Source organism: Pinus tabuliformis, chromosome 3_2 (genome assembly GCF_031772625.1).
Source record: "Pinus tabuliformis cultivar Carrire ecotype Pingquan chromosome 3_2, CPIR1, whole genome shotgun sequence".
NCBI lineage: Eukaryota > Viridiplantae > Streptophyta > Pinopsida > Pinales > Pinaceae > Pinus > Pinus tabuliformis.
In genome coordinates, this window is record NC_142302.1 from 242464334 (window position 1) to 242536422 (window position 72089).

General features: G+C 37.5%; 2 protein-coding genes across 2 annotated transcripts; one reads left to right on the forward strand and one right to left on the reverse strand.

The window, feature by feature from the left end:
* The first annotated feature begins 13567 nt into the window (after positions 1-13567).
* Positions 13568-33629, forward strand: LOC149180587 (uncharacterized). The gene is made up of 4 exons (XM_089413920.1): positions 13568-14571; positions 32384-32585; positions 32934-33067; positions 33371-33629. The coding sequence occupies exons 1-4, from the start codon at positions 13568-13570 to the stop codon at positions 33627-33629; spliced, it is 1599 nt and encodes a 532-aa protein (XP_089270046.1).
* Positions 33630-56240: 22611 nt separating this feature from the next.
* LOC149180588 (ribonucleoside-diphosphate reductase small chain-like) lies at positions 56241-59245 on the reverse strand. Its single transcript, XM_089418201.1, has 10 exons — positions 59016-59245; positions 58791-58938; positions 58415-58575; positions 58056-58104; positions 57826-57952; positions 57661-57726; positions 57225-57341; positions 56965-57127; positions 56767-56837; positions 56241-56675 (listed from the first exon to the last, which is right to left on the reverse strand). Exons 2-10 carry the CDS (start codon positions 58909-58911, stop codon positions 56564-56566), a joined length of 987 nt encoding a protein of 328 aa, XP_089274327.1. The 5' UTR covers positions 58912-58938; positions 59016-59245; the 3' UTR covers positions 56241-56563.
* Between the last annotated feature and the right edge of the window lie 12844 nt (positions 59246-72089).

Consider the following 72089-nt stretch of genomic DNA (forward strand, 5'->3'; position numbering starts at 1 on the left):
GTTGTGGAATTTGTGCAGCCAAGGCTGGAAATTCTTCAAATAACAAATCTACAGAATTCCAGGAAATGGGAAAAGAATTATACTGTGAGATGACAAGATCATGGGACTCCATACCCTAAATCTTGCTCTGAAAATAGCAGATTTGCATAACTGGCTCATCCAAAAAGGTATCCACAAAATTTTTGACATATGCACATGGGATTCAGCAGGGAACTGGAGTAACTGGGCCCTCCATCGCCCCCTGATTTGATGTTCCCTCAACTACATCAATTATAAGATAAAATCATTGGTTTAGCTCCTGTGCATCTCCATTCGAGGGACAAGTGGGGCTCGGGGAAGTCTGGATCTTACTCAGCTCGGTAGGGGTTTGCAGCCCTACAAGAACAAAAACATCAAATCCACACTACAAAGCTTTGGCAGCATGTTGGGGACCCATTTTGTCTCCCAAAAATCAACTTCTTCTGCTGGATTCTCATTTACAGAAGGACCCTCACTAGGGAAAACTTAGAGAAAAGAGGAATCTTGGGTCCACACAAATGCCCTCTCTGCTACAAGGATCAGGAAACTATCGATCACCTGTTCATAGACTGCCCCTTTTCTCAAGAGATCTGGTTGCAAGCAATTATGGGGATCAATGCCCAAATCCCTCAGAAGTATTCAGTTGTTATTATTTTCGCAACTTGGAAAGAATGCTATCCACACTCTTTGAATAACAACTCAACATGGATTAAAATCTGGAATGAAATACCAAAATATATCTGTTAGGGAATCTCGTTGGCTAGGAATGAAGCCATCTTCAACAACAGACTTCAATCCACCAACATAGTGGCTTCCAAGGCCAAAGCTTTGCTGCTAGAAACTTTTGAAAATAGACCTCATAAGCCAGACAAATCCCTTCTCCCTGAAGAGCTCAATTGGCTAGGTGAATCCCTGAGACGGGCCAGCATCAAGAAGAATACCTTCTTGTCTAGACATAACCCAGAGTGGTGTCTCTGGATCTCTGAGGCAGAATTTAAAAAATGGTGGAAAAATCAGGTCAAAGTCACGGTTTTCTTTGACGGAGCCTCTAAAGGAAACCTAGGGATATCAGGGGTAGGATGAACAATTTACTCCACAGATGGACAAAAACAATATAGCTTCAGTTGGGGCCTAGGTCAAAGCACCAACAACCAGGCCGAGATCCTCAAACTACTCAAAGCGTGTCAGCTGGCTCAGAGGAACAGAGGGGAAAACCTTCAAGGATTTTGAAATCCTGATTAAAATCCTTAACACAGGTGACCAACTCAATAGCTCTAATCTAAACAAGACCCTTGAAAGAATAAGAAATATGGTTCAAAACTTCACATCTTGCTCATTCTACCATGTCATGTGAGCTCTGAACAAGGAAGCTGATATAATGGCTAACAAAGGTTGTCTTTTAGCTCAAGGTATGCTGGTAAAGAATGATGAAGAACCTGAAAGGCACCCAATTCCTTAACAGAAAAGGAGAGCTGATCAAGGACAGAATTCTGTAGAACAAAGGTTGGCACAGACAGACTTTCACTGTCGAGAAAGAGTAGGCCACTACTCGACAGGCTATAGGTTTTCACATGGGCGAACAATTTTTGGGTATCTTAACAGGGCACAAAATTGTATTCAAACAGAGGACGGTTTTGAAGGAAGCGATGCGTAGGATCTGGGCGGGGATGATCTGACGATCATTGCGCGCTAGAAAAGGTGGGGTGTTAAAGTCGCGAGGAGTGGTAAGTGGTTTACATCGCACCGCTTCTGGCTGCTGGGCAATATTTCATGAATCGGACGCGATGTACCTTAGGGCCCGACGCGTGGCTGGTCAAAACCGCCCATATCACGCGCTCATGTGGTGTTAAGGGTCGGACAGCGAGGGACACAATAAGCGTCGGATCTGGGCAGGGGAAGATTTGACGGTTATTGCGCGTTGTACATGGCAGGGTATTATCCTTGTTGTGGGGTTAGGTATAGAGGTGGGATCAGGTTAAGGATCGAACAATGAGGGATGCGACAACCATCGGATCTGGGTGGGGTTGATCTAACAGTCATCACACATTGCAAAAGGAGGGGTGTTAACTACGCTGGGAGTGGTAAGCGATTTTCATTGCACCGCTCTTGGTTGTTGGGAAGTTTTCTATGAAATGGATGCGATGCCACTTAGTGGCTAATGCGTGGCAGGACAAAACCACCCATATCACTCGCTTTTGAGGTGATAAGGGCCAGATAGAGAGGGATGTGATAAGCGTCGAATCTCGACGGAGGAAGATCTAACGGTAATCGCGAGCTGAACATGGCTGGGTTTTAACCTTGAAGTGGGGTCGGGTACGGATGAGAGCCTTGGTATATCAGAGGCGGGGACAAGTTATATATTAATACAGTTTAATATATGTGGGTTTTGTATAATTTGGACCGTGGATTAAAGTTTATTTGGGAATTAGCTTAACCCAAGAAAGTACAAAAGCAACAAAAAAAAGAGGAAATGTAAGACAGGACTCTAAGACGCCAAAAGCATAGCAAGGATCTCTCAACCATGCCAAATGCGTAAAAGAAACAGCTAACCTCTCACACAAAAGCCAGAATATGAGGACTTTATAGAACCAGAATTCTCTCAATTGACTGTAATCGAGGTTGTTTGGCATGCCCAACCTCTTCTTATAAATAAAATTCAACCATTTCTGTTAAAAAAAAAAAAAAAATCACTGTTGAAGCAATTGCGTAGGTCTGCGAAAAATGTACACGAGCTCCATATACAATAATACACAGGCTTCTTGTGTCAAATGATACATATGTAGTTGGTTCAATAGGAGAAATAGTGATAGTTCGTTAGTAAAATAACAAGCAAATTGAACTTAATATAAAAGATGGTGAAGTTGTAGATGAAAATGCAATTGTAAGTCTACTACTACAATAGTTATACTTGTGTTTTCAGCAAAAGCTAATGGTTTCTTTAAATTTGTGTGCTTGTATCTTTGTGTTCCATTATTATCAAGGTAGCAATTATCTCATTATTTCTTGCACAAATTGCTTAACAAAAAATATGTTAACTAATTCACTGTGGTTGCTATTGAATGATAGTAATAGAGAAAAAAAAATCAAAATACAGTATGAATTGGTTTCAAAGACAACTCGACTCTATTTGTTCAAAAGCATTGTTAGAAATGATGTGAAAGGCAGTCAACAATTGCACTCTAGATCAGCTACTTTGTTGAACCATTGAATGATGAATTTGCAAGAGCGCATCTATTATCTTTTGTCATGTCAAGAACACAGGTATGTTTGCTAATATCTTCTTTGCTCAGGAAACAATAAATGCACAATCTATAGAGATATCACACATTTAACTATGAGCACAATGTTGAATGCACATTGGAAATGGATAATTGAAAAATTGATTATGTGTTGCAAATGCCACAACTAAATTAACATTGCCTAGTTATTGTTGAAACAAGCTTTCAGCAATACATGCAGAGCATATCATCTACAATTTCAATTTATGGAAACTTTGTATTTGAGGCATTTTTACTTTAACAGTTAACAACATTATTGCTGAGATAAAAGAGATGTGACCAGAGAAAAAAACAAAACAAAACCAAACAAACAAACAAACAAAAACAAAACAAACAAACAAAACAAAACAAAAACAAAAACAAACAAATACAAAAAAACAAACAAACCAACAAAAAACAAAAACAAAAAAACAAACAAAAACTTCCTCTGTACATCAAGTTCATGCAATTTGATAGTTAAGATATTCTTCCTCTTTCCATTTCTACTCCTTGTATTTCACCAACTCATATTTCACAAATGCTTGCAACAACACTAATGTATAGTTTTTCTTTTATTGCAGAATTACAAAACACAAAAAACATGTTGGCAAGCACTCTCTGCATATTTTGCCACAATACGTCAATCAAGAATATTTTATTTTGATAACTAGTTTTTTTTCTTGTAACTTTTGAATCAAACATATTTTCCTATTGCAAATGAAAAGAGAGAACAAGATGCACATTATGCAATATAATATTTCAGTTATATCGAAAATTTTGCGACCTTGTCATCTCGTTTTTATTAATAATAACAAAATATCTCAATTCCAGAGTAATATAATGTAACTCCAAAATACTTGTTATACCATATTATATATAAGTTGATAGTTTTCTCTCCATCGTTGAAATATTAAATTGGATTCTCATTTGTTGTGAATTATGGAATTGTGTTGTGTTAGGAATAAAATAAAATAAAAATAAATAAAGGAAGAAAAGAGTTGCATGTGTATCAATGTCTTCATTTTTGTATATTCTCAATTAAATTCTTTGTGTTAAAAGAAGGCACTACAAGAGAATTGAGATATCTGTGTTCTGGTTTTCTTTTCCCATACATCAAATCCTCCTTATTTTCCTATTTACATAATTGTTTTTCATGTTGTGTTCATTTGATGATTAGATTTTTTGTTCTTGTTTTCTGAGCTATATAGTGTTGTGTTGCAGTTATATACAATTGCAAATTTATTGTGCAATGAATTAAGAAAATTTGTATCTCATTTTTGTTTTCTTGTTTTTTTGTCTCCTCTTAAAATGCATTTCAATTAAGAAAAAAATAATAAATAATAATATTATTTTATAATCTAGGCAGATTGTGGTTTTATTGATGCTAGATGCTTCGGCTTTATCATAGAACATGTTAATATTTTTCAATGTTTGACCTAGCATAATGAATCTTTGGTGAATGGTGAAAAGTATATGTACTATTTGTACTCAATGATTCATTTTTTCTAGCACAATGTCATTGGTATGAATAATAAATATATCAGTTATTTTGACCTTTGAATTCTTATGATAAATTTTTCATTGACCTATATAATCAATTTTACTTGCACATTATGACAGATTTTACTCCCTCACTAGCATAGTGTTTTCCCTAACAATATTGTCTTAGGTATTTTGTGTATTTATTATTTAACATATGCAATTTAGTACTCCATATATTTTGTAAAAAAAGAGATTGAGAAATTTGTAAAAATAATGTATGAATCATTGGTGACGTGATTTCTTATTTTTGATATCTCATGTCACTTTAGGCTCTATGCTTTGACTGTAACAATAGGGAATATATTATCATTGATAAAAATATCACTAAACTTCTATGTTTAGACTCACCTAGTTCTGAAATATTTAAAGCTCTTGAATCGTTGAATCAAGTTAATCCTTTATTCATTAAGCATGGTAGAATTATGTCCAATGTTAATTCAGATTCATTTAGCCTTGAATTTGATGTTGAGATTGCAACAAGATGATGGAGCTTAGTGAAAAGAGTCGCCTTCACTAAGTGGGCCCGAAGGCTATTTTTGGCACAAGTCTATTTTTAGACTATGTCTATTTTTAGACATATGGATCATGGCTATGGATTGCAGGTTGTTGTTTATGGATGATTGATCAAGTTGGGAAAAAAGTAGATGGACTTCTATTTTTTATGAAAGTGTGAGTGATCAAAGTCTATTTTTAGACTGGCTGTCAAAAATATAAAAGTCAAATATTATTATCTCACAATAATATTTGGACTATAAACTTAATCTTATTCTCTTGGAGCACTTCAGTTTGAGCTACAGAGGTGGTACATGCAGTTGTCAGAAGGAAATACGCTTTTCTTATGATTCAGTTGAGTTGTTGCATGCATGACTTCAGTTAGAACTCAATCAGTTGAGTTTGGTGGAGTTGATTGTGGAGTTGATGGAGTTGTGTTCAGTTTAGCTTTGTTAAACTGGTTGTATTTAGTCTAACTGGCAAATAGACTAGAGATGAGTTGGGTGAATTAGTTATTAATTAATTCACAAGTTATTAACTCATAATACAACTAATGAATACATCAGTTAACTCATTTGCATGTCAGTGCATGTTCAGTTCAACAGGGACAGGTGGTAGAGAATCAGATTGCTATCAGTTGTGACTATAGTTGTGCACCAGATCTTGCACAATCAAGGGATTGAGTATGCCAATGAGTTTGCTCACGTATTTGCCCACATTATAGCTTGTGCTCACGTCCAACAAAGAGTGAGTGACTATTTTGCAGGTGAAAAGCGAGTTTGGTGAGCCATTCTCATCAGTTCTTGAGCAGGTATTGAGCAGTGGAGGCAGGCAAGCAGTGGAAGAGATTTGGAGATCAGATCTTAGTTGTATTGTGTGTAACAGAGGTGGAGATACTTGTGAGAAATATTATGCTGTGTAATGTTACATGACTCAATCATTAATATACAGATAGTTGGGGTTTTTAGCAAGATGCTTTCCCCGGGATACATATTGTGTTAATGTGTGAATGCTCTTGATGTTTTATTGTTATTGATGTTGCTATATTGATGATCAACGTAGAGGAGCTTATTTATTGTGTATGTTTTCCGCAATAGTACATGATCAGGATAATCTCCATTGAATATGTGTTAAATTATTCAAAATTTCTACATGGTATCAGAGCTGCTTGATTTGTAGAAGAGATTTTTACAGGATATCAAGCGAGGATTGATCATCAGATCTACTATTCAGGAAGTGTTTACATTCTATTTCTTCAGGCAGAGTCTGTAATCGGGCTAGGTAGCCTCTGGATTCATCCTTCCTTTGGAAGGTGAGATAATCGGTGAATGCCCATACAGTCAATCTCTGTACGAGAAATATTGTGTTCTCACGAATCTTAGATCGGAAGCGGTTGAGTTTGGAGCTGGTGGAAAATCGAATTTGCAGCAGTGTTGTTGAAATGTCTTTCAACGGATTGCAAATGTTATTCCAAAGCAAGAGCGACCTGGCGCTCAAGGATAAACTCAGTAACAATAAAGGTGAGAATGGATCTTCATCAAAGGTATCTGATGAAGAGAATTGCGCTTTGGCTGCCAAAGCAAAGAAGGGGAAGAACAAGAAAGCTTCTCATTCTGGTGCGAAAGGCAAGAAGCAGGATATGTCCAAGGTGAAGTGTTTTCACTTTCACCAGCACGGACACTATGCCACAAATTGTCCGCAGAAGAAGAAGAACAAGCAAGTTGCTGGATCTGCGGGGGGAGAGGCCTTAGCTTCTCAGTTTGCGCTTGATTTTTCATTGATCGCATGCTTGGTTTCAAGTGTGATGGGATCAGTGTGGTTCTTGGACAGTGGTGCGTCTTTTCACATGACGGGAGATAGAGATTTGTGCTCTGATCTGGAGGACAAAGATCTTGGAGTGCACATCGAGATGGGCGATGATGGTAGATACAGTGCGACCGGTATCGATACCATTTCCTTTGAGAGGGAGTCTGGTAAACCCTTCGTATTGAAGGAAGTCATGCATGTTCCAGGATTGAAGAAGAATCTTATCTCAGTGGCGATGTTAGAAGACAAGGGGTATGATGTTGTTTTCAGCGAGGGAAAGGCCTTCCTGCGCAGCAAGACAACTGGTGAGACCCGGAAGATAGGGGTTCGAGTGAGGAACCTTTATCAGTTGCATGTAGATGGATGCGCAGCAATGGCAGGCAAGGCAGAAGGATTGGTGAGCCGAGATGATGGCGAGTTGTGGCACAGGAGATTGGGTCACCTTCACCATGGAGCCTTGAAGATACTGCAGCAGATCACTACAGGGCTTCCTAAAGGCACACTTGCGCAGTCAGATCAGTGCAAGGGGTGTACTTTGGGGAAGTTTGTGAAAGCCACCTTTCACGAGAAGGATAGTCGCGCCACGACGATCCTTGAGAGAATTCACACAGACGTGTGTGGACCTTTCTCAGTTGCTTCCACAGTAAAACACAGGTATTATGTGATTTTTGTTGATGATTTCTCTCGTAAGTGCTGGATCTTCTTCATGCAGAAGAAGAGTGAGACATATTCAAAGTTCTGTGAATTCAAAGCACTGGTCGAGAAGGATTCGGGGAAGAAGGTGAAGGCTCTTAGGAGCGATAATGGTGGTGAATACATCTCGGACGAGTTCAAGGATTTCTGCAAGGCAGAAGGGATTTGTAGAGAGCTCATAGCTCCCCATAACCCACAGCAGAACGGGGTAGCTGAGCGGAAGAACAGAACGATTGTGGGTGCTGCACGGGCAATGTTGCATGATCAGGGCCTACCCCTTCACTTGTGGGCGAAAGCATGCAATACAGCAGTTTATGTGCAGAACCGTTGTCCTCATAGGATACTTGGCATGAGTACACCCGAGGAGGCTTATTCTGGTAAGAAACCTGATCTTTCTCATTTGAGGATTTTTGGTGCTAACGTTTACATGCATGTGACGAAGGATGCCAAGAAGAATTTGGAGCCAACCGCAGAGGTTGGGATATTTGTGGGGTACACTGATACGCCCCACAACTATCGTGTGTATTTGCCAGACAGTGGTAAAACTGTTGTGCGACGGGATATAAAATTTCATGAGGAGAAAGCCATGAAGTGTTCGCTTGAGAGGGAGCTACACTTACATGCAGATGAGGAGCTATTAGTTCCTAAGGATGAGCTTCAGGACGTGGATCAGCCACAGGACGAGGTTCATGGAGTGGAAGAGACCACTCATGCAGCGCCAACCATCAGAGGGCGAAAGCGCTTGACAGAAGCTGAGCGACTAGCTCAAGATGCAGAGAAAGTTGTAGGACCACCTACAGCCCAACGCAGGCAGAGACAGTCACCTGATCGGTACACTGGATACATGGCTCTTATGAGCAAGTGTGTTTTGACTGAGCCATCCTCTTTCGAGGAAGCTGTGGAGGATCCCGCATGGGTAGACGCCATGGTGGAAGAGTATGATTCTATTGTCAGAAACAGTGCATGGGAGATTGTTCCTAGACTGGAAGGGAAATCAGTGGTGGGTTCGAGATGGATCTACAAAGTTAAGCAGGCAGCTGATGGGAGTGTGGAGAAGTACAAGGCAAGATTTGTTGCCCGAGGCTTTTCACAGATTGAGGGGATCGATTATGAGGAGACCTTTGCACCTGTCGCAAGGTATTCTTCCATACGGACGATTCTTGCTCTCTCAGCGCAGATGGGATGGCACATTCATCAGATGGATGTGAAGACTGCGTTCCTCAACGGAGTCATTGAGGAGGAGGTGTACATTGAGCAACCCGAAGGCTTTGAAGTCTTCAGTAGCGAGTCGCATGTGTGCAGGCTCAAGAGAGCGATGTATGGGTTGAAGCAAGCACCACGTGCTTGGTACACACGGATAGACAGCTATTTCACAGGACTTGGATTCTCCAAGAGCGAGGCGGATCCGAACCTATACCAGATTGTGGTGGAGGGTAAGTTGCTTATCATTGTACTGTATGTTGATGATTTGATTCTAACGGGTGATGAGCTGTTGATACTGTCATGCAAGAAGGATCTTGCTACAGAGTTTGAGATGAAGGATTTGGGCCTCCTTCACTATTTCCTGGGATTGGAAATATGGCAGCGCAGTGGTGGACTGTTTGTTTCTCAGGGAAAGTATGCTCGGGAGATACTGGAGAAGTTCAACATGCATGGCTGCAAGCCTGTTGATACTCCTCTTCCTGGAGGTTGGAGGAAGGAGGATGCCACTTCGGGAGCAGAAGTGGATGCCACTGTTTATCGACAGTTGGTGGGGTCGCTGATGTATTTGGTCAATACACGACATGATATATGCTATGCAGTTAACCAGCTTTCACAAGCTATGGTTAAGCCTACCAAGCTCTTCTGGAAGCCGGGCAAGCATGTATTGCGCTACTTGAGAGGCACATCGGGATATGATTTGTGGTACAGACAGGAGGATGAGGTGAAGCTATGTGGCTTCACGGATGCAGATTGGGCAGGGAGCCCAACAGACAGAAAGAGCACATCAGGAGGGGTCTTCAGTATTGGATCGACAGCAGTTTCTTGGTACAGCAGGAAGCAGAGATCTATGTGGATGAGGATGATCCTGGTCGGGTTGTTCGGGTCCAAGCACATCAGGTACCATCATATCAGAGATTGTGTGCAACGGAGGATCATGTTACTTTCGTACATTCCAACGGAGGATCAGGATGTTGATATTCTGACGAAGGCTCTCACCAGGAGCAAATTCGAGTACCACCGAGGCAGGATACGGGTTGCTGATAATCCATATCTTGTCGAGAGGGAGTGTTGAGATTGCAACAAGATGATGGAGCTTAGTGAAAAGAGTCGCCTTCACTAAGTGGGCCCGCAGGCTATTTTTGGCGCAAGTCTATTTTTAGACTATGTCTATTTTTAGACATATGGATCATGTCTATGGATTGCAGGTTGCTGTTTATGGATGATTGATCAAGTTGGGAAAAAATAGATGGATTTCTATTTTTGATGAAAGTGTGAGTGATCACAGTGTGAGTGATCAAAGTCTATTTTTAGACTGGCTGTCAAAAATAGAAAAGTCAAATATTATTATCTCACAATAATATTTGGACTATAAACTTAATCTTATTCTCTTGGAGCACTTCAGTTTGAGCTACAGAGGTGGCACATGCAGCTGTCAGAAGGAAATACATTTTTCTTATGAGTCAATTGAGTTGTTGCATGCATGACTTCAGTTAGAACTCAATCAGTTGAGTTTGGTGGAGTTGATTGTGGAGTTGATGGAGTTGTGTTCAGTTTAGCTTTGTTAAACTGGTTGTATTTAGTCTAACTGGCAAATAGACTAGAGATGAGTTGTGTGAATTAGTTATTAATTAATTCACAAGTTATTAACTCATAATACAACTAATGAATACATCAGTTAACTCAGTTGCATGTCAGTGCATGTTCAGTTCAACAGGGACAGGTGGTAGAGAATCAGATTGCTATCAGTTGTGACTATAGTTGTGCACCAGATCTTGCACAATCAAGGGATTGAGTATGCCAATGAGTTTGCTCACGTATTTTCCCACATTATAGCTTGTGTTCACGTCCAACAAAGAGTGAGTGACTATTTTGCAGGTGAAAAACGAGTTTGGTGAGCCATTCTCATCAGTTCTTGAGCAGGTATTGAGCAGTGGAGGCAGGCAAGCAGTGGAAGAGATTTGGAGATCAGATCTTAGCTGTATTGTGTGTAACAGAGGTGGAGATACTTGTGAGAAGTATTATGCTGTGTAATGTTACATGACTCAATCATTAATATACAGATAGTTGGGGTTTTTAGCGAGATGCTTTCCCCGCGATACATACTGTGTTAATGTGTGAATGCTCTTGATGTTTTATTGTTATTGATGTTGCTATATTGATGATCAACGTAGAGGAGCTTATGTATTGTGTATTTTTTCCGCAATAGTACATGATCAGGATAATCTCCATTGAATATGTGTTAAATTATTCAAAATTTCTACATTTGAGGCATAACCTATTATTTCTATGAATACAACAACCAACAAACATATGTCAAATGAGCATTTTAAAACAAAGTTACGAAGTGTAACAGAAATGTGTCTACAGTTTCTCTTCAGACACTTGTTCTTCATGTTCCAATATTATTAATGAATGAATGAGCTGACCTTAATTACGATCAAAAATAGATGCCACACACTTCAAATAGTGTGTTATGTAACCAGCTAAAAAAATAGAAGAAAATATAGATCAACAACTTCAAAATCAGCCTCTTCAAGGGGGAAACCTCCTTTACATTACAAAAATGAACAATTATTGGATGATACAAATGACAAAACATCCTTTCTATATATAGGAGTCTAATGGGTCACAATATAATCAAAGTCGACATAACAATAATAATATAAAGGCACAACAATAACAATAGCGGGCTTCTGAAGATAGAAGCTGAATGCAAATTGGAGAGCGATGGCGATCAACTGGCGATTCCTCTTGCGCGACCTAACCCTGACAAATTCTGCGTCCCTGTGTCTGGCAGCGCCGCTGCTAGGCTCGTGCTCTTCTTCTGATGATCTCCCTTCCTTTGCATCCGGGCCTTCTGCCCTCCCCTTACACCAGGGCCTCCCCCCGGTTGTCCCCTCGCGATTTCAGACCCGTTTCACCATTGACCGATATGGATCCCCCGTCTCAGGATCCTGATGATCTTAAGAAAATGTTTGCCTCGCTCATTCCAGAGAGCACAGCCGGAAAAATCCGACCTACAGCCTCCAAGTTTATCAAGAAATTAGATGAAATACCAGAATTAGCTCTACTTCCTTCCCTCCCGAGGAGAGCAGCAATTTCCTTAGCAGAAAGAGGCCTGGTCGACCAGTTCACGGGCCTATGGCCCTCCCCTCGATTAGTTCAGAGATGGGTCGAAAGAAACTGGAACTCGATGGTGCAAGGGAAAATAGCAATCAGGTTCTGCGGCAGAGGATTTTACACCTTTTTATTCGAATCAACGGATGATAGGAACCTCATCTTCAGGAATGGTCCTTACTTCATGGACTCTCGGGGACTCTACCTAAACAGATGGACCCCAGATTTTGACCCAGAAATGGACATCCCCAATGCTGTCCCCGTCTGGGTTCATCTGCCCCACTTGCCGCTTCATTGCTGGGGTATGAGTCAGCCAAAGCCATAGGAAATGTTGTGGGTAAATACATTGATAGATCTGAACCAAAGGAGAACATGCATGCATGCGCGCGGATCTGTGTTGAAGTAGATCTGGGGAAAGGACTGCCGGAAGCAATCAAACTCAAAGTTGATCAGTGGACGCACATTCAGCAAGTGGACTACGAGCAGCTACCCTTCAAGTGTAAGGTATGTCATGAATATGGGCATTTCGCCAATAGATGTAGTAAATCTAAAGCAAATATAAATGAAGGCAATGTTGAAACCCCTGAGGAAGCTTGGGAACAAGTCAAAAAGAAAAAATCAAACCCCCCTCCAAGCTCAAACCCAAAGGCTCCCCTTGAAAACCCCCCCCTCCCCTCTCATCCCTCTGGCTCAGCCCCTTCCTTCCCCTCCTCCTCCAACCCCTTTGAATCCCTGTCCGCAGAGGAACCCCCATCCCCTCCCCCCTCCCCTCGAGGCAACGCCATCATTATATCCTCCCCTATCTCCCTCTCCCTGCCCTCTCCTCCCCAAACAGTAGAGAGAATCTTAACCAGAAACAAATCAAAGGAAAACAATCTCTCCATAGACCCACCCAGAAAAGAGTGAAGGAAGTCTAATAAAGAGATTAGAGATGAAAAAGCTGCAAAAGAAATGGCCACCGGTATGCAGCAACCAATGGACACATTCCTAGATAAAACAAAAGGAAGCGGTGAAAAAATGAAAGAGAAAGGCGGGGCAAACACCAAACAAGGTAAATGATGATTTTGGTCTCCTGGAATTGTAGGGGGATGGGCTCCTCCCTAAAAGCAAATGCAGTCCGCGACCTCCTCAAATCTGAACATCCAGACCTTCTCCTTCTTCAGGAGACCAAAATCACGGAACAAGAATTCCATAACTATACAAAAAAAAACAAAAGCTATGAAGGTTCAGCAATAAGCGCAGTTGGAGCCTCAGGAGGCATAGGAACACTATGGAATAAAAGCAAATGGGAACACAAAGATCAAAAGTCTTACAGCTGGTGGGTAAGATCAGACATACAGAACAAAGCCTCGAAAGAGGAATACTCTATCTACAACATTTACGCTCCTAACCATTATAGGGACAAAGCCTCATGTTGGGAATCGATAACATCAGACCTCATGACAGTTCAGGGTAGGAACATTTTCCTTGGAGGGGATCTAAACCTTATAAGGAATGCTGATGAGAAACTGAGAGGAAACTACTATGCTGACCCCTCAAGAGACTCATTAGAAGCAATAATCCAAACCCATAATCTAGTGGACATACCTCCGCAAAACGGGAGATTCACCTGGAGCAATAAAAGAACTGGCAACAGCAATATAAAAGAGAGATTAGACCGAATCCTCGTCCAAGAAAGAACAGTGGCAAGATTCTCAAATATCCAAAGCAAAATCATTCAGGGATACATGTCAGACCATAAGCCAGTAGCTCTGACCTTTGATAAAGGGAAGAACATGGGGCCTCTTCCCTTTAAATATAACAAGGCATGGGACAGTAACGAAGAATTCAGAAATTTGATCAAGGAGCAGTGGGCAAAAGAAATAATTGGCTCGCCCCACTATATTTGGGAAGCCAAGCTCAAATCCCTCAGGACTGTCATAAAAGGTTGGGCAAGAAACCATGCTGCAGAGGAAAGCAGAAAGAGAACTGAACTACAAGCACAGCTGGAACAATGGAGTCAGGAAAAGGAGAGAACACAGTATACAGAGGAAGATCAAGCCAAAGAGAATGAAATGTACAAAGAATTGTACAAGCAGAACAGGAGGGATGAAGAAGAGCAGAGACAAAAGTCCCGTTGCCTCTGGCTCAAATCCGGAGACAAAAACACTTCCTTTTTCCATAACAGCCTAAAACTCAGGCAGGCAGGGAACCATATAGAGAGAATCATGATGGAAGGAAGAGAGCTTAGGGACCAAGAGGAAATAAAGGAGGCTGCGTCAAAACACTTCTGCGCCCTCCTATCCACAGACTCTCAGCCCAACAACAATGCGGAATTCCTCAGCCTAATTGAAAATAAGATATCAGCAGAACAAAACAAAGAGCTGGACCAAGAGGTCACGTCAGAGGAAATCGAATGGTCAATCTTCAGCATGGCGCAGGATAAGGCGTCGGGATCGGACGGGTTCACAGTGGCATTTTATAGAAACCATTGGGACATCATCAAAAAAGACTTCATCAGAATGGTCAAGAATTTCTTCTTAAAATGCAAAATGGGGAATAGCACTAAATCTTCCCACTTAGCCCTCATCCCCAAGGACCCCAACCCCCAATCCTTTGACAGATTCCGCCCAATCTCCTTATGCAATGTCTCCTATAAAATTATCACAAAAATTTTAGCCAACAGGTTAAAAAAGCTCCTCCCTTCCCTCATCTCTGAGAATCAAGGAGGCTTCGTACCTAGAAGACAAATAACGAATAACGTTATTCTCATTCAGGAGGCTATCCACAGCAGTATTAATAGAAAGGAAAAGGGTGTGATTATCAAATTAGACATGGCAAACGCATTTGATAGAGTCAACCAACAATTCCTAAAGGTAGTCCTCGGGAAATTTGGGATATCCAACAACTTCATCAGTAGGATCATGGAGTGTATTTCATTCCCTTGGACAGCCCCCCTGATTAATGGCAGGCCAAGAAATTTCTTTAGAAGCTCAAGGGGTCTGAGACAAGGCTGCCCGCTCTCCCCTTTCCTCTACATCATCATGGCAGAAACGCTAAGCATACACCTGGAAAATCTCTGCAGACAAAAAGAAATTACAGGTATCAGCATAGTGCGTGGAACCAAGGGGATAAACCACTCCCTCTTTGCTGATGACACCCTCCTAATTCGAGGAGCTTCTAGTCTCATGGCAAGAAGGTTCAAGAAAACGTTAGAACTCTTTCTTCAAGCTTCTGGAGGCAGGCTCAATAATAACAAGTGCATGATATACACCTGGAACGTCCCCAGGCAGATTATTCAGAGAATCTCCACAATCTTGGACATCCCCGCTCAAAGGAACTGGAGTCATTTCATGTATCTGGGATTACCATTAGCAAAGGAGTCGGTCAAAACTGAGATCTGGGTAAAACTAATAGAGAAACTGAGAGGGAAACTTCAGAGTTGGGGTGTCTCCTGGCTAGAAGAACAATTCTCATTAAAGCCATCCTCTCAGCCCTCCCAATATACCAGTTCGCAACCACTCTTGCTCCGGCCAGCACACATAAGCATATGGAATTAATCATTAGGAGCTTCTTGTGGCAGGGAGGAAGGCAGGACACCAAAAAGTTCAGTCTTGTAAAGTGGGAACAGGTCATTTTGCCTTTCGAAAAGGGAGGGCTTGGGATAAGAATCCCAAGATTAGCCAACATGGCCATGGGTTTCAAGTTGATATGGAGAACTCTCAATGGAAAAGGAGCCTGGTGGACAGAAGTAATTAAAAGAAAATATCTGAATGGGCCCAACTCCAACATCCTATCGGAATCCATCGTTGACAGGCAGTGTACACCAATCTGGAAACTCATAAAAAAAACTCTCCCTCATTTCAAAGACTGTATATCAAGAGCTCCGGGCAGCGGCAGAGACATCAATATTTGGACTGATCGTATAATGGGCTCAGAAGCAAGGGAAACTCTCCCAAATCTTAGTCCCCTGCAATTGTGGATGGAAGGGAAAAATCTCAAGACCCTATATGACATCTCCTCTTGGGACGAAAACAGATGGCAGGGATGGAAACTCCTCCTCCTTCCAAACAATTTAAGGGATCTGTGGGTCGACCTCAAGCTTTCTCTCTCAGGGTCAGCTCCCCTTAACAGCCTGTACGAAGATAAGTATGTCTGGGACCCCAATGGTGGCAACTATAAAGTCAAAGAAGGATACAAAATCCTCCAAAATGCAACAGCTACCAACAATTGGCCTCTCCATAAAGCGGCCTGGACTCCGGAATGCCTCCCAAAGATTAAATTTTTCAATTGGACCCTCTTAAAAAGCAAAATCCTTACAACGGAAAATCTAAGGAAGAGAGGCATCCTCGGCCCTTCAATATGCTGCCTGTGTAGAGAAGAGGAAGAAAGCAGCAATCATCTCTTCCTTGAGTGCTCTTTTGCACGAACTTGCTGGAAGCTCATTATCAGTCCGTTAAGGATTGGTGATCTTCCCAATCAGATCACCCTCCTTCAAAAAAATTAGGGGAGTAGCTATCCCCACCCCAAGAAAAACAAGAACCTTGCCAAAAGAATTTGGAATAGCATTCCTCCAACCCTCTGTTGGCAAATCTGGAACACCCGAAACAAAAGCATTTTTAGCAACAAGAAGCCAAGCATCTCCAGCACCCTTGCAAAAACAATCGCCCTCATCTCCGAGACCATCGGTGAGAATGGAATAGCTCAATCAGATCAAGAGCCTGGGGATCCAAGAGAAAGGGAATGGATCAGCAAATTCAGCCATGCCTCAAGGAACCACAAAACAGCAAGCACAGGTAAGGAAAAAACAGACTGGAAGCTACGAGGAACTAATGAGGAAATCAGAGATTGGATCCAAAATCAAAGGAGGCCCTCCCTTCAGTTCGACGGGGCTTCAAAAAATAACCCGGGGCAGGCAGGCGCAGGAGGTGTCATCAAAGACCACCAAGGGGAAACAATTGTGACTTACGAGTGGGGATTGGGTATAATGTCCAACAACAAGGCTGAGGCATATAGCCTTCTCCTGGGAACCTCCATAGTGAAGAAACTTGGCCTTCAAAATCCGCTCATACTGGGTGACTCAGCTATTGTTATAGCTGCTATGGTCTCGGGGAGGGAATTCAAGCAAACTGCCCTGAACCATATAAAATCCAGGATTAATGACAACATTAGAGAAATAAACGGGGCTACCTTCAAACATGTCCTAAGGAGCGGCAACAAAGAGGCAGATGAACAAGCCAGCAAGGCAACCAGTAGACCGGCAGGCCAAGTCAGAGAAAATGATACTCTCTATGATAAAGCAATCCCCTAACAAATCCCATTTCATTCCCTCTTCCCAGAATCTGAGCCACCTCAGACGCACTTCTTCTCGAAATCCGTTTACCTTCGAATCCCCTGACCCTCTGCCAAATCTCCTCGACTACGCAACTTCGTCCCTTCTTCATCAAATCCTCCCCCCTGCGATGGATTATGTCACCTCGCGCGGCCTCGATCTGGTGTTGCATCCGTCCTCTGCCGTCATTTCCAGGCTTTGCTCAGAAGACCATCATTCCCATATCCCCTTCGCATGCAGCAAGATCTCCCACTGGGTTCACAGTCACCTCATGAATCGTTTCTCCCAGCTATGGTACACGCATCCGAGTTACCTTCCTTTCTCTATTTATAGAAGCATGGATCTCATTGTCACTCCATCCCTCACTCCTGCAAAGGTTCTGGTTCGCGCCTCCTCTCAGCACAGGCACTCTCTCGAATCAGATCGCAGTCATCTGGAGCTCGGTCCAAGCCCTTCGACTGCGGTAAACACAGTCAATCTTAATTTCAGTTTAAATTTTCCTTCTAACTGTTGGTTGATTTGGCTGTCACAGCGCTCTCCCTCTCTTCATTCTACTTCCCCGACATCCAGTTCCTTCCCTCCCCATCTGATCCCCTCCCTGTACAAGCACCTTCCCTCACTGTTCGTCGTCCTCTCCCCTGGAAATCGTCCCTCTCTGCACCACCAGCTCTCCGGACTTCCTTCCAAGCTTGGCGAAATGGCGGACCAGCAAGATCAGCAGGGAGCCCAGGAGCCTGTCAACAATCCTCTTGAAAATGTCATCACGAACAGTGAATGTTCCCTCTGCAAAGCGCACACTTTCATGATTGGAAGATTCATCAAGTGTTTCAATGACCTCAAAGACGACTACTAGGCGGACAGCAGATCAAAACGGAAGAAGCTCGAAAAGCAAAAAGAAGAGATCGAAGCCTTGAAGGACAAGTGCTCCCATCTTGAGGCAGCTATAGAGCATATCACGACTCTCACACAAAGCATGCAAGCAGAAGCTTCAACCAGAATCAGTCCAAGGAAGGATTCTATTCCAGATGATTCAGTCAATTAGAAACTCCCCTAGGATCTATGAAATGTAAATTTTGTTGGCTTGCAGGTTCTTTTATCCGGCAATATAGCCGTTACCTCTTTCATTTCAGTTACCGTTTGTGTAGCAACGAGGATCAAGGGTCTGCGAACCCGTTTTGGATCCTTAATGCCCTGTTTTATCACATCTATGTACTAGGACTCAGTCCATGAAGTTTTTATAATACAACAGTAACCGATTTTGTTAAAAAAAAAAAAAACAATAGCGGGCTTCTATGGGGCACAATAATAACAATATGGGGACAATAGGGGCACAACAATAACAATCAGGGCTATAATGTCAATAGTAATGGGGGAATCACTAGTATTATAGGACCTAACATGCCCCTCTCCTTCAAAAAAATGTTGTCCTTGGCGCTTGAGTAGTTCTAGATGCTTCTATATAAAATTCTCACCCTCCCATGTGCAATCTTCAGCGAGTAAGTTCTTCCACTTGATGAGATACTCTGAAATTGATTGGTTTCGTAACTGTCGAGTTCTTATTTCTGTGACTACTTCGGGTTTCAATATGATTTTTCCTTCCTCGTCAAATTCTGGAAATATTGTTTGAACTGGGATTTTTTCACCTATAACCTTCTTTAAGCATGAAACATGGAAAACTGGGTGCACTCAGGAAGCTGCAGGATGCTCCAATTTGTATGCCATAGTACCAATCTTTTGCAACACCTTGTACAGACCATAATACTTTGGAGATAATTTATTATCCTTCTTAGCTTGCTTGAGGGAAATTTGTTTATGTGGTTGTATTTGTAGGAATACCTAGTCACCTACATCAAAAATTCTTTTATTGCAATGTTGATCTGTGTGTTGTTTCATTCTATTCTGTGCCAAAGTGAGGTTATCCTTAAAGAGTTGGAGAACTTGTTGATGCTTAATTTGATCTTCCAGTACTTGAACCTTAGAATTTTCTATTAAATTTGATGTGATGGACGGTGGATGATATCCATATAGTGCCATAAATGGGGTCATTTTTGTTGCAGTATGAAGGAAGTGTTATACCACCATTCAGCCAGAGGCAACCATTTGACACATTGTGTCTGTTTATCATATACAAAGCAACGAAGATATCCTTCCAAACATTTGTTTACCATCTCAATTTTCCCATAATATTGAGGATGATAAGATGATCTATGAGCTAACTGAGTACCAAGACAAGAAAATAATTATGTCCAAAAATTTATAGTGAAAATGGGATCTTTGTCGCTTACAATAATCTTTGGGTTTCCATGTAGCTTTTGAATTGTTTCCATGAATGCAGTAGAAACTGTATTGGCTTTAAATGGATGTGATAATGCACAAAAGTGTGCGTACTTGGTAAGTTTGTCAACTACCACCATGATGACACTCTTTCCTTCGGACTTGGGTAAACCTGTGATAAAATCCATTGAAACCTCCTCCCAAAGTTGGCTTGGAATGGCTAAAATTTGTAATAGACCTGGGTCTTAATTATTTCAACTTTAGTTTGTTTGCAAACCAAGAATTCCGCCACAAACTTTTGAATATCCGATTTAAGGCCATCCCAAAAAAATCCTTCTTAACCCTGTGGTAAATTTTTAAAAATCCTGAGTGCCCTCCTAAGGGAGAGGTGTGCAATTCCATAAGAATATTTTGTTTGAGTTGCGAATTCTTACATAGTATAAGAGATCTTTGTGCCATAACGAATCATTTTTCCAGCTAAATGTATCAGATGTACTGGGATCTTGTTGTAACTTTTGAATGAGTTCCCACACTTCTTCGTCATTCTTCCATTCATCCCTTGCTTCATTTATCCAATCTGGTTGGATAATAGAAATGGCGCAAAGAAATGCTTCCACATCCTCATCCTTTCTTGAGAGTGCATATGCCACAATATTTTGCTTCCCTTTTTTTAGATGATTTCAAAGTCATAATCCAACATCTTTGTGACCCATTTTTTCTGCTCTTTTGAAGATAATCTTTGTTCTAAAAAGTATTTAAGACTATCATGATCTGTTTTTACCTTGAAGTGTCTTCCCATTAGGTAGGGTCGCCATTTCTTAAGTGAATGTAGTATTGCCAACATTTCCTTCTCATAAATAGCTTTGTGTAAATACTTTCCTTTGATTGGACGACTTTCGAAAGCAATGGGTCTTTCTTCTTGCATTAAAATAGCACCAATTCCATTTCCTGAGGCATCACATTCCACAATAAAGGTTTTTGTGAAGTCTGGCGTAGCTAAGATCGGTTCTTGGCACATTGCCTCTTTAAGATGTTCAAAGGCCTTCGTTGCTTCTAGAGTCCGTGAAAATGCATCTTTCTTCAATAATGTTGTTAGAGGTGTTTTTATTCACCCATAATTCTTAACAAACTTGCGATAATACCCTGTCAACCAGAGAAATTCTTGCAGATGCTCTATGGATGTGGGGACTTTCCATTCCTTAATGGCTTTAATTTTTCTAGGGTCTACCTTCACACCTTCATGAGATACAATATGACCCAGATATTCCACCTATTTTACTCCAAAGAAACATTTGGAGCTTTTTGCATACAATTGTTTCTCCTCCAATAGTTTGAGCACCCTGTCAACATGTTGAACATGATCCTTCTAATACTTGTTGTTGATTAGTATATCATCAAAAAATACTAACACAAATTTCCTAAGGAAGGGTTTGAAAATGGAATTCATCAAACCTTGAAAGTAGAAGGTGCATTGGTAAGGCCAAAAGGCATGACCAAAAATTCATAATGATCCTCATGAGTTCTAAATGTTGTTTTTGGAATGTATTCGGCCTTCATTCTGATTTGATGATATCGTGAACGAAGATCGAACTTGGTGAAGTAAATTGATCCATGCAATTCATCCAATAATTCATCAATGACATGAATGAGAAATTTATCTTTAATAATGAACTTGTTGAGCTCCCTATAATCCGAACACGTGCGCCATGACCCATCCTTTTTGTGCACCAATACTACTGGAGCAAAGAAAAAACTTTGACTAGGTTGAATTATACCAACCTCTAGCATTTCTGCAACCATACGTTCAATTTCACTCTTTTGGGAATAGGGATATCTGTAAGGCCTGACGTTTGGAGGAACACTTCCTGGAATCAAATGAATAGCATGATCGTCATCACGAATAAGTGGGAGGCCTTTGGGAGTCACAAATACCTTGGAATGATTGTCCAAGACTTTTTGGAGATCTGAATAAATAGATGATTTCGAAGTGGGAACCTATAGTGAACATAATTGTGCAATGACGCCTCGTTATTATTTCTTTAGAAGATTTTCCATTCTATTAGAGCTGATTATCTTTCTCGGTTTCCCTACGATACCCCTTAATTCAACTTCCTTTCCTTCCAAAAAAAAATTCATGCAAAGTTCTTGAAACTTAAAAGATATTGTACCTAAGGATTTTAGCCATTGGGCTCCTAGTACAACATCAGCACCACCCATTGGAATGGAAAGCATTGGGCTATTCAATACATATTCTCCCATGGATAGCTTGATATTATGGCACTTTCCAGAGCAATTTATGGTTCCTCCACTCCCAACCATCACTTGACACTCTGGTGCTGGATATAGGAAGCAATTCAATTCCTTGGTTATCTTACAATGAATAAAATTATGGTTACTTCCCGAATCAATCAACACTATTACCTTTTTCTTCTTGATATGTCCTTCTATCTTGATAGTTTGAGGAGTGGTAATTCCGACCAATGCATTACAAGATATGGTCGGATTCATTTATTCTTTCTCTAGGGTTTGTTCTTGGTGTATAGCCTTTTCTTTTAACGTTTCTTGTTCCTTTTCTTCCTCCTCTTCACAATCTATGTAAAATAATTTCTTCTTAGCACACTTATGACCTTTAATGTATTTTCTATCACAACTATAACAAAGCCCTTTTGCTCTTTTTCCTTTCAATTGTTGTGGTGTAAACCTTGTAGGTTGTGGAAGGCTAGGAGCAACAACACTTCCATATTTATAGATGTGAGTGGTAGGCTTCCTTGTTGCAATAATTTTTCTTTCCATTTTTATTGCCAACGTGAATGCCTTCTCCAATGCATCAGGTTCCCAAAGGCGAACCTCATGTTGGATGTGCTTTTGTAAATAATCCATTTTGTTTCCTTTCTTATGGCTTGCGTATTATATTGTTTTTCTACTCGCAAAAGGTTACAAGTTTTCACATTAAAGCACTGGATCCAGAAACTACAAAAATAGGGATGATGTGAAGATGATTTCTCGGTAAACCAACAAGTCATAAATAGCATGTTTTACTCTTGTCTTTTTTGAGATTTTTTGCTTTACATTTATACTAAGGGATTTTTTTCATAAGACAAATTATGATATATTGATTTTTGTCCTAGGTGACTACAAGGTCTCCTTATGTGCTTGTGCTCAATATTGATATCTAGTGAAATCTAATTATTGTTGTTGTAATAGAACAATAAAAAAGTTAACATGCTTTCATGAACAAGGGAAAAATGTTCTTTGTCACATACCAAGCAATCTATATATGGTTATGTTTGATGTGTTAAAGCTTTTGTTGTCTCAGCTTCCAACTTTGCAGGAGATCTCATGACTTTGAACACTGCAGCGACCATGTGCTTTGGATACTCTTCCATTAGGCTCGCTCTTAGCATAACAAAATTTGCAGGTTTTCCTTTTTTCCATATCTCTCTTTGTATTTTCTCATCATATTTTACTAGAGCTATAGAGATGGTGTTTTCTAACTGAGCTATGAATAAGAAAAACATTGATTAACATAAATTCAATCTAAGGATCCTTGGAAATAGAAAGCATCTCTATGCAACCCTAGTCATACTACTTATTAATAAAATTTTGTTAACAAAGGACACAGTGCATATCTTCCAATCATTGAGCAACATTCCATTTGTCTACTCATTTTTCACAATTCTAATTGAAGTAGAGGAAAATGTTAACAATATTATTTCATTTCATGTACTTCGTCAATGTTCATAGTTTTCATCTTTCTGACTATGGAATTATGCATTGTGCAAGATGATCTCATATATTTATCACCACAGAGAATACCAATAAAAAACATGATAGTTATGATATTTGTGGTGATCTTAGTTATACTCTTCTATGTTCAGAGATTTAGAATCCAAAAAAGTTTGTTACTCATTTTTCCCTTATATTTTGATATGGTTCTTATTCATTTATTTCACTCAAGTATCACTAGAGATAATACAATAGACTTCAAAGCTTTTTATCCCAAAAATATATTTGATTACTCTAGACAAAAAAAAAAAAACCAAAAACAACCTTGAATTTTACTTGGAGGAATAGTTCTATGCATAGAAGGTATGTAATATGCTTCCAATTGCCTAAAGAATTTGCTGGGAGATTATCAAACACACTCTACATTAATAACGTTAACTATGAAACATGTAAACAATTATTTAGGAATTACTGAACCTAGCTTCCATTTCTAGCTTCAAGTAACTAGAATCCAAAAATTTATTTAAACATTTCCAAATCCAATCTTTATTGCTAATATTAAGTAGCATACAAGAATTGAAGCTAGAACTGCATATGTCAGTCAGTTTTCGTTCTCATCTGTACTTAAGATATTAGCATAAATTAATTGAACACAAGAGAAATAAGAAGGATTTGTGTTCCTGCTAGTGATGTTTCTGATTCGAAATCAAAATCCAATACTCGTTCATTCAATGACCCATGTTCTGTAATTTTTTGATATGGAACATATAATTTAAAAACTAACGAAATAATTTGCATTCATGTTACCAGTTTTACATGAAACGTTTTTTCCTTTTTTCCATCACAAAATGAATAAAAACAAAATCCTTAAACAATTTTCTTCTTTTTTGGAGACTTAAGTCAGAATTCAGATCCAGAAATATTTCGTAAAAAAAAGTATGGCCTCACGACTACCCGACCACCCAACTACTAAGTCGGCGTGACTACGATTTTTTACAAATTATTCGTTTGACCTCCCGACCTCAGCATTTCCCGAATGTGTAACTAATTGACCTAATCAAACTACCCGAATATGTTATAGTCGTGATCCCGTTAGAATAAATGAATCATAAAACAAGAAAACACCTGATTGTACGACCTCCCAACTTTGTGATCAGCGAAATTATATATATATATATATATATATATATATATATATATATATATATATATATATATATATATATATATAGATAGATATATCCCTTGATTTGTGTGCAATGTACTTTTTTATATAAATATTCAAAAAATGTTTCACATTCAATTGATTCTTTGTTAAGACAATAATAAATTTCCTCGTGCTTTCTCGATTCAAGAAAAGAATAACAATTCACCTGCTTATGAGAAATTAGTGAGCATGTTTAGATGATATATTTTCAAATTTTAAGAAAAAAATTAAGAGTTTAGAGTGCTTCTCCTGCATGTTGTTTTCCTAAGTTTGGTTCGAAGAAATGTTGAATTAAGGAAAAATAGTACCAGTTTAAAAAAAAATTGTGTGGCCAGAATATCATTTTACAAATTCCTGAATCCAATTTCAAATTTTAGATTAAAAAAAAACAAATATATACTGTGTTATTATTCACAAGTGATTAAATGTGGAAAAACCACTCGACCAGTTGACTGCCCGATTACTTGTCCTAAAGACAAAAGCCTACTATGGTATAGTCGGAGTCGGGAAAGAACAAATCAATCATAAAAGAAAAAAAGCTCAACCAGTTGATCTCCCAACCATATGAACATCTGAATAAAATATTATTTCTGTTGATTTGTGTGTAGGGCGCTTTTTAATGAATATTTTCACAAATTCTCATTTCACGTTCAATTGATTATTTGTTAAACCAATAATAAATTTTATTAGGCTTTCTCGATTACCAAAAACAAAAATAGTTGGCTTGTTTATAGGAAATTAATGAACACGTTAAATTGTGATTTCACATTTTTCTAAACAAAATTTTAGGATTTTTAGGCTTTTCTACCTGCATGCTCATTTCTTAAGTCTTGTTGGAAGAAAAATAGAATTAAGGAAACATAGTACCAGTCTCAAAAAACTATATGTAAGATTAATTTTATTTTTTTAAGAAATTCTTAAGTTCAATTTAGAATTTTAAATAAACAAAACTTATATATGCTCTATTAGTTTTTATAGGTCATAAAATTGCAAAAAAAGGGAAATTCTCTAGTGGCAAATTCAATATTTTAGGGAAACTTTTGTTCAAAGAATAACTGAATTAAGGAAACACAGTGCAAGTCTCAAAAAAATTTGTGTACGCATAATGTTATTTTTTCAGAAATTCCTGAATTCTATTCCAAATTTTGAATAATCAAAGCTTATATATGCTCTCTTGGTTCTTACAGCTCAAGAAATGCCAAAAAACAGAAAATTTAAGATTTTAGGGTGTTATGGTTGCATGCTCTTTTCTTAAGTCTTGTTCGAAGAAACACTAAATTAAGGAAACATGGTACGAGTTTCAAAAAATCATATGTAAGCATAATGTTATTTATTTTAGAAATTCTTGAATTTAATTTCAAATTTTAAATAAGCAAAAGTTATATATCCTTTGTCACTCTTTGCAGGTTATAAAATGTGAAAAGGGGAAAATCTGCAGCGGCAAAGCAACAAATGGAGCAAATTAGAGAAAACATTAAGGGCATAGATGATCCACCAGCAGAGTAACTCAACTTCAAAACATTACTCATCTCGGATTCAACCTACAAAACACAAAAGGTAGGTACGATGAGCTGGGAGGAGATATTTGAATTCTTTGAGCAAAGAGAATGGTTAAAAAATACTAGAACTATTGAAACAAAGAACAATCGGTTTGGAGTAATGAGAACAATAGAGTTACATAAAGTAGTAACTAGGGCCATAATTTTTCCCTATTATGACATGGTTTCATGGATTCTCTCTCACGTTGATTTTAAAACCCGAATAATATTAGACCATCAAGAAATTTTCATAGCATCCTAGAAAGTTGAAGTCTTATCGCCCATATACAAGCTCAGTCCCCCAAAAATCCACCTTAATATTGATTTCCTTTATAAGTTTCAAAGTACAGCCTTGAAGAAATGTCAAGAGAATTATGATATAGTAATTGAACATTTGTTGAGAGAAGAAGAAGAAGGTTTTGAGCTCAAAGGAAAAAAAGAGTATCCCATAGCTTTTTTTAAGAAGCTTGTTAGAATTCTTATTAAAATTCTAACGAGATTATATGGGGAACAATATCCTCAGCATTGCAAAATTAATGGGATTCCAATAATCCATAGTATTTTGAATGAGAGAAAACGCCTAAATTGGGTTGACATCTTGTCCCAGAATATCACAGATTCAGTAAAATTGTAATTATCATCTCCCCCAGGTTACAATATATTTTATGTATGTTTGTCTATTTGATAGATGTTATTATTGCCTCTGTTCCATTCCCACTCATGAAATGGAATTACCTATTTGAACAGCAACTACCAATTAAAAAATTATGCTCCTATTCTATGGGAGTCTAATTTTAAATACCATTTTTATGATATTATGTTTTGATTCCTTTCCATGAAATCTTATTTGGAACAATACCTCCCAAAATAAGTGATAATTTGAAAGAAGACCTAGAACCAATAGGTCACTAGTTTTTTGAAGAATTATTTTCCTATGTCAGAGTTTTTGGAAGTGAATTTTCTCCCCATCTTCTACCCTGATATATCCCGGAAAGACTTGCTTTGAGAGAAGTGGCTAATCAAGCTTCTTTGAATGGGAAAGCAAAAAATTTGAGTAAGCTGCAAAAAAAACATTGGCCTAATTTTCCAATTAGGTTTGGTGACATCAATATCCAAGACAAAGGGCACAGAATCATAGAAGCTAAAGAGCTTGATAAAAATTGGTTATTTCCTTTGCCTCATTTTAACTATGATCCTCAAGGTGTCAATGCTAGTCATTATATAACAGTCAGTTATATAAAAAAAAAGTATTCATTAGAAACCCCCTTTGGATATTATTTTTATAAACATTGATTATTTTCAGCAAGTTGTTCAAAGAGCCAAATCGTCTTAGATAGTCAAACAAGAAAACAATTGCAAGAATTTAGAGAGAAACTGTTCAAAAATTTTCTAAAGGAAAAGGCTCCCTACATCAACATTTCATTCGAATAGGTATATTTTACTAATTTTTTGCAGTTTAATTCCAACGAACTCACTTCAGAACCTTCTATTGTTTCTCAAAACGAAAAAGGGGTGGAAATTGAAAAAAGAAAAAAAAAGGTTTTGTTGTCACAGGTAAAGAATCTGAAGTCACAACAACAAAAAATCTGAAAGAGCAACAGGAAAGTACAGGAAGAGAAAAAAGAACTCCAGAAAAAGAAAAATCAGTTGAACAAGAGATTATTGTCATTAATTCTCTTGAGAAAACAAAGCAAAAGAAACCAGAAACAACAGAAGTCAAACAAATGAAACTAGATAGGGAGAAAGAAAAGTAGGTATCTACTGAAACCAACACCAAATAAAATGAGGAAAAAATGGAATCATATACCAAGTTGGATACTATATATGGCGTATCTCCTCAAGCATCAGTAACACTGATTTCTACTAAGATTCCTTGGGAATCATTCTTGTTTAAACCGGTCTTTGCAAGTCAATAAAGGAAGCAGTTCTAGGAGAGTTAAAATAGTCTACAAAAGATCATGTTGGCGAGGACTAGGTAGAAGAAAAAAAAAAAAAAAAAAAAAACATTAAATTTTGGAAACAAAAAAGTTTCCAAAAATTCCTACAACTTCCTTTTGAACAAATCAAGTGTATTTCCAAGTTTGAGATCAAATATCAAAAGAAGAAGAAGAAGAAAAAGGTACAAGGATTAATTGTCACTTTCCATATCAACATAAATCAGTTTCCTTCCATTTATTTATCTGCATTGCATGAGATATATTCGTAATGGGTAGCTTATATCCAAGTACATGCACCTCACCTACTACTTAGTATCAATTACGAAGATTTTGAAGGAGAGGAAAGGATGGCGGATTTCCTTCCATATATCAATTGAACAAACATATTTTTAGAGTTGAGTATTTACTTTCATAAAATATATTGATTTTCATGTCTCAAGACCTACTTTGTTAATTTTTTTGGTATTTATATACCTTTATGCCTTGGTGCAAAGGGTCCAGAATCAGTGAAGACTACAGACTTCAATATTTTTAATCAATTTTGAAGTATCAAGTTTTTTCAAACCATTTTAAGTGTTCATGTCTGATGACCTATGGCATTTATGTCAGTACATGATTTTAATTACTTAATAAATGCCTGTGATTTTACTCTATGACTTATGCTCTTTGATTCTGAATGTATATTTGATAATTCTATTTATGATTCCTTATGACAATTTTGCAATTTTCATCTCTTTATGATCAGGAATTAAAAATTGTAGATTTACTTATTGTTAGTTGATCATTGCAATCTAGTATTCAAATATAAGTACATTTTATCTTCTCTACCAGATAGAAATTGTTATTTATTTAGTTTAAATTGTGCATGTATACATATTCCGAAAAAAATAAAATAAAAATAAAAATAAAAATTAATTAATTAATTAAATAAATAAATAATATATATATATATATATTAAATAAAATTAAAAATTAAAAATTAAAATAATAATAATAATAATAAGGGACACTGCAATCGAGGTTTTTGGTTAGGGTTTCGATTTTGCAGTGATTATTCCTGATCGGCCGTTGTATACTGCTTTGTCGCTTTCGCTAGATACCACCCTCAGCTTTCTACCTGTTGCAGTCTCGTATCACCAGTGGCTTTTGTACTGAACGTGATGCTCAGGGGTTATTATTTCCGTTTCTAACCGCCTCCTCTCGTGGTCTTTTCCTGTTACCTGGTTGACTGATCCGGGGTTTCATGTCCTCCGTTTTTCCTGCAGTCTCGAGGTGCTCTCCGTTTCTAGGCACAGCTATCAACATGGAGGATTTAGACGCCGTCGATTATTCTGAAGACCCGTTGGAAGGGGTTTCCATCTGGTGCTTCTCCTTTCCCACGTCAACTAGCTTATTCAGCTCCAGTTTCTCTCTGGCCGAACCCTCCCGGCCCCCTGTGGTCCTGCTGGACGATCCCCCCACCTGGCCTGCGTTAACTACTCCTCTGGCATCTCCGTCTTCACTAGGGTTCGTCTCCGCATGTCTAAACCCTAACCCTAGTTTTTACCCCCCTTTCACTGGCTCTATCACCCGCGTTCTCCCTCCGGTGACCGGGGTTTCTATTGCTTCGCACAACCTCTCATCCCTGGCTCCCCCTTCCGGCAGTTTTTCTGTCGTCTCGCCGCTCGCCGGTTCCATACACCTTTCGGCTGATGGTCTTCCCCCCTCCTCGTATAACCCTTGTCCCCCACTTGATTCTTCGGACCCTCCTCCTAGCAGGGCATCGCACCCCCCTCCCCCACAAGGGACCAAGAAGAATTACAAGTGCTTTAAGTCTAAGGCAGACGACATCTTTCTGAGATTAGAAGAGGACATATAGTGGGGAGAAGACATGGACTTTGCGGACAGAGTCCTGGTCAGTCGCATCAAGGGAAGGAACTACTCGGCCGCTCATCTGAAGGCCTGGGCAACGGAAGTATGGGGTCACCATCTGGTTGACATCCCATTCGTGCAGACGTTTGTGAGGGGATGGTTTGCCCTGAGATTCGCTCGTGCCGACCACACAAATTGGGTCCTATCCTCCTACTGGCACTTTGAGCACGTCCCGGTTCTGCTGAAACGTTGGACACCCCTCTTTGATCCTGAGACAAAATAGATTGGCATTGGACCTGTATGGATTCAGCTTCCGGGCCTCCCATTACAATACTGGTCTGAGGATATCTTCAAGCGGATTGGCAATGCGATTGGCACCTACATGGAGTACGACAAGTCATACCTTCATACGAGTATGATGGCATACGCTCGCATCCTAATCCATCTTGATACAAGAGGAGGGCTACAGGAATTCATCACCATACAATGGAGGGACACATCTCGAAAGCAGATTATTGATTATGAAGGCATCTCGTACCGTTGCCGCAGATGCCATAAAGTAGGGCATTTATACAAGGATTGCCCTCTCCTCCATAAAAATAGGGGCTCTGAGCAGAGACAGGAGCCTGAGCACACAGAAGGAGGTCCCTCACATCACCAGGAGGATCATGTACCTGTAGAAACAAGGGATAGACTGGGTACCCCCGTCACAGAGGCATCGGACAAGCGACCAGCGAACTCCATTCCTTCCTGGCCTCCTCCTCCATCCAGCTCGGGCACTACAAGAGACATCACCTCGACTACGGGTATGTTTTTCCTTGTCTCTTCTTTTGTCTCTGGATTATCTCATGTTTTTGCATCTCTCTCTTGCATGGGTACCTCCTCCATCCCTTCTGCCTCCTTTCTGTTTCCCCCTTTACCCCTGGGATTTACCCCCTCCTCCTCTCTCCTTTGCTCCCTTCCCTTCCCCCCCCCTCCTTCCCCCTGTTTCCCATCCCTGATCTCCTCCTCTTCCCCTCCATCGCCCCCCACCCTCTCCCCCCTCCATCCCCCCCCCCCTCCCCCTCTCTCCCCCCGATACCCTCTTCGATCCAGATCTAAGGATAAGGGTGTAGATGTGATTGGTATTGATCCTATTTGTCCCCCGACTTCCCACAAATCGTCTAGAGGTCGCCCCTCCCGGCTCTCTAAAGCCAGACACACTGTGGGGGAAGAAGTTGCCCTTGGGCGACAACAAACTATTGACAGGGCCCTTAGATCAAGGGATGGCCCATTGCCTAACCCTCCATGAAATTCTTATCTTTCAACTGTCGTGGGGTTGCTAGCCCCCCCAAAAAGCTAGCCCTTAGAAGACTGCTCACTTCGACTAATTTGGATGTAATTTTCCTTCGAGAAACCCTCTGCTCGGCTGCCTCCCTCATTCCTATCCTCAACTCTTGGCTACCGAATTGGACCTTTCATGCTATGGACGCATCTGGGAGATCGGGAGGTACTGCTATTGGTTTCTGTAACAAATCCATGGTGCTCCGGAATACTTGGGGAGGCAGAAGTTTCATCGGTATGGACTTATTTGTCCACTCTCTTGGATCTGATATTCGTATTATTAATGTATATGGCCCTTGTGTGGAGAGGGAACCATTCTGGATATCCCTGCTCGTATCTGAACTATCTCGGGCAGATAATATAATCCTGGGAGGGGACTTGAATTTCTCCTTGGGATACTGTGAATCCTGGCGACACTTGACCCAAGTGGACAGCCTTTCCGACTCGATCTCCACCTTACTCGAAGAGCATCATTGGGTCGACATCCCTCCTGTCAGAATTCAGTATACTTGGACAAACAACAGAAGTGGCGATCATAGTCTTGCTAGAAGACTCGACATATTCCTTATCAAAGAGGCTTTCCTTACCCTCCACCCTCGTATTAGGCAGTGGGTAGGCTCTGGAAGTTTACCTGACCATCGAGCCATATTTTTGGAACTGTCAAACAACATCCCAAAGATTAAAAGCCCTTTCAAATTCAATGCCTCCTGGCTCAAGGACCCCAACTATCTACATCTGGTATCTGATTATTGGAGATCCAACCCCATAATGGACGAGGAGGAAAACATTGTTGATTTTATAAGGAAGTTGTTTGAACTCAAGAGGATCTCAAGGATCTGGGCAAATCAGAAACGGATAAATGATGATAAGATATTGAAGGAGGCAGAACAAGCCATTGCCACATTCGAGGACTCGTCAAGGGGAACCTTCCTAACACCTGCCAACAAGGACCTATACACTACTCTTGTCTTTAAGCGCTCCCAAATTCTGAAGGAAAGAGAGGAGAGCTAGCGCCTCAGAAGCAGAGCCATCTGGCTGGTAGAAGGTGACAACAACACTAAGTTCTATCATAAATTTGCCAATGGCAGGAAAGCCATTAACACTATCTGGGAGCATCAAAACGAACAGGGTCAGATGGTATCAGATCAGCAGGGTCTGGCCAGACTTGCAAATGAACACTTTAAATCCATCTGCAAGGCACCTCGTGAGGTGAACATTCTAGAGATCATGCGGGTTGCAGAATTCTTCCCCAGATATGTAGAACAGGAGGATTCGGAGAATCTGATGATGGTAGTGTTGAAGGAGGAACTTGAGACCACCTTAAAATGGTTTAAAAAAGATAAAAGCCCTGGACCGAATGGGTGGACCATCGAGTTCTATATTGCTTTTTTTGACATCATGGGGGATGATTTACTTAGGATCATGGAGGACTGTAGAAGGAGTGGTAATATCCCCGTGGCCATCAAATCCACTTTTATTTCCCTTATTCCGAAATCTAATTCCCCCACCTCCTTCAATGATTTTAGACCCATCTCTCTTTGTAACTGTTTGTATAAAATCATTGCTAAAATCATTGCAAATCGCCTGAAGCCCATACTATCTAGACATATATCTCCTGAACAATTTTCTTTTCTACAGCATCGACAGATACATGAGGTGATCGCCACTGCACAGGAACTGCTCCACACTCTACAGACAAAGAAACAGAAGGGCATGATCTTAAAGGTGGACCTTTCCAAGGCTTTTGATAGAGCAAATTGGCTCTATATCAGGTTAATTTTCACTCACCTGGGCTTCCCTTTTGCATACATCAAATGGATTATGAGTTGCATTAAGGATGTATCCTACAGTGTCCTGCTTAATGGCGAAGCTACACCTTTTTTCTTATCGAAGAGAGGACTCAGGCAGGGCTGCCCTCTCTCCCCTCTACTTTTTTTTACTAGTTATGGAAGGTCTTAGCAGATCCATCATTGCTGCCAGGACAGAAATCAGTTGGTGGGCATTAAGATTTCGGAGAACTTCTATTTGACCCATCTCTTGTTTTTTGATGATGTTCTGATATTCTTAAATGGAAGCATTGGCGACCCCTCTGTACTACATAATATATTCATTCTCTTTCAACAGGCAATGGGGATGATGATTAATGAGGGAAAATCCACTATTACCATTATCGGTTGCTCTCAGCATGAGTCCATTTATACTACCCAGCGTTTTCCTTTCTCTGCACTCAATCTGGACGACGGGCTTAAATACCTGGGCTTCCAATTAAAGCCTCTCGGATACAAGATTGCAGACTGGACGTGGCTTATCACAAAGGTGGAAAAACGCTTATAGATCTGGTACCACAAATACCTTTCCCGGGCCAGCAGATTAATCCTCATTAAGGCAGTTATCGAGGCCACTCCTGTGTTTTGGATGACCCTAGCATGGATCCCAAAGGGCATTCTAAACAGGCTCCAAAATATTTGCTGCAGATTTTTATGGAAGGGTAATCGACCTGGGAAAATTTTTGCTTGGGTCAAATGGGATCGAATAGCATTTCCAAAACGATGGGGAGGATGGGGCATAAAAATAATTGAGCTATTTTCGAAAGCCTTGGCTGCTAAACTGGGCTGGAAACTCATTACCTCTAATAGTCTCTGGACTTGGGTTTCCCATGCAAAATATATATGGCCTTTGAATTTGATGGATTGGTTCAGACAGACTCACCCCATGAACAGTAATATCTCCAACATATGGAAGGCAATGATGAACGCGCTCCCCCTTCTGCGACAAGGAATTACCTAGAGAATAAAGGAAGGAAACGCAGTTCGTATTAGCACGGATCCATGGGTGGGATGTGGGAATGCTCACAGGTTGCCAGCCGATTTAATTAGATTCCTAAATTACAGGGGCATTATCTACATCAAGCATATTGGCGACCGCAATAACTCCACCGTCCTACATCAAGCATGGAAATCGGCACACAAATTGGATATCCCTGAACAATGGAGACTGGATTGGCAGCGCTACATTGAAGCTCTCACACAGGCCCATATTCGACTATCAGAGGAACTTGATGAAATTATTTTGGCATTCGCAAAAAATGGAACTTATTCCCCAAAAGAAGGATACATCAGGCTCATGGACCCCCATAAACCTCTGTCTATTGACCCGAACTAGAGATCTTTTTGGAAACTCAAGGCTGCCCCCCGCACTCGCCTGTTACTGTGGAACATACTATTTGACAAGATCCCTACTGGTGCCAATCTGATGAAAAGATCATTTCATGGCCCCTTTCGATGCCATCTCTGTCGACTTGATGAAGAGACCACCAAACATCTCTTCCTGAACTGCCCGTCCACTAAGGAGTTTTGGAACTGTATTACAGCACACTTCCCTACCCTGAACCCCTGGCACGATAACAACTTCCATGAGGCCTGGAATACCTGGTGCCTTTCCCACAAAGGAAAAGCCAGGAACATGCCTCTCCTTGTCTGCTGGGCCATTTGGATTGCTAGAAACCAGTCCATTTTCAATCTCAAGGACCCTCACTGGCCTTCCATACTACGTCATATTATCTCTGATTATGATCTCCTTCCCGAGGATGACAACATTGCCCCTCCGCGCACCATCATTCCTGAAACCATAGGCAAATCCAAACCATGGGCATATTTTGATGGTTCTGCTCAGGAAGCAGGATGTGGTAGGGGAGCCATACTATTCCTGAATGATACCCATAGGTTTAAAATTCAAATAAACTTGGGGACGGGTACCAACAACTTTGCTGAACTCTACACAGCAAAATATCTCATTTACTTTGCATTAGATCATCATTGCAGACATCTTCAATTGTTTGGGGATTCAAAAATTGTATGTAATTGGCTCAACAATGCATCACACTGCAATGCATATACTTTAAGGCACATTCTAGGAGAAGCTCATAGATTGATAGACACTTTTGACTCCTTTGTCTGTCGGCATATCTACAGGGAACAAAACTCGGAGGCTGATCAACTTTCAAAAGAGGCAACGCATCTACAGGGCAATGACTGGTTGATCCAGGAGGAGATTGATGGTACTTACCATCAATATTACCACAGACCTTTTGTAGAACATGGACAAATCGGGCTTTAAGCCCAAGATTTTGTAGATCTCATTGTAAAAATCATGTTTATTTTCTCATATCTATTATAACGGTTGTAGATACAACAGTGTTGGTTTCGGTACATATATAACTCTCTCTGCGCAGAGAAGATATAATTTTGAACCTTTTTCCCTCTTTCTGTTGAGGGTAGTTTTGATACAATATGGTTGATTACAGACTCCCTGCGTGGAGGATCAGCGATTAGCAGTAAAGTTTTTATCTAGACAGTTTTTCATGTATCTTGAAAGGCAAACATGCCTCCATATGCATATGCCTTGGCATCTACAAAATGTAATTTCTTATATATTAATAGAAATTACGACTTTTTCCATGGGAAAAAAATAATAATAATAATAATAATAAAATAAATAAATAAATTCAAAAAAATAATAATAATAATAAAATTAATTAATTAATTAATAAAAATAAAAAATAAATTAATTAATAAATTACATACAATTAAATAAATAAATATAATAAAAATAAAAATAAATAAATAAAAGAAAATAAATAAATAAATAAACATAAAAAAAAAAAAAAAAAAAAAAAAAAAATAATAATAATAATATTAAATTAATTAAAAAATTAAAAAATTAATTAATTAATTTAAAATATATATATATAATAAAATAAAAATAAAAATGAAATAAATAAATAAAAATGTTTCGATAGTATGAAAATTCGAAAATATTTTGAAGTTTCTATTTAAATCTTTAACGAAAACTTATTTGTTCGATTTTTTGTATTCAATTCCAGATACAATTATAAATCTTATGATATTATGTGTGGTGTTATGCTCATTTAGATCCTTTAATTATTGTTATTTAGATTGGTTAAATTTGCATGTGATGTGGCTATTGGTACATTCATAAGGTGCAAAACTCTGGAGCGAGTGTTTGATGAATAGAATCTCAAGAAAATATCTTTTGTTTCTATATTCCAAATAAATATGTTAACATCAAGTAGTTCACATATCCATTGTAATGCAAAACCTTTTCCCTCTATACATCCATATGCATATGGCACTAACAAGTTTATAGTATAAGCTTGTTAATCATGGATACATTGCTCTTGTTCAATGTTTCTAGCATTCACATGTTGTTCTAAGCAATTGGTAGCTCTATTGTCATTGCAAATAAAACAATTATAAAAAGTTTGTGCAATTGTTTTTCTCATATTAGACATATCAAAACATGGTGCAAGTGTACAAACAGACTCAAACAAAGAGTCATAGCAGTCATTGATATTTTGTCCATAGATCAACAAGCCTTGGTCAAATAAGATTTGCTCAATTGACAATATGTCAAAGTGTCCAAGAGACAATTGGTATGGACAAATGCATGGGCCAATTTCTTTATCTATTAAAGCTGCGATATTTATTGTGTTATGTAATAGGAGTAGCTCAAAATGTCCACATGCAGAATTTGGTTATGTTGCAAATTATTATATTGATAACCATCAATGTCTCAATTGAACTATAGATCTTAATTTAATTGTAGTTTTAGATAGACAATGGCACCTTTGTTATAGGGGGGTATACAACCATATGAAAAGAAAAAATAAAAATATAATTGGAACTTTGATTGGGAAAATATTGATTTCTTGCAAGAGAATTTTTCCACTTGTCAACAATTCCTTATGTAAATTGGACGCAAGCATAGCAATTCTTGCAGTCATAATTGTCCCTTGATCCCTATTCACAATGGTAATGCTTATAATATACCAGACTCATATATTTCTTGTTGTAATTTTTATCATTGTATATGAAACAATGAAGTTACTATTATTTTCAACATTGTTGTACAAATTTCCTCAGCAAGGTACATTCCATTAGTTTTTATTGTAGTATTGTTTTTTGTAATGTATGTGTGTCATTATGTCCATGAAAAAGTTATGCCTATGAGATGAATCACAACGTGAAAGTAGATTATGTGTTAAACCTGGGTTCGGCACTGTGTGTGCCCAGAAGTGCAGCAGAAAAGTTATTACATACAGAACTAGCAGAAGGAGTTGGAACAATACTTGCACATTTCGTTAAAAAAATTATGTCATTTACTATGTTCTTGTATTCATCTATGTCAAGTATTTAGCTCTGAATACAGTTGCAACTAGAGAACTCAAAGTTATTGCATTCTTGTTCTTAAAAAATAGTTAATTTTAGAAGATATGTTTGTTTTTCAGCTAGAACAGTGTTAATGAAAAATGTTTTTCTTGAAGATGAATACAAATTCAATGACAAAGAAATGTGGACTATTTGTCAAATTGACATTTGTTGCATATTTAGAAATGTGTTTCCAAGTTTTTGAATACTTTCAATTTTGTTGCCTCTACAAGATATGCAATTTTCTCGAATTTGTTTGGATACAGTTGTCATAGAGCGGTCCATTTTGTTGTCATATAAGAGCTACAATATGTTGTTGCAACATAGGCATCTAAAGTAAATTGAGCATTTGTGTTTGCTTGCCACACTTTGTTCTTATATTCATTTGTATCAAGTATTTAGTTTTGAATACAACTGCAACTAAAGAACTGTTCTTATTTAGCGTTATTGATACCAAAGGAAAAAGATGTAGAAATGTATTGCTAAGTATGCATGTAGACACAAACAGACAGAAAATATGGGATTTGAGAATCAATTATTGAAATTATAGAAATACTTTATAGTGTCACATAACATATACACTCATGAAATCAATAATTGACCTGAGAGTCAAGAAAATAATTGCAACTGTGCACACAGTATAGTATTTTCATAGCTTGTTGGACAGAGCCAAGTCTAGTCTTTTTTGTTTGTTTGTTCTCTAATTTTTTGATATGAAACATATAATTTAAAAACTCATGGAATAATTTGCATTCATGTTATCAGGTTTACAAGAAACCTTTTTTTCTTTTGTGCATCACAAAATGAATAAAAACAAAAGCCTTAAACAAATATTTTATTTTTTTAAGACTTAAGTCAGAGGTCGGATCCAAAAATATTTTGTAAAAAAAAAAAAATATAGCCTCCTGACCTTACAACCACCTGACTAACAAGTCAAGGTGACTACAATTTTTTTTATAAATAATCCACCTAACCTCCCGACCTCAGCATTGCTCGACTGTCAAACTACCTGACCCAATGAAACCACTCAACTAGGGTATAGTTGGGGTCGCGATAGAATAAATGAATCATAAAACAAAAAAAAATCCCGACGGTCTAGCCTCCTAATTGTACGATCAACCAATAATAATAATATTAATATTAATATTAATTAATTAATTAAAAATAATAATAAATAAAATTAATTAATTAAAAAATAATAATAATAATAAATATAAATAAAATAAATAAATAAATAAAATAAAATATATAAAAAAAAAATCAATAAATTAAAAATAAATAAATAAATCTTAAACTTTTCACCAAATCAATTTAAAAATATATATATAGTTTATACTTTGGGCAGCAACCTGAAGGATTGAATGAGGGAGCTCCTAGTCTATATTTTCCTTAAAGGTAAATTTAGTCTATAAAATCCATTTACATTCTTGACTTTCTTGCTCATAAAGAATGGAGATCACCAATTGTATATTTCCACGTGAAAGTACACCACGAGGCCGCCAATACAACAGATAGGCGAGTGGTCGGGGCATACTTGTCTGTTACCTCACGGCATCATGTTCTTCGCCACTCCCGACTTCCCAACCTAGTAGCATTCGACTCATCCTAAAGTTTTTAACTTGCACTCCCTCTAACCCTTGACTTTCAACCCAGTCAGTTTGGCATATCACTCATACGTCCTTCCACCGTGAATACAACTTGACCTCCTGACCTCCGTCTAAGTGGATTTCTGCACCAATTTTCTTATGCTATTATGAAACTATTACTACGTCCTCCGAACTCTCATTTATCCGCCTCACTGCTTGGACCTCGCAGATAATCCACGTCCAATGTCCAATCGTACAACAAGAGAATCTCGTTGCTCCAATCAGAATCTTTCGCGCCTACGAGCCTCACTGCAACAGGATAAGCCTTATCCAATTCTTTCAATAAATTCATCATTTCGCCACTTTTCTCAACAATAATGACCTTTTCTTATTATTCAAGAATGGTTGCGTCATGACTTTTTGGCTCTGCACCACGTAAATCCTTCACTCAAGATTTTTGCACTCTCTTCAAAGACCAGGTCTGCTGCTACATGAACTTCCTCAAGTTAATCCTCTCGACTGCGACGTGTTCTCAGGGATCCATTTCGCTTCCAAATCTAAATCAGCACCTCACCACTCTGTCGAAGTCATACTAATACGTTCCAAGATGTTACCCCTTCTGATCTTGGGTGATAGCTACATTGAGGAATAACTATCTCGCGACACTTCTCTGCGTTCAAGTAAGGAATTCCTCGCATGGAAACGTAGACGCTCCTACAACTCTTATCTGACAGACGCCTAGCGCCACATTACAACGGGCTCCCACCTAATGATCTGGTGGATCAAAAATATGCTCAAATTTCAAATTTGTTAGAATGTCTTGAAACCTATATGGTTGAATAGATCTCAGCGATCTGAATCCAACGTAACTCGATTCACTGAAATCCGACATCAAATGCTCCGGAAACGAGTTCTGATCGATTTGTCAAACAGGCGAATTTTGGCAAAAAAAAGACAACTCACTGTACATTCTAGGCTAGTGGCATGCTACCACGTGGCATCTCTTTATTGGTTTAAAAAATCAGATGTTAATGGTCTATGGTTGCTTGACAGTTGTCTGGATTTCATTAGCTACAAGGTGGTCGATTTTTATTGGTTGGATGATGAGTTGAGGTGGACCAACCAAAGGTTGCCACGTTGCCCAGCTAGAGGCTGCCACGTGGCATCCTGGTGGCCACTACAAATTTTTCAAAGGCCAGAGAGCACCGAGGTGGAGTCGAACCCGTGACCCCCTAAAGCTAATCGTGGCCCTTACCAATGCACTACACAATGGTTCTTTTTAATAAAATGCAAATAAATCTTATTTAAGTTTGGATATGGGTGCATTTGGCATGGGGGGTTTGGCTAAGGCCTAGTCCTTGGCCACGCCAGCGCCATGAGAACACGGGCAGGGGGCCAAGGGCTAGGCCCTAGCCCATCCCAAGGCCACGGGACTGAACCTCATGTAACCAAGTGCAACGAATATACAGTCGGCCCTCAAAACCTTAGCACCACACACCCATATGACCTCCGCGGAGAACCGGGAGCCAAGTCAGCCTAGGGTCATATGACCCCAATGAGACCGAGGGCGTGGAGGAGACAAGGGCCAAACAGAGGCCCCCAAAACTCGGCCCCCAACGTGGTCGCATGGGCGCCATGTGACCAATATTTTCAGAATAAGGGGCTAATGATGAATTTAATGAGACCACAAATTGCGTCAGCGGTCAGCTAAACTTTTGCTCCGTTAGCAATTATTGGGGCAGATTTGTAGGACAATTAGCAGACATGTGCGATTTTTAAAACGAATAGCAATAAAACTTGGGGAGATCATATCTTTCTCATTTTTTTGGTCTTTTTGGGAGCAGAAAGAGGCTAGACAGGGGTTTTTAATAGCTTTGAAGCCATTGGAGTTGTTATTGAAGCCATTTGAGCATTGTAACTTGATGTAATCACTATTTTCATGAGAATAATGATATAGACACAACTATTGGAAGTTGGACCAGGAGACGTAGCCCAGGAGGGGTGAACTCCTTCATCACTTGTTTTGTGTTTATCGTTATGGTGGTATTGTCTACAATATTCTACAATTTCTAAATTTTAAATTCATGTTTATGTGTTTATGAATTTGACATAAGAGCCTTAAAAACTCAAATTTAATCACTTGCAATTTACATAAACTTCAAGCATTTTCATATGCAGATCAAGTTTGGTATCAGAAAATAGGTTCTTTGTTGTTGTGAGGATTTAATTGTTTGTAAGTTTTTCTGATGCTTACAAGGTTGAAGCTCAAGAGAGGAAAAGGAAAGCTTGTGGTTGCAGGTCCTCAAGTTGGAACAAGGAAAAGGAGAGCACATTTGCCATAATCTCCACCACAAATTTCACCTCAAGTTGTACCTGAAGCTTCACTAAGTATGTCACATGGAGGACCTGATAATATGTTAGAGGATGAGAAGGCTTTCAGAAAATCATTCTTTGACATGACCCATATGGTGAAAGTTCTCTATGAAGAGAGAAACACAAGGTTGCGAGGAGACAGCTCCAAGCCATCAAAAGGAGAGGGTCCTTCAAGAGGAAAAGGAGGAGATGAGGATAAGTCTCAAAAAGGGAATGGAGATAAACCATCATCATCTTCACCTTAATCTTCCTCCTCTTCCACAACAACCATTTCACAAACACCTCCACATATTCCAAAGGGACATGGTAAAACTCCCTTGTTGAAACTTGATATTAAATTCGAATTGCATATGTATAATGGTGAGCTAAATGTTGAAAGACTAGATAATTAGGTTCGTCAACTTGAAGTATATTGCAAGATACAAAACATCAAGGATGATGAAACAAAGATTCAACTGGCTTCGTTAAGGTTGGAGGGTGAAACACTAATTTGGTTGGAAACCAAAACACAGGAGGATATGCAAAAGCATGGTAAGGTCTCAACATATTGGATTGATTTTATTGTTGCACTAAGAAGATAGTTTTATATGCAGAATGCTATTATGGATTGGCAAAATTTTAGGCAATAAAAAGGACAAAGTGTTCAAAACTATACTCAAGAGTTTAGGAGAAGAGCACTAGTAGTGGGTGTAGATTTGACAACTCAAGAAAATTTGTTAAATTATATTAGAGGTTTACATAGCTACCTAAGACACATTATTATCATGTTTAATCCCACAAAATTATATGAATTTTGTGTAAAACCACACATCTAGAAGCAAGAGGAAAACATATTTCATATGAGAAAAGTGAAGATTCCTTTGAAATTGGAGAAAAAAGAAAGGGTAAGTTTAAGGGAAAAGGGAAGAATAATGCTTCCATCGAGATGGAGAAATAAAAACTCACATGAAAACATTGTTTTAAAGATGGCCATGATGAATACCGTTGTTGGAAAATTCATCTAGAGATGAGACCTAGCAAACTTAAAATCCCACAAATTTATATGAATTTTGTGTAAAATCCACACATCTAGAAGCAAGAGGAAAACATATTTCATATGAGAAAAGTGAAGATTCCTTTGAAATTGGAGAAAAAAGAAAGGGTAAGTTTAAGGGAAAAGGGAATAATAATGCTTCCATCGAGATGGAGAAATAAAAACTCACAAGAAAACATTGTTTTAAATATGGCCATGATGAATACCGTTGTTGGAAAATTCATCTAGAGATGAGACCCAGCAAACTTAAAAACAAGGAGAAGGAGAAAATAACTGTAATTATAAAAGATGACTTAGGTTATGATTTAGGAGATGAAACAAAGATTACAGCGATGGGTTTGAAAGGTAAGAACATAGCAAGCACTAGTTCTTCAAGTTGTTCCAATGATACTCAAAATGATGAAACAAGAATTGAACTTTTCCACATTAGAGTTGTTTCAAAGCATACCAAAATTGACACACTATTTGATAGTGGTTCTCAAGCAAATTTGATTTCTGAAGACTTAGTCAAGAAGTTAAATCTAGAAACCATTCCACATTCAAGACCTTATCCTTTAGGCTGGATATGTAAGAATGCAAATTTGCAGGTGACAAGGAAGTGTATCCTTAGATTTGCAATCACTGCAAACTTTCTTGATGAAGTTGAACTTGATGTAGTTTCGCTTGAGATTTCTGGTATTGTTTTGGGAAGCCCATATCTTTATGATAAGAGAGAAATCTTTCATTACCATGAGAATAAGTATCACTTGTTCAAGAATGGAATTGAGTATATAGTTAGAGCGCATCGTAAGAAGATGAGTTTGTCTCTTATGCATGTTGGACAAATGAAAAGAATTGTGAATGCAAGTCAAAATTTTGCTTTGTTAATGTTCAAACATCAAGATGTTGTGAATGAGGCCTTTCAAGGAGATTCATCAAATGAAGAATTTGATTTCATTAAGGTTGCTAATGGTTGTGATAAGTTGTTTCATGGTTCTAACATGTTGCCTCCTAAAAGAGGTAAACAAGATGAGGAAAAATTATAGCAACATACATCATTGTTGAACAATGATGGGAACAAGATGTCGGTGCTAAAGAGTGCAAAGGTCAAAGAGAAAGTATCGAAGAAATTTGATGAAGAAGGCATAGGTTCCACAAGTTCTTCTTGGGGGTTTCAAAATGGTGCATGGAAATGGTGAAAACACTTGGTCAAGAGTCAATCCAAGTGCAAGGCAAGACAAGCTAAACATCATCATGTCAACAGTGTTCGAGGTGAGAAGAATTTCAAGTTGTTTAAGTTTCCTTTAATTGACGACCGAGGAGGGAATATGTTTGTTCCTTCAAGGACAGTTTGATGTTCTACAAATTCTGGGAAACTGTAGCAAGATGGTATCTACAACAGCAAGACGGGGTCTTTAGAATCGAGGAAAAATATCATTTTTCATGAAAATCTCAAATGTTGAATTCGGGCAAATTCTAGTGGGTTGAGACTGGAAGGGTGAGGGAGTTGTACCCTCATCCAATTGTTCAGTAATAAAGAGCTTTTTGGGTCCAAAATCTTCCAGTGGGGAGGCGTGACCTAGTGGATCAAAAATATGCTCAAATTTCAAAGTTGTCAGAATGGGTTGAAACCTATATTGTTGGATAGATCTCGACGATCTGAATCCAACAAAACTCGTTTCACCAAAATCTGACCTCAGATGCTCCCGAAAACAAGTTTTGATCGATTTGTCAAATAGGCGAATTTTGGCAAAAAAGGACATCTGATTGTACATTGTGGGCCAGTGGAAAGTTGCCACGTGGCCTCTCCTGATTGGTTTAAAATTATATTTTTAATGGTTTATGGTTGCTTGACACTTGGCAGGATTGCATTGGTTGCAAGGTGGTCGATTTTTATTGGTTGGATGATGAGTTAAGATGGTCCAACCAGAGGCTACCACGTGGCCCAACTAGAGGTTGCCACGTGGCATCCTGCTGGCCACTAAAAATTTGTCAAAGGTCATAGAACCCTTGACCCCCTACAAGCTCACCGCGACCCTTACCAACGCACTACACAATGGTTCTTGTTAATACAATGCAAACAAATCCTATTTAAGTTTGGATATGGGTGCATTTGGCATGGGGGGTCGGGCTAATGCCTAGCCCCTTTCCACTCCAACGCCACAGGACTGCAGGCAGGAGGCCCAGGGCTAGGTCCTAGCCCAGCCCAAGGCCACAGGACCGAACTGCATGTAACCAAGTGCAGCGCATATACAGTCGACGCTCAAAACCTTAGCACCACACACCCATATGACCTCCGCCGAGAACCAAGAGCCAAATCGCATGGGCCAGCCCAGGGTCATATGACCCAAATGAGACCGAGGGCACGGAGGAGACAAGGGCCAAACAGAGGCCCCCAAAACTCGGCCCCCAACGTGGTCACATGGGCACCACATGACCGAGATTTTCGGAATAAGGGGATCATGGAAAATTTAATGAGACCACAAATTGTGTCGATGGTTAGCTAAATTGTTGCTCCATTAGCGATTTTTGGGGCAGATTTGTAGGACAATTAGCAGACAGGTGTGATTTGTAGAACGAATAGTAGTAAAACTTGCAAAGATCATAACTTTCTCAGTTTTTGGTCTTTTGGGGAGCAGAAAGAGGCTAGACATGGGTTTTTGATAGCTCTGGAGCTATTGGAGTTGTTATTGAAGCCATTTGAGCACTGTAATTTGATGTAATCACTATTTTCACGAGCATAATGATATAAGCCCAACTATTGGAAGTTGAACCAAGAGACGTAGCCCAGGAGGGGTGAACTCCTTCATCACTTGTTGTTTTGTGTTTATTGTTATGGTGGTATTGTCTACAATATTCTGAAATTTATGAAGTTTAAATTCATGTTTAAGTGTTTATGAATTTGACATAAGAGCCTTAAAATCTCAAATTTAATCACTTGCAATTTTACATAAACCTCAAGCATTTTCATATACATATCACCTGACCTGCCACAGGCCAACTATTCCAGAATGCTCAACAACTCCTTGAGAGTGCTCATGGATGGCCGAAGCATTTGGCTATTGACAGGGGCTTGTGACCCTCGTTTCCAAACTCCCTGTGGCAGGAATGGAGGCTTGTGACCCTCGTTTCCAAACTCCCTGTGGTAAGAATGGAGGCTTGTGCACAACAAAGGAAGTACCCCAACAAGACATGATCGTCCCATGAACATTCTCTTGATCTTTCGCATATTGTTCGTCTATCAACAAAGTGCTTTGTAAACAGATATTTCGATGTACACATTAACTGACTCTGTCAAACGAAGCATCACTGTTATAAATTTATACATTAATACAAAGGGTCTCAGAACCTAATTCTTCTAATTGATCATGTTTTGCAATTGAAATAGATCATTGAGATCCTTGACTTCATTTATTGAATTATTTATGATACCATTAAGCATTTAGGAAACACTATTATGGTACTATTCTCCACTCTGACATTCAGACATTGTAATTACTACTGTTTATTATATTAACTTATTTACTTGTTCATACAAGCATAGGACACATGTACCCATGCATAATCATCACCACAATCAATATACAAATCAAGAAAATATCCCTTCACAGTTGCATCACATATCCATATCTATTAGAACGACAATGCAACATAACCCATTGATTGCAAATAATAATCATAAAACAATTGTCTTTTTTGTCTACAGTGAAATTGAATCTAGCCCTCTATCCACATCCTCTTTTCCACATGCCTCCCTTTCTTTCGGGGCAAGCTTCTTGTCCCTCCATAATTGTTGCACCCTTGCTATTGCAATCCCTACATAAATTTTGTCCTCTTTTACTCCTTGTACTATTTCAAACAAGCATAGGTTTGAATATTTTCCTTGGACAATTTAGTTTCAGGAACCGTCCCCTTTACTTCATGGACCAGTCAGCCTTTAATGCATATTGTCAAGTTTAGGTCTCTTCTTTGCACAATAAATTGTATCATCCCTACCAAGAATTTTCCATCCCTTGCTCTAGAATCCATGTCCTCAGACTCGGTCAACTTTTTCTAGTATCCCAAACATTACAACATATGTGCATTCCTTTAACAGTGCAGCTCATACCAAAACCTTGGGTGGGATTGTCACATAGATAATAGAATTTCTGAAAACTAATAATTAGTACAACCCCTTTTCTACTATTTATTCTTGTTCGTTAATCTGATGCAACTAGAGAAAATGTCAAAATGCTCCAACTTGTTTACTAATTTGTTATAAGAAATTAAATTTCTATTAAAATAATAATTATAAATATCAGTTAACATCCAAGCAAAGTAGTCCAATGTTTTTGCCTATTTAAATAAATAAATAAAAAACAAAAAACAAAAACAAAAAAACAAAAAAACAAAAAACAAAAAACAAAAACACAAATGTCATTTTGGAAAAAGCTAGGTAGAAGTAATTTTTGCAAGAAAAACTTATTTTCCCATGCCATGTAAATAAATACCAATACAAATAAGTTAAGCTCGAAAAAAATTGATATTATCGAAAGGTGATGTTTTTTCTTGAATTAAGAATAATCTATAAACTTACACTTGGAAATTAAAATTCAATATTTTTGAAATTAGAAATTAAAATCAAATAGTTTGGAATTAGTTTGAAAATACTTAGGCTTGTTTTATCTTTGTTTTTGGGAATTAGTTAGGCCTAAGCTTCCCTTGTGTGTGTGACTTGACCTATAACTTCATCTGCAGCTTCACATGTAACATTTTAACTAAATAAACTAAAAACTATATGCACATAATTCATGTATACAAATAAGTAGTGACATGCCACCACGTGGTTCTTGTTTTAATATTTGTAATTAAAACTTTCTCAAAAGAAAACAATTTTATAATTGTTTGAAGAGTCGGTTTTTATAACCAATTGGATAGTTAGGCAGTGAGACCAAGCCAGAGATAAAAGACCATAATCAACATCTTGATGGGGTTCAAAGACTTCTAGTTATGAGATAATGTAATGAAGGAAAATCTCTTAAAAATCAATAAAGAAAACCAATTTTGATTCCATCTTTGGGCAAATGCATATTTGTTTTTCCCTTTTGTGTTTTTCAATTCGATTATGTTTTTCTTCTTCTTGTTAAGTGTATGATGCAACAGGTTGTTTCAATTTAATACTTCATGAATTTACTTTTTAGTACTTGTGTTGTTTAAATTTGGAACCCTTAATGAGTGCTCCACTTCCAAAGATTCACCCATAATTTCTTTTCCTTTTCATTATTCATTCTACAAAATTAAAGCCCAAATTCTTAATTGCCTAAGCTATATAGTTCTGTCTCTTTTCATCTTTCTTCTGACCCGCTCTATAATTCAATATTTTGCAAGTCTTAAGGATATAGCCACTTTGGTTGTAACTGATGGGTTTTTGAATTGGATTCATTCATTGCATTTCATTTAAGCCCAACTTCGACTAGTCATTTTATAAGTTTCCATCAATTTCTTTGGATGTTCTAGGCACTAACCTTCCGCAGCCAAAGGTTGTCTCCAAGGTGACAACATATCCCTCCACTATAGAACCCTAAGGGCGTTCTCTTTATCTAACCAAAGTCTTCAATGATTTCAAGTGCCTCTCCACCATCCACATTGACCTTGTGTGTACAAATCCACATAATTCAATGTCCTCAAATCAGTGTATGAGGTAGTGTTCTTGTGCATTGAAAAATTCTAAAGGTAGATACTTTTACATTTCGCACGTTAGCAAAGGAATTTCTCTATTCCAATATTTTATATATTCTTTATGGATTTCTTTCAATGACAACCATCTACAATTGATGCAAGAAAATAAAATGTTTCAACAAAACAAAATATATCACATTACAAGTAAAACACCTCATTAAGTTAAACAACAAATTGAAAAAAAAACACATTACATATAAATTGCTACTTACCTCATGTATTTGCCAAGATCATATATAAGTTATTTGATGTTGTTGTCAAAGTTGTCTAGGATAGATAGAGGTAGAACATACTGTAGCAATAAAAATGAATCGTTATTTGTTTAATCCAAAGTAGACCAAAAAAAAAAAAACACTATGAAGATGTATACCAATATAGAAATATATATAATAAAATAATTATCTTATTGTAGGTATGCCATTCATGTGTTTTTACCCCCACCAAGTTCACCTTTGTTTATTAATATATTTTTTATGTTTGAAGAAAACCTATGAGAAATTTAATTCTTTGAATGACCTCTTTTACATCATTGCTTTACTTCTTTGTTAATAACCATGGAAGGCTATTTCAATTTCCACTATTTGATCGGAACCCACTTTGCATTACATGATTGGCTTCCTGAATGTCACTACAGATTTTGACAATTTTTTCTTCATCCCTCCTACCATCTATGATTTGCCATTAAAAAAATAATAATAATTAAATATATTAATAACCAAAAAATAAATAAATAATTAACCCTTGAATTCTCTAATATTAAAAACTTTTTAAATATTAACTGAAAATTGATTTATTTTATAATTAATTTATGTTAATATATATATATGTCCCTTTAACTTATAATTTGATCAAAATATATTAAACTATTTTTAGATTACTTTTATAACTAACTAATATTTATATATTATAACTTTATAACTAACAATTTTAGATTAATTTATTAAAATTATTTTATTAATTTATTTTAATATATATTAATTTAAATTAATTTATTTCAATATATATTTATAAATATATGTCCTTTTAACTTATATTTTGATTAAAATTATAATTTAACTATTTATAGATTACTCTATAACTAACTAATATTTATAATAACTGTGATAACTAACAATTTTAGATTAATTTATTTTATGACTTACTTATTCAAATTTACTTATTCTAATATATATTTATAATTATAAAATGATCCATTTCGTATTTTAATAAGAATATTAACTTATTTAATAAAGTTTTTAACCCTTATCTAAGTCAACTAGTCGTTTCCTGGTCAAATCTAGCCATTGTCATTATAGCCGTTACCTTGTCTAGAATGTTCTGGTATCTATTTAATATGAAAAGCGAGATCTGTTCATTCAACTTGTCCTAACGATGAACCACACTAGTTGGTTCGAAATGCGTCGACAAAGGTTTTCTTCATGTGATTTACGCCGAAACTCTACTTAATAATATGCATTGTATCAAACAAATGAATTATTCTTAGGTTCTCATAGTAGTGCAACCTCATGAATTGAGTGGAATGACTTTTCATTCCTCATGGAAGTCCATTATTAATACCTTCACAACCTTCATGATGAAGCATACAAAAAATCACAACAATAATTATCAAATGCAATAACACAAATTATAGAAAGAAAAAAATAATAATAATAAATCACCCCTTTGTAAGCTATATATTCACTATTTATTATGTTTATATTTATCATGTTTGTAAAATTAGAAGTTGTCCTTCTAACCTATGGTTAAAAAAGTTTTGGTTTCAACCAAAACTCTTAAACACTTGGCTTTACCTCCATTAACCTAAGTTTGGGTGCAACCACACACCCCATCCTTACTTCCTATGCCATACCTCTACAAAGTCCCTTAGGCTTATAGGTCCTCTCTTTCACAATCAACCAATCCTCTTGATGAAAAATCTAATCCATACCTCCTCCACCATCAAAAGGTCAATTAGTCAAGGTGCTCACAAGGGAAATTAATTAACTAAATATCCATGCCATCCCACCTAAGCTCAATCAAATGCAATGCAAGCTACATCTTCCTACCAATCCCACTTCCAAGAGGAGACCAAGCAAAAGATGCAATGAATGGAAAAGTTTACACAACAAAAGAGGCAAAACATTAACATGGACATTATGGTTGAAGAATTTAAATAATAGGTGCTAGATCCCAAGTCATCCAAGATTCGAGACAAACCTTTAGGCTCTTGTAGTTGTACTGAATCAATGAGACCTTGATTGCATTATTTGTGGAGGAAAAGGCTAGACAACCATCAAAGTTGTATTAAATTAACAAGACCCTGATTACACTAAATTGTTGTTGTTGTCGCTACTGTGCGTTGAGTTGCACAGCCAAACCTAGCTTGAAGATGCATAGATCACAGCTACCCCTCAGCGACCTCCTACTACTAAGGCCCTGGACCTAATGGATCCTCTAGAAGATGGAGATCCTCTTCCATATCGTCAACAAGAAACGAAAGAATCTGCAAAAGCCTTCACTTCCCTCATCTCTGCAATGGGTCCGACCAAAAATCGACCAACAATAACCAAGTTTGTTAAAAGATTGGAAGACATCCTTGAAATCTCCCTCCCACCTGCTCTCCCTCGTAGAGCAACGTTATCCCTTGCTAAATGTGGATTAGTCGGGTTGTTTACTGGGTTATGGCCCTCACCCAAGATGGTCCAAAAATGGGTTGAAAGGAACTAGACTGCGTCGATAAATGGGAAAAAATCAATCAGATTCTGTGGAAGAGGATACTACACCTTTCACTTTGAAACCAAGGAGGATCGCGATCTGATATTTAGGAACAACCCATACTTCATGGACACAAGAGGACTGTATCTAAACAGATGGACACCAAATTTTGATCCGGAAATGGATGTGCCCAGCGTTGTTCCAGTATGGGTCAGGCTGCCACACCTCCCCCTTCACTGCTGGGGAGATGATTCAGTAAAGGCCATCGAAAATGTTGTTGGGAAATACATAGATAGGTGCGAACCAAAGGAGAATATGCATGCATGCAGCAAAATCTGCATAGAATTGGATCTAAGGAAAGGGCTTCCGGAGACAATCAAGATCAAAGTAGACCAATGGATGCACATTCAACATCTTGATTACGATCAAATTCCTTTCAAATTCAGAGTATGTCACGAATACGGTCATTTTGCTAATAGATGTTCAAAAAAAAAAATGAAAATGCAAAAGATTCAAAAAACAAATGGAAACAAGATAAACAGAAGAAGACATCTAATAAACAACCCCCTTTCTCCTCATCGCAACCCCTTGCCCCCCGACCCTCTCCCTCCATCTCCAAAAGTAGACAACCACTCTTCCCTCATTAGCCTAAATCCTTTTGGCCCCTTGGAAGACCCCACGGCCCCTCCTTCCCCCAAATACCCTCCCCAACCTCTTAACTCCTCCATATCTCCTCCACTCATAAACATCTGTTCCCCGCCCCTCCATCTATTGAGAGAATTATAACAAGAAATCAGTCAAAGGAATCCCTTCAAACCTTTGAACATCAAAAAAAATGCAAGAAGGAAATCCAACAAAGAGCTGAGGGATGAAGTTTTAGGAAAGGAAATGGCTCTAGGTACACAAAAACCAATGGATTCCTTTTTGAGAAAAAGTTCAAGAAACAATGACAAAAGCCAGTAGAGAGGGAAAGGTTCATTGCATCACCCAACAAATAAATAATGATTATAGTCGCCTAGAATTGTCAAGAATTGGGATCATACTTCAAAGAAAATGTCACAAGGGACATTGTGGCAAAAGAAAATCTAGACATCTTTATGATTCAGGAGACCAAAACAAATAGTCAAGAAATTGAAAAAAAAAAAAAAAATATATATATATATATATATATATATATATATGAAGGGGAAGCAATACAAGCTACAAGAGCTTCAGGAGGAATCTGCACAATATGGAAAAAAGGACACTAGGAAATGATACAAGAAAAAAGGAGCAACACTGGATCCAAACAAATTTAAAGCAAACAAGCACAAAAGAGAAATACAACTTCATCAACATATATGCCCCCAATCACTACAAGGAAAAAGAGCAATGTTGGAACACCATAAAGGAAACTCTAAATGAAATACAAAATGAAAAAATAATCCTTGGAGGGTATCTAAATTTGGTTAGAAATATAGAAGAGAAGTTTGGAGAGATATATCATGCAGACCCATCCAAGGATGCTTTGGAAACAATAATGAAGCAACACAACCTAATGGATATTCCCCCAAACAATGGAAAATATACCTGGAGCAACAAAAGACTGGGCAAAAATAACATAAAGGAAAGATTGGATAGAATACTGATCCAAGAAAACATAGCAACAAGTTAAAGCTCAATAAAATCAAAAATTCTTCACACCACAGCCTCTGATCACAAGTTGATGTTGATAATTATGGGAAAAATGGCAAATCAAGGACCTCTACCATTTAGATACAGCTCAATATGGGACAGCAACAAAGAATTTAGAAATCAAATCAAAGAAGCATGGGCACCAAGAATCACAAGGTCACCCCAATATATTTGGGAAAAAAAAAAAAAAATTAAAAACATGAAAGCTAAGCTTAAGGAATGGGCAAAAGCAAAGAAAAAAAAAATGAACATGCAAACTGAGAAAAAAAAAAAAACAAAAAAAAACAAAAAAACAAAAAACAAAAAAAAAGAGGACAAGCAAGATTATTTAAGAGGAGATTTTTTGGGAAATATATAGGGAAAATAGGAAAGAGGAAGAAGCAAGACTAAAATCCAAAAGCCTTTGTCTCAACACAGGGGATAAAAATACAACCTTCTTCCACAACACCATTAAAATAAGAAGAGCAAAAAATCAAATAGACAAAATTCAAGTTGACAAACAAAAGGTCAAAAGAGCAGAGGAACTAAAAAAAGCAGCCCATAAACATTTCAAAAACCTTCTTTCAACTAGTGAAGATGCAATAGATTATGAAAGCTTCCTACAACACACCCAAAAAAAAAATGCAAAGAGATAACAAAAGAGGAAGTAGTGGCATCCATCTGAAGCCTACATCCAAGCAAGGCCCTAGGGCCAAATGGCTTTACTATTGCTTTCTACATGCAACATTGGAATATAATAAAAAAGGATTTTTTAAGAATGGTGAAAAATGTTTTCAAAAAAAAAAAAGGAAGCAACACAAAATCCTCATATCTTGCTCTAATCCCAAAAAAATCCAACCCTTCCACTTTCAATAAATTTCACCCCATTTCCCTCTACAACTCCTCTTACAAGAGTATTACTAAAATAATTGCAAATAGAATCAAAGAAGTTCTACCAAGAATAGTATCAGAAAATCAAGGTTTTGTGCCCAACAAGCAAATCATTGATAATGTAATTAGTGTATAGGAAGCCATCCACTCCAACATGCAAAGGAAAAAGAAAAGAATCATTATCAAACTAAATATGGCAAACATGTTTGATAGGGTCAACCTTCCATATCTAATGGCAGTGCTCAAAAAATTTCAATTCTCTCAAAAAATAATAGAGGTCATCCAAACTTGCATCTCAACTCCATGGATTGCACCTCTCATAAATGGAAGACCTAGTAAATTATTGCAAAGCACCAAAGGTCTTAGACAAGAATGCCTGCTCTCCCCTTTTCTCTATATTATAATGGCTAAAACTATAAGCAAAACATTGAAAAAACAAAGAAAAGAAAGAAATATTATTGGACTTCAAATAACAAGAGTAAAGACCATAAACCACTCCTTGTTTGTAGATGACACCCTATTATTAGGAGGGTCCTCTACAATAATTGCAAGAAGATTCAAAAGAATTATTGATGATTTTCTTCAAGTTTTAGGTGGGCTCTTAGATTGAGAGCAAATATGGTTGACAAAAAGCAAAAGTATTTTCAAAAACCAAACCCCAAAAATAGGAAAAATTCTTTCTAAAACTTGGGGCTTAACTTTTGAAATCCGGCAATAGACTACAACATCCTTCAACAAGAAGAAAAAGATTGGTTCAATAAAGCCATAATAAATAAAAATGGACAAACAAGACGACAACAACAACAACAAAACAAAAGACCTTTAACTCAAAGTTGGAAAATTAGATTGAGCGCAAAAAATTTGCAATTTGGCAAAAAAAACAACAACAACAACAAAAAAAAAAGGGGGGGGGGGGGGGGGGGGGGGGGTTTCTTTTCTTTGATGGGGCATCAAAACATAACCCCAAAAAAGCAAAGGCAAAAAAAATCATTCTTGATCCTAATGGGAAAAAAATAGTTACATGTGAATGGAGCCTTGAAGAAATTGATTCTAAACCCAATCATAATAAGAAATTCAACCATAATAATAGAGTCAATAGCTAGAGATAAAAATCCCAACAATGTATTCACAAACAAAGTATATAAAAAGATCAAGAAGAGTTTAAAAGGCTCAAGAGTTGTGTCTTTTAAACATGTTTTGAAAATTCACAATCAACTAGCAAATCAAGCAATCAAAAGAAAAAAAGGGATCACAAGGGAGAACAAAGAAATATACCACACCTCCATTCCATCATCACACAATTTGGAAAGTAAGGACAATTGCAATCAAGCTCTCATTAATTCTACAACAAAACATCTTATCAAGGACAAGTATTGTATCACTCCTTTTCCTTTTAAGCATAACTCAATATGCATTAATCCTTGCAATTCTAATCCCATGCAAACTCGTTCCCATCATCAGTGATCCCTTACAAATCAAATATCTTGGATAATAAGTTTGTTTCCCTTCACAATGAAATCTTCCACATAGAAACCAATGTCAAAAACTTGAGGGACTCATCAAAATACTTTATGGGCAATGAATACCAATTTCTTGTGCACAATGACAACTAGACCAACCCAAAAGTGTAGATGAAAATCAAAAGTAGCAACCACTTGAAGCAAGATCTTCTAGAATAGTCTAGTGTTTTCTATTACACATGCATCTATCTTTATTAGTAAGAGCACTAATACAAGACTCCCTAATACCTAGTTATGTCTTTCCTTTTTTGGTTATCAAAATGTTTAGTTTGTGAGGACTATATATATATATATATATATATATGGAGGAATAACACTTACTATTATGGGGTGAAATCCATGATTACACCAAGAAACACTTTACAACCCAATATAGGGAAAATACAAAATGTAAAATTTAATGTAGGAAACACAATCTCTCAATTCCTTTAATAAATAGCAACAACAATATAGTGATCATAACTTCATTCCTTATTTTTGCTACATCATTTTCCTCCATTAAATGCCTTCTCTCTAACAATTAAAGTTAAAATGCAAATGCTTTCATAAATCTACATTACATATATCTTATTTTCTTGCTCTATGATACTACCCACCTCCTCACAAGAAGGGGTGCATTCTCTTCTTGCCAAACTAATAATAAATGCTTTGAGATCATCATTCAAAAGGGGTATGTTCTCTTGTTACAAAACTAATAATAAATAGTAAGATCATCATTCACTCCAAGTTAAAAGTAAAATCATTGGTCACATTTTCCTCTAATATCATTGGGGATGTGTTACAACTCTATGAAGTGTGATTATGTCATCAACCATTCCTAAACCCACTTACAATTTTGAAACATTAAAAATTTTATAAATACTTAGCTTTAAATAAGTTTAAACTTGACTTAATATAACATTCCACTTCCTATACAATATAAGATTTAAATCAATAATCAATATTGCACAAAAAACAATTGTTTGAATTATAGAATCATATCTATATGAATTATTTTATGTGGAATTCTTTTGACCACAATAGTTGCTTTTTATTATAACATTTAGATATTCTTAACACTCAACTTTCTTTTGTTTTATTCACCAATTTTCTAAACATGGAACAGCTATTTTTTTCCTCATTTTTTCCCCAAAATTTGAATTAGATTGCACTCTATCCAATAATCAAACACAAAAGCCCTAAATTAAAAATGGACTTATAAGAATAAATAAAAATAATAAACCAAAAACACTAAAAACAAAAACAAAAATGGCATAAATAACAAATGATCATGACAAGTTGTGATAAATACTATCACTTCTTTATTGAAGGCTCAAGAAAATAGTATAAACACACCTTTACAATACAACTTTGCCATTAAAAGTAACAAATGAAATTAAGGAGATTTGGATTGAGATTGAGATAGAAAAGCTGCCCACCCAAAAGACAGCCAATTTAGAATACAAATACAAATTGCATTTCCAAGCCATGGATGAAAATACAATGATGCTGACTTGGAATATAGATAGTTCAGAACCCATTTAGTACATCAAGGAAAATTCCAAGCACTTAAATGAGATTGGATGAATATCCCACTTCAACTTGATACCTGCTTTCAAAAATCTTCATCTAAACTAAACACGTGAGTCTGGTTGCCATTTAGATTGGACATAACGGAAGCCTTCTGATACTCTCCTACTCTTTTCTCAAAGAAATTTGTCTTTCCCCTGAATAACACCAAATTCCCAAGTTAATACCAAATCCTTCAAACTACCTTAAACCAAACTTAAAATACCATCACTCGTTCTAATCACTTACTGAAGAGAGATTAATTCCATCCAATCAAAAGGATTTTGTGCATTATAAACCTTTGCACATCCCAAAGCAACCTGAATGATTAAAAATCGAACATTAGTTAACCCCACCACAGCAACATCGAATCATGACATCAATCATGAAAGCATGAATGAAATGGCATTAATTAATGTAAAACATGGGACTTGAAAATGCACTTACCAGCAATCTATCTGCAACAAAGTCAATATATTGACTCATAAGCTTGGAATTCATTCCGACAAGATCACATGGAAGGGCATCACATACAAATTCTCTTTCAATCTCAACAGCATCACAAACTATCTTTCTTACTTTGTCCTCACTCAGTTTGTTGTTCAGTAAGCTACAAAAACCATTTCCCAGTGTTCATATCATGGCTGGCTGCCACTTAAATCCTGAACACATTAATAACAAAAAAATGCTACCCATTAATATCATACCTGTAGAGCAAGCATGCAAAGTCACAATGGAGGCCTTCATCCCTTGAAATGAGCTCATTGGAAAAAGTGAGACCGGGCATCAGCCCCCTTTTCTTCAGCCAAAAGATTGCACAAAAACTGCAGCATACCAACATTAAATTGGAAAACATAAGATAAAACAGCAATACCCAACACTCATAATTAACCAACCTTAATGCATCGCACTTTTCACAACAGATAATTTCAGTCAACTAAACTGGTAATGGTTAGATGCTAGCATAAACACATTTGCATCCCACGCTCTGGGTTTTAAAAACACACACAAACCCAGCCGCTTCAAAGATCCAAGATTTTAAACTGCCAGAGCCATATGATCCACTAAGACAAACAAGAAATAAAATAAAACACCGGAAAGCATGATCCCAAGAAAAGAGTAAATGGACTAATAGTAGAGTACCTGCCAGAGAAAAAAATGCCCTCAACACAAGCAAATGCAATAATCCTTTCTGCAAAGCTTTCAGCACTGGAAAAAAACCGTAGACAACTTATTGTTAAAACGATAATTGAAGACGCACAACAATAAAATCAAAATCTCCCAGAAATGAGAAGTGAATACATATACCTGTCTATCCAGTTGAGAGCCCAATCGGCTTTCTTTGCCACACAAGGAACTGTCTCAATTGCATTGAACAGGTGATTCTTTTCTTTGGGATCTTTGACATATGTCTCCAACAGTAAACTGTACATCTCTGCAAAAGGGGAAGGGGCCAACACCATGAAGAATGATGTAACTTCAGTGATGAAATTGGAAGAGGGAAAGAAAAGAAACCCCTTCATTTTTTCAAATAGTACCTGAGTGAATATTCTCAATGGCAATCTGGAACCCATAAAATGCACGAGCCTGAAAGAAACGGCGAGTTGTACACATCAATAACACAAAGCACTTGTTCTAACCACCGCGCAGAGTTTAAGAACAAATAGGAATGTATGAAAGTTAGTTCAGCTACCATCGAGCAACTAGATATTCAATCTATCACAACCACCCCATATTCAAATTTCAGCCCATTGAGTGCCTAAGAAACGCCAGGGCAAAATGTTGCAGGAGTTCCATTCTCTTATTCTTGCTTTAAAGAACTGTAAAAAGAAAAAGAAAACGAAAAGAAATAACAGAAATAAAGAAAAGAGGAATGTCTAAAAAAACGTATGCACACCTCTGGAACTTGAACTTCTTTCATGAAACGCCCAGCCAAGTTTTCGAGAACAATGCCGTCAGAGGCAGCAAAGAATGCAAGGACGTGAGTGATGAAGTGCTTCTCATCACCAGTCAATGCCTCCCAATGCTGGGCATCCTCAGAGAGATCAACTTCCTCCGCTGGAAAAACACAAGTAAAAAATACTCAGCACCAGACCAACTGTTACTCAACGCACCGTAACATCATTATCACTCCAAAAACATAAGACTCAGTCAAATGGCATGCAGCCATGTCGTATGATTTCATGTTAATGCAGAGCTGAGATATATAAAACAAAAAAACATTTAGCTACACAAAAGAGAGAATAACAAAAAGGTTAGGCAAAAGAAGTTACCAGTCCAGAAGCTAGCTTCTGCCTTCTTGTACATTTCCCAGATTTCAGGGTACTTAATGGGAAACATACAAAACCTCTGGGGATTCTCTACCAACAAGGGCTCCTCTACCATCACACCCATTATTGACTTACTGATTGATGAATCTGTCTGCAAACAGAAATATCAATACATCAGATGACAGAGGTGATTCCCTGCATCAAAAGCTATTTGAAACCAATACTGACCTCTGTTTGATCGAAATAGAAAATCCGCCAAATAGGACAAGAAGCCTCCAATAAGGCGAGTTGAAGAGGGCACAATCCAGAGGGACTGAACTAGTTAGCTCTTCCGGCTACTCCACACCATTGCTTTGGTTCATATGTGAGGAATATATAAAATGAGGCCTCCTCTATACCGACCTTAAATCCTTTCAATTCATTTAACATTTTCAAACAAGATTTCCCGGGTCCTCCTTGCGCGCCTGACTCGGATTTCAAATCTGGGGATTCGTTAAGTATTAGGCGTTCAAACAGTGAAATTTGAAATAGCTTAAATTCGGCGGGAATGCATAGTCTTGACCCAAAAGAAATTCAAAAAGCCATCAAAGCTGGGTTGTTGGGTTGTTTGTTAGGTCAGATAGCAATGCATGGTTGTACGCTACCCAAAAATAAATGGAATTGATTGCAGCTTGAATTCGAATTTGGTTTTTCAAGTTTGCCAAAAGGTTGAATTCAAAAGCTAAATTTGAGATTCCGCCACGCTACTCTTGTGAATTGATTATCATTGCTGCTTCTTTTTGGGGGTTGATGCGGGCGGCGGGGGTTTATTTATTATGATATTCAAGTGGATTGATAAATCAAATGTTGATTCTACATGAAGCTTCACCATTTTCCCACATTTTTATGTTGACTTGAAGCCTTCATAGATGCGTGCCAATCCTTTTTTTATTTCAAAGAGCCAAGCTACATCTTTTTTTTATTTCAAAGAGCTAAGCCATGTAGCTTTAACGTGATTAAGGCCTTTTGAAGTGATCAACCACACATACAAGTGGTAGGCATCTAGTGGTTTTGGAGGTCTTATGTTAGTGCTCAAAACAAGACTCGAGATCTCCAAAATGGTTTTGTCATCTCAGATGGTACACAAAGTGTCTCGCTTATGTAAAGCTAAAAATATTAAATAACTAGCCATTTCACTCTAGATATCTTGTTAATCATCAATCATGAAACTAACCAACAATCATTATCACTAAGGATTGTAAAGTCTCCTTCTCCCCTTCATGCAACTTTATACCCAAACAAATGAGATGATGCAAAGTGTCCTCTCAATTTAGCCCTTCCTTTTGTTAGCATGTATATCATTCTTCATAAGGATTAGTTCCAACTATTGATCTAGATTATGATCTCTCGCCAAAATCTTTATAGATTTTGAAGGTCTCTCTTTGTTGGTGCATTTAAGACCCACACAAGTAAAATATTATTACATGACCCTAGCATGAAAGTTAATCTTCACGAATTCCTCAAAGGTTTTGATATGCTTCACCTTTGATCTCCCATCTCTACCATATACATCAATTTTCTCTTCAAAGCAATAGGTTTCCTTCACATCAATACAACATTATTAGACATTAAGGATTACATCATGAATGCATTCACATTAGTTTACGCTTCACCTTGTCCAAATTTGCTCAAATATGTTATTCAACTTTCTGAATACCTAATTAATGTCAACAACCACAAACACGTAAATGTGAATTGAGATGTTATCTTCTCGTAAAATGCCTAGATTAACTTGTCATTTAAGTTGGGCTATGATACCACATTGTAACACCCCTACCTAACAATTCCAACAATAAGATGAGTGGCCATAATTTGGTTTCCAAATCCCAACCCTTACAAGTTGTATTCCCCACAATAACAATCAAATAAGCCCCCGTTGGAAGAATTGGGATTCAATAAAACATAGGCATAGTGTGAATGATCAATATGCAATGGAAATAAACAAGCATCCATTAATAGAAATTCAAGGCAATCAATTCTTGTGACTAGATTAAACATAATCACACATGGTATGCAAAACACAAATTATCATGGCATAAAATAACATAAATATTATGTATCCATAAGCAATGATTAGGCACTTATCTTTTAATGATAGAAGGAAGGTCTAGTGTGATACGCCAATTACTACATCTCACTCACTACCTAAAGCTTGCACCAATGTCGCCTGCTCACTTTTTATCTAGATTGAATAAAGTTCGAGAAACTAGTTGTATAAAATAAATTTATCGACCAACCATAGGTATCTAATGCAAACACCACCTCCAACTCGATGTTGAGCTCCAATTTTGTCACATTTCTCAACACCTCATTTTAACTTTTATCACTCTTACCTTGCCTCCATAATCACATAATTTACCACTTCAATACACATTTTCACCCCCTTAACCCAAGACCCTTTGACATAAATTTCGAGATAGAAATTGCTTATTTGCATTAATTCCTAAGTCTCTAGTGAATTAATTGAGTTTTAAGTTTATTTTACTAAATATGAATTGTTTAGCCCAGTTTCTGTAACAACAATTCAATTCTGGTGCCTGATCGTGGTTAGCACATTTGCACCCTTCTACAAGAAATTTCGCCACATAGGTTTTGAAGCCAAAGGTATTATAATAATTGTATGTTATTCTTATTGAACCTAGGTTGCATATGTGAAGCTCTAGCTCCAAAAGAACGATACAAGTCAAAGTTTCTAAACAACCAAATTTGGGCACAATTGAGGTGGTGAAGGTGAATCTAAATTTTTTGGAATATGGGTTTTGTTCCCAGTATGGAAAATTGGTTACATTGCAAGCCGTTTTCCAAAATATTGAACAATTCGAGAGATATATTTGGTTCTTTGATGTCAATCTGCCCAAAATGCACAAATTTGCCTAGACTTGTAAACAATGCCCAAATTTGAGGAAAATGCAAGATTAGTGATCAAGAAAGCAAGGGGAAATGAATCTCAGGTTCCTTGAATAATAAAAACCTTTTGTTAAGATATATTTGTATTTTTGGGAAGCAAGAGATCTAATTTGTTTTTTAGTATTATCATTTTGTTATCTTGTATGTATCTCATAGTTAGGCAAATATGAGATTGGGGGATTGGTTTTGATCCACCCCAATACTCTTATTGTACAAATATTTAGATCTAGAACAGAGTTGAGAGTTACAGTCATTCATTCTATAATAAGATTTTAAAAATGGTAGTTGATGAGGAGGTTCATTTATGGCGACAAGCCTACATTTGTCTTCTTATAAACAATGTTGATACCTCATTAATGGATGTTGCTTATTTCTAAATTTTGGTGCATTACTACAAACTGATTTGATCACTCTTAGCAATGTTAGTCAAGTTGGGAAGGGCCCCTCAACCCTTAGTAACATCATGCCTTTGACTTTATTAGTTAGATTATTGGTGTGCCTGATTTTTGTTTTATTTACATTCAGATTCCAATATTTCTAATCTATGTTTTAGGTGTGCTAATTTGTTGAGTTTGACAATATTTATTTCTAGATTATTTTGATGCTCTTACTTGCTTTAATTTAAGATCCATTACAGTGAGAGGTCATTGTTGGATCAAGTCAACATGAAGTTACTACTACAAAGTTACATGAACATGCAAACCCTTTGTATGAAAGATTATAACTCAGAGTCCTTTATAGCACTAGTTGTTCTCTGACCTAGTGATAGATTACACAATGTTAATTTTTAGTGTTTGAATTCGAATTGCTCAATAGTTGCCATCTTGCATATACTTTGTTTGCATCTCCAAGTATTATGATCTTGGTTCAATAATTAAACGTTGGAAATATAATACTTATATTTTGACCAACATTTTTGGTGCCATTGCTCGAGAGGTGCTAAAACTGGATTAGAGTATTGGTAGTTTATTTATTTTCTTATTTCTACCCATACTTGTGACTTGGGGGGAGGAGAAATAGTAAGATGCAAAGATGCCCTCATTTCAAAATATTTGAAAAGAATTCTAGCATGTTGTATCTTTAGTGGATTTCTCCAAAGCCTCGTCATATGGTTTGGTGCATTTTTATGCAAGTGTGATTTCTTTTAATTTTGATTCATGGAAAAGAAGAAGCTAACTTGCGATGAACAGATAATTGGAAACAACAAGTCTTAATAGCATGAGAGTGTTCAAGTACATGACAAGTTTTGCTTTGAAATTGTTTTCTTTCAAGCATATTTCTTTTGTTTCTTTAAGAGGTTTTTATCTGGGTGTTGTAAGAACCTCCCCACATACTAATCCATGTGTCAGATAGAGAAATATCAACCATCAAGAAGAGCTCAGGATTGATCAAGAGTTTGAAGAATCATCCTTTGGGAAATCTCTCAGATCCTAGCAACCACTGCGAAACTCTCAGCGTGTCACGAAGAGAAAACCTTGACAGCAATCAAGAATATACATGCACTCCAAGAAGCGATAGGAGAACAAAAGATCCATGAGCCAACCCCGCAAAAAGATCTAGAAGCCTTCTTTAATCACCCTTGTCAATCTGTTGAGGAGACCAAAGAATAATGGACTGAATTCGATGGAGAGCAACTATTAGAACCTGTGATCGAGGATTTTTTGACATGCCTATCATCAAATCCATCATGTACCCAAGAAATCAACCATTCAACGACATGGGATTTCCATGGCATGATAGAGGAGGACATACAGAGTGAACCAAATGAGAAAGAGAGTCAATAACATCATGATTATATTGAGTATTGGTTCCATATGGCCATCAAATCCAAACACCACTTTCTTCCTCGACAACTCTTTTCACCATATCATCTAAAGCAGTTGGTCTCTCACGCTCTAGTATACATTGAAGTCTACTTTTCAAACCTGAGTATGAGTACATTTGTTATCTTGTTACACTCATGGCTTCACTAGAAGTACTCTTATACTCGAGGGAGAATATTCTTTCTCAAAGTAAGGTAGCATAGGATAATAAATAAATGAATAAAATAGTAAATATTAAAATATGTCTAGTTGTGAAAGCCAGGGAACTGGCACAACTAGACATGGATCTTGCTTGAAAACTAGGCCTCCTTGCGGGAAAGGTTCACAATAAACTCAATAATTTTATGATGGTTTTGATGATTCTTCAAAATCTTTTTGGTTTTATGCTTGATTTGGATGATGTGGGATTCTTTAAGGCCCTTTTTCCAACAAATCTTGTCCCATTGACTTCAACACCTTATCTGGGACCAAGATCAAAGTTTTTTTTGTGTGCCTTGGAGTTTGCATACATTAACGACATACTTCCTCACTGACAACAAGGCAATGCCTTAATGTATCTTGATTTCTAGATCCCGTAAGTGACTCGACTTCAGCACATCCATTTGTACATGTCGGAATGCACTCCTACACCTTGAAACTCATTGACATCAATGGTGATTTGTCTTGCATTGGCTAACGACATGTATCAATGGTTGGTAATCTAGTGAATTCTTTCTATGTTTGACTTCGGCAAAACTTATACACATACATAGAATTGTGTTGGATATGGATTTATGGTTTGTGGTTCTAACATCAGTTTTCAGCAACATGCCAAGAAAAAGAAGGAACCCAACCTCCAGCGTTAGCTTACATTTTCTTGGCTTTGGTTCAATTTTAGCATTTCTAAAGTTTTTAAGCATATATATAGGTCAAGTTTCATTTGTTTCAGTTCATGGCAACAACAACAAATCTCTGTCAACATCAGCATTCACTCCATCAGCTCCAAATTACAACCTAGGTTTTAAATTTCTCAACTTTTATATAGTCAAAGTTTTCTCTTCATAGCCTCAACATGCTCAAGTACAACAATTATACTAGTGAGTGTTGATGAGTAAACAGTTTTGAGGTAAAGATACTTTTAATTTGTTTGATGTATTAGGGAAAAAAGACATTTATTCAACAACTTCTCATATGCATGTCTTCTCGCCCTTCTCCCTACTTGATTCCATTGCTATTGCATCATCTCGAATGTTTTGACTATTTTCTATCCACCTTGCAACCTTGCAACCATGATTGTTTCAATATTTTGTCCCAAACCCTTCATTTATGAAATTTCATGAAGAAGTCTTAGTTTAGGAGTCGTAGGAACTGAACCCTTTGAAGACATTTCAAAAGAATTGCAAGGCCAGTGTTCTCAATAATGCTCAAGGAGACAGTGAGCTCTGTTGTTTCATTCAGGATTAACAGTTTTGGTTTGATCATAGCGATAAAACAGAGTCTGACAGGCAGTGGATAATTTATTTATTTTTCTGAATCTTGAGTATAAAGTGATAAGGAACATAAAAAACGTAGAGTGGGTCTCTTTCCGAAGCCAATGTTAATGGTTGGAAGACTCAAAGGAAAATAAAAAAATATCCCTTCTATCAGCAACATATGTTTAGTCTGGTTACTGTGTTTTGATCAGATTATCTTAACAATTCTTGATTGCTAAAGGAATATCGTAACATGGAGGGTAATTTAAGGTGGAGTTTGTGGGTTTCTTGATCTCTGCGCTGAGTGAAAAATGGATTGATTTGGCTCCAAAGGTTTGGACATATATTCATAGTCTCCTTGATGAGATAACAACAAAAACCTGAAAAAAATTGTTCCATTTTGTGGTGGCAGATTGCATTGTAGGATAGAAATTCCACAAGGCCTTCTTGTTGATTATGGCTCATCAAGTGCATTCAATATGTCATCATCAACTTGAATTTCTTAAATTTTTTCTTGCTACTCAAAGCCCCTCCTCCAATAAATTACTATGAAATGTGGAATTTTCAAGCTTTGAACATTTCGAATTAAAGCCTCAAAGAACATAAATTAAATCCACTACAGGGATTTTGGGTGTTCCTACTTTGACTTCTGGTGAAATCCTCTTCACTTATTTTTTAAACTTAAACATCGCGACAATCGCAGCTTCTGCAATCCTCTTATAGACCCTAGTTTAGTTTCTAAAACTCTAAGCTAGATGTAAAGGTTTCAACGATGGTGCACTATAATTTCAAGAAGATTATGGTGATGTTGACAGCAAAGGACTTTGTGGATATAATCCTTTCGAGGACACAACGTCAAACTCCATCGTCGTTCAAAAGGGCTATGCCATCACTTGCCTCTGCCAGTTCTACATGCGAAAGGCAAAATTTATCCAATAAAACTTCAATGATAAGTTATCCACCATCATCGGTGACTTAACATCTATCCTTCTATGAAGATCCATTGAATGTTTTGACCACTACAAACTGGCCCTCAATCAAATCAACATTGCCCATAATCTCATCGCAAAAGTTGGTAAAGATTATATCCGGTTGAGCTTTCTCACATTATTAGAAATGGATCAAACATCATTGATATGTATGATGGACTTGAATCTCGATAGTTTCAATTTCTCTTTAAATTAGTTTTTGAAATACAGGAGTATTTGTATTGGTACAGGATACAGGAACAGACACATTGCCAAAATTTGGTTGTAAGATGCTATTCAATCTATGGGAAACTTTCCCACTTCTCACAACAAAGCAAGTTTTCTGGTGTGGAGTGGTTGAAGAGCTCTTATGGTTCATAAGCGGTTTAACAAATGCAAAGGTTATGCAAGGAAGGGCAGACACATATGGGATGGTAATGCATCAAGAGAGTATTCAGATAGCATTGGTATGAAAGGAAGAGAGAAAAGTGATTTGGGGCTTGTATATGGGTTTCAGTAGAGGCACTTTGGAGCTAGGTATACAAACATCAATGCAAATTACAATGGGCAAGGTTTTGATCAACTAGTAGAAGAAGACTGTCGCATCATACTTTCAGCATGGAATCCAGCGAAATCTTTATTGTTGGTCACTGGTTGTGTCAACGTTGAATATATTTTGAATTCCCAGGATAGCTAGCCTCTGACAAAACTGATTCTACAACTTTCGCTATGCACTCAGTGAATTGAACTTGTAGTTCTGAGACAGGAATCTGATAGCTTTGTTTTACATCCAAAGAATATTTTATAGGCAAATCCAACTTGTTTGAGTTCAAGGCGTCAATCAAGATTTGTGGCAATATACATGGTTGGTATGGTGAAGAAAGCATAGTCTAGAGACAATATGCCTTAGGACCAGATAATTCTTTCCTTTTAAGAAACAATCATGAATGTGCAATATTAGATTATGGAAAGTTTACATTGATTGTTTAAACATTTTACTGGCAACTTCTCTCATAAATGAGAAGATTCCACATACAAAAGCTTTCTCAATAAAGGTCTTAAATTGGATGGGTGCCAAGAAAGTGTTGAGTAGCCATATCAGTAATCCACATACAACATTCGTGAGAAGACATGAACGAAGGTTGTTTTTGCATTTGTGTGGAAACAAAAGTCATTACCGTAGTGGAGGGATACTTGGAAAATATTTAATAAATAGAAAAAACTAAGAGATTGAACAAGCTTTAAGATAAGTCTGGGGTCATCCATGAATCATTTTCATATGAGAAAGGTGTGAAGGTAGTCAACAACTTGTCTGCTATTACATGCCAGTTCTCAGAGGTCCAAGGACATATGACAATGAACCACCTCGCAATATTTTACTCAATAGTTAATTCCAATGAATCCTTTAATGTAGAAACTCAATATGTGATCTCTGTTGACATGTTTTACAAGCATGATCATGAACTTATTCCTATACTAGATAATCCCGACATTGTGCAGGCAACCGAACGACGACAATGAGCAAGAAAAGGGCAGTGAAAGGTGTTGGATAGACAACATTCTTTAGGGAGGAGCAAAGCTCTCAGGTGTTCTAAAACTTACACAAGTACCTAAATATACTGCACTAATAGAGGTTGGAGGTAGGAATGTTGAGTTTACCAATGTAGATGTTTATAAGGAGGAGAATGGAAGACCATGCAAAGCTTCAGTATCTTTGTTGCAAGCCACAAGTCTTGAAGTGAATGTGTTGATTGGATAAGAAATGAATGTCGAGGTGTTGAGCAGGGACCACGCCTATCCCGTTCGAGTGGTTATTTAACCAGGCGTAAGGGGAAATTGATTTTTGAGGAATAGACTTAACAAAATGAAAAATAGGGTAGAGGGATAGTCTGAACATTTTAGTGAATATTGCAGGACTTGGTTAAAGTTTCAAGGTGGATTTCTTTTGCACGAGGACATGCAAATTTTTCGATGTGGGGGAGATGTTTGGATCGTGCTTCTTCACATTTCTCAACACCCTATTTGACCTTTCGTCACTCCTACCTTACCTCCCTAACCACATAATTTACCATCTTAATATACATTTTCACCCCTTGAACCCATGAACCTTTGACACACATTGTGAGGTAAAAGTTTATTATTTGCATTAATTCTTAAGTCTCTAATGAATTAATTGAATGTTAAGTTGATTTTGATAATAATGAGTTGTTTAGCCCAATTTATGTAACAATTGTTCAGTGTTGATATGCAATTGTGGTTAGCACATTTGCGCCCTTCTATAATAATTTCTACCACATGGGTTTTGAATCCAAAGGTGTTAAAATAATTGTATGTTATTTAGATCACGCTTAAGTCACATGTATGAAGCTCCAACTCCAAAAAAACGTTACAAATCAAAGTTTTCATGCAACCAACATTGGGCATAATTCAAGGTAAACCTAAAAATTTTGGAACATGGGTTTTGTTCTTAATATGAAAAATTTGTCGCATCTCAAGTCATTTACCAAAATATTAAACGGTTTGGGAAATATCCTTCGTTCTTTAATTTTAATCTGCTCAAAATGCGCAAATTTGCCCAGATTTGTAAATTGTGCCCAAATTTGAGGAAAATGCCAAATAAGTGATCAAGACATCAAGGGGAACATCAAGGGGAAACAAATATCAACTACTTTGAATAATAGAAACCATTTTTTAAGATGTATTTATATATGTGGGAAGCAAGAGATTCAATTTGATTTTGAGTATTATCATTTTACTATCTTGTATGTATCTCATAGTTAGGCAAATTTGAGATTGGGGGGTATTTTTTATCCACACCAATACTCTTTTTGTACAAATATTTAGATCTAGAACAAAGTTGAGAGTTCTAATTATTCATTCTATAATAAGATTTGAGAAATGGTAGTTGATTGGGAGGTTTATTTGTGGCAGCAAGCCTGCAATTGCCTTCTTGACAATAATGTTGATACTTCATTAACAGATGTTGTTTATTTCTAAATTTTGGTGCATTGCTACAAACTGATCTGATCACTTTTGGCAGTGTTTATTAGGTTGGGAAGGGACCCTCAACCTTTGGTAACATTTTTCTTTTTTACTTTATTAGTTAGATTGTTGGTGTGCTTGATTTTTATTCTATTTACATTCAGATTCCAATATTTATAATCTTTGTTTTATGTATGCTAATTCATTGAGTTTGAAAAGATTTATGTTTATATTATTTTGATGTTCTTACATGCTTTAATTCAAGATCCATTATAGGAAAAGGCTATTAAAAGGATCAAGTCAACAGGAAGCTACTTATGCGAAGTTAGATGAACGTGCAAACTCTTTGTATGAAAGATTGTAACTCAGAGCCCTTTATAGTACTAGTTGTTCTCTAACCAAGTGATGAATTCCATAATGTTAATTTCCAATGTTTAAATTTGAATTGATCAGTAGTTACTGACATTACAATAGACTAGGGCTTTGATCCCGCATATCAATAATTAAATGTTGGAAATATAATACATATATTTTTCGCGACAGTCGAGTTATGAGGCCACCAAGTGAAGGAAACAAGTTGCTCTATCTCTCTCAACCCAACCCAAATGTTCTCATGTTCAAATATTCTACTCATTACAAATCATCATATTAATCTCTTCCACCTATCAATCCACCATTGCATTCTCTTCCACTACTTGAACAACGTAAGGAAGATCTCTCCTTTCTTTGCTCAATAGTCCCTTGGGAATCTTCTACCCTCGTTATCCATATTTATGAAGGAATGAAATGAAATATAGATAAAAACAAAAACACATAGATATAGCTGAAACAAAACTTCAATTCATTAATAATGAAGTATTGAATTTTTTTTACATGTACAATGGAAATAAACTAGCTCGGGCAATGGTAGCTTATCTCTGAGAAGATATGTGGTGGCTACATGCCTCCTTAATTGTTGTTACAATGAGGCTAGATGGCTTATTTACTATTGAGAAAGAATGGAAATCCCTAAACATCCAAAAACCTAACCCTACAAGATGAAGCACCAAAAATTTGCGAGCCCCATTAGGGTAAATTGGTACATCAACTTCTCGGGATCGTAACTTTGGCATACGATATCTGTTTGACACATATGATACCTCATTAGAAATATATAGTCGAGGAATACAACTTTCAACTGCAAACTCGTATCGTAGGCAACAACTTTGCCCATTTTCCAAAAAAAAACATCGTTTAGGGCCTCTAAACGGCTCTGGAAGTTTAGGTCCCAAAAAATTGCCAAAAATAGTAAATTGTGCTACAAATAAGGAAATTGAAAGAAACAATGGTGGGGGTCCAAGTTGAATATGAAGTTGGCCACAAATATCCACATGGATCAGTCCTCCCCCCTTAGGAAGCAATGGTCCCCATTGTATTAAGAGCCTCCAAGAGATGGAGAAGCTTCTATTGGACTTGGGCCTTGGTGAGCCACTTGCCTTAGTGCAGGAGTTGGCCAAATTTGACAACCCGGTACAGTTGGATCTTTGGATGGTAAGTTTTCTTGATCTGTGTATCCATGATCTGATTAGTTGTGGCATGTTCCATGTACTCTGGGTTTATCTTTACTCGTGTTAGTTTTTCTGTAATGTCTCATGTGTCCAATAATGGTGGAAAGTATGGTCGAAGGTGGTCCACATTGAACACTGGGTGCGGGCCAAGGAATGGGGGAATGTTCAGCTCAAAAGCATTGTCTCCCACAACTTTTGTGATGGTGTAGGGCCCATATCAGAGTGGTTTGAGCTTCTGATGGGCTTCGGTGATACATTCTTTCTCCAAATGCAACCAAACTTTGTCGCCCATTTGAAACTTGTGTGGCACCCAATGTGGATCATGCCACTACTTGTACTTAGCATTGGACTTATCCAAGATGTCATGAACCTGTTGGCGGGTGTTTTGGATGCGTTCAATAACTCGGGATGCTTTATCAGCCTCAGATTGTAAATGTGTGGATTATGTCTGTGTATTCGCATGAGGCATGGCAACATCAATCGAACACAATGGCTAAAAACCCATACCCAATTGAAAATGAATATGACCAGTAGAGCTATGGGGAGCTATGTTATCACGCTGTTGCACATAAGGAAGGCTCTCATCCCAGTTTCGTGGATGCTTGGAGTTGTACATGCGTAGTATGTTGATGATCATCTTGTTGACGACCTCTTTCTTGCCATCAGTCTGGGGATGGAATGCAGTCGACTTGGTGAGCTTAGTGTCCAATAATGTCCCGAGGCTTGACCAAAATGTGCTCAGGAACTGCTATCCTAATATGATATAATGGTCTGTAGGATTCTAAAATGTACCCATACTTGTTTAAAGAAGAGTTTGGCAGTGTCCTCTGTTGTGATACTCTTCTTGCAAGCTGCCAATATAACCATCTTAGAAAATTTGTCCACAACCACAAATACACAATTTATTACCATGCTTGGTAGAAGGGAGATGTGACAAATAGTCCATGGAGATGGATTCCCACGGCTGGTTGGAGTAGGCAGAGAAGTGTACAGGCCTTGCTTCTTGATGGTTGGTTTGGCGATGGGACAGACAATGCAGGATATGATATATCTTCCAATGTCATGTCGTAGTTTTCGCAATAAAAATACTTTTTGTAGTACGACCATATTTTTCTCCACACCAAAGTGTTCTACGACCCGATTGTAGTTGTAGGAATAAGGAAGTACTGAGGGGGGGGTGAATTAGTAATAGTGAAGTTCTTTCGGATTTTAAGTATAAGTATTTAACTCTTTTCACTATGGTCAGTTACTTGTGAGAGCTTTCATACACAATACAAATTATCAGCAAGATAAGGAATTCACATGTACATACAATCCATCACATGAGCAACATACACATATTGACACAAGTATTTTTACGTGGAAACCCAAAGGGAAAAAACCACCAATATGTTTATTGTTATGATGTGAATTAAGCACCTAATTAATTACATCAATTTGTTTGTGATAACCCACTCATAGGAGGCATCGACTCCCTTAAGATAGCTAGCCCCTACTTTCCAAGTGGAACCAACCTCTTATGAATGCAAGACACCACCTTCTCTTGCCATTGTTCTACCTTTCATTTTCAAACTGAAAATAGGGG

Excerpts from the sequence above, each read along its gene's own strand:
- LOC149180588 (XM_089418201.1), bottom strand. The coding sequence starts at position 58,911 with ATGGGTGTGATGGTAGAGGAGCCCTTGTTGGTAGAGAATCCCCAGAGG. Across the intron at positions 58,105-58,414 it reads AAGAAGTTCAAGTTCCAGAG|GCTCGTGCATTTTATGGGTT; the intron begins GTGTGCATACGT and ends CGTTTCTTTCAG. Across the intron at positions 57,727-57,825 it reads GCTCTCAACTGGATAGACAG|TGCTGAAAGCTTTGCAGAAA; the intron begins GTATATGTATTC and ends GTTTTTTTCCAG.
- LOC149180587 (XM_089413920.1), top strand. The coding sequence starts at position 13,568 with ATGACAGTTCAGGGTAGGAACATTTTCCTTGGAGGGGATCTAAACCTT. Across the intron at positions 14,572-32,383 it reads AAGGCGTCGGGATCGGACGG|GAAAGCCATTAACACTATCT; the intron begins GTTCACAGTGGC and ends TGCCAATGGCAG. Across the intron at positions 32,586-32,933 it reads ATTCGGAGAATCTGATGATG|CATCGACAGATACATGAGGT; the intron begins GTAGTGTTGAAG and ends TCTTTTCTACAG.